This window comes from Cariama cristata, unplaced genomic scaffold (genome assembly GCF_000690535.1).
Source record: "Cariama cristata isolate BGI_N322 unplaced genomic scaffold, ASM69053v1 scaffold20301, whole genome shotgun sequence".
In the NCBI taxonomy this organism is placed as follows: Eukaryota; Metazoa; Chordata; class Aves; order Cariamiformes; family Cariamidae; genus Cariama; species Cariama cristata.
Genome location: NW_009600068.1, coordinates 929 through 73,017, shown reverse-complemented (window position 1 = coordinate 73,017; position 72,089 = coordinate 929). Strand labels below are relative to the sequence as shown.

The window sequence follows — 72,089 nt, the reverse complement described above, 5'->3', positions numbered from 1 at the left end:
TGCTACCCAAAAAAGGCCTAAGGCAGCAAAAGCTATTAATTTATTTTCCCAAGTTTTCTTCCTGGTCCCTCAAGACCTGGAAATGTGGATACATTTTCTTAGCAGAGTATCATCCTCTGTCACAGCACACATGCTGGCTGGTTACTCAAGTGCACTGATCCCTCGCACTGCTTGGCTGTGGAGGGGTCACTTGAAGATGATGATTTCCATCTTTATTTCCAGCCTTTCAGGGAATGACACAGACTATGTAAATGGCAGAAAGAGAAGAGGGGTTAATTTCAAAGCTTCCTGCTTTCAAGATAGCTAGGAGAGCACTTGTATATCTCATCTCACTAAAATCTGCTACAGATTTGGCACCTTTTCTCAGCACATTGTCCAATGCTCCCCTTGCTCAGTGGGGAGAAGCACCTTGAGAAGCAGCACCCTGAGAAGCCACCTCTCCTGCGTGTCTTACTCCCCCTCAAGATGCCTGGCTCCCAGCTCAGCTCCCTCCACAGAGGGAGAGCACATGCTTTTCTCTGTATTTTAGCATCATCCAGGGACAATGCTGTGAGCTGGGAACAAGGGGAATGCAGCAAATAATGCCTTATACCAAGCCGCGTTATGGGGTGTAGTCTCTTCCCTTTGCTGTATAAAAGCTTCAGAGTAGAGCAGCAGCCTCAAACATCTCAGTGCATCTCACCACATGGAAGCACACTGTGTAGTTTTAGCTGCAGCCGGTGTTTCTGGCAAGCAGACAAGCAGGTTTTGCTGCTGACCAGCCCAATTTCTACCTCTGGCAATCCAAGGTCATCTCAGAGCAGCTTAGGGAATGTTAAGTCCACCATCAGATTGCTTAGCATTGATCATACCTGTCCAGGGCCAATATAAATGCAGTCAGCGTTGATGTGACAGTTCCCTCTGCTCTCCAGCACACAGTTGTCTATAGCCACGCAGGCCTTCCCGTCCCCCGTCCAGCCCGTGTTGCACTGGCAGGTGGCAGTGCCGGGGCCCGTACTGGTGCACAGGGCCTTCAGGAGGAGAGAGAGAAAAAGAATTACACTCAGCAGAAGAAGGGAGAAAGTTCAATGCAAATTCAGCAACAAATCTCCTTCATCAGTCTGTGGAGAATTTCTGAATGACCAACTCTGATTCCAGCACTGTAGGTGAGGAGTGGAAGCATCTTCTCCAGAAAAGTCATTGAGAACTTCATAATAAAGTGATTCTGGAAACATTTCGTGTTTTCAGGGCAGCCACTTGTGTCTAGGGTGGCTCAGAAATCCCAGGGCATTCCCTACCATCCTATAAAGCTCCTCCATTACAGAAGAAATATCCCCTAAAGAGGAGAATCAAAATCTCCTGCCTGGACATGTGGGATGGAATCAATGACGGAGGCCAGATCTCTCTCAGGAAAGACCTACTTTGTACCCAGTACTTCTATATGGCCCAATGTGTTCCTCTTGCTGAAGGGTCTAAATTATGATGAGGTCTGACCATTTGGCAGTCATTTCCATCAAAAAGCACCACAGTTTTTTACTAAGGATTATAATGTAGTGTTGATGGTTACTAGAAATATGAGTTGGAGCTCACAGTTAAGCTACAGCCTGAACACAGCAACAGAAAAACTAGCACATATCAGAAGAGCTTGAGGGGAAAATCAATTCAAACCAAAAATTATCTGTACAGCTTATCTCTGTAGCTACCAAAATATCTGGTGCAAACCAGCCAAACTGTCCTTGGGGTGTCGCATTTTGGCACCAATCTAAATGATTGACATTCTTATGACAACTGTGTCAAGGTACTTGTTATTCCACCCCATCTTACAGACAGGGAAAGTTAGCACACTTTCTGAATCTGAAACAGTCCCAGGAGTCCTGGATCCCTGCTCTAATTGATAGGAGCTGCTTCTCCACGCTTCGACAGTCTGACCCCACTTACATTCTGTGAACAGCCTCCTTGCTCTGGCTGACTGCACAGGTCGATGGGCTGGCAGGAAAACCCGTCACCTTCGTAACCATCCATGCAGATGCATCTTAAAAGTATAAGCACAAAAGGGACACACATAGCACAGCCCCTTCTGAAAGCCAGCAGAGAGTAAAAAGGCAGTTTAAGCCTCTCAAGCAAGCAAGAACCTGACTTTGATTTCTAGCAGGTTGGCTGCGTTACTCAAACAATCCTGTGCAACAAGTACACAGACATATATATACAATCACAGGGCTGGCAGCCTCACAGCCGCTGTGTGCCTGTACAGTGACAGTGTGCCCAGCTGAATGGGCATGCCAAAAAGACTGACCTTGCTGTGTCATTGAGGCTGCAGACAGCGTTCTGGTGGCAGTACTGGGACAGCCCGCTTGGGCCACAGTTCTTGGACGTCCTGTCACAGAATTTCCCAGTATAGCCTTCCTTACAGGACCAGGACTGACACACACCACCACTGCCAGGCCTGTTGTCACAGACACCATGGACACAGCCACAATCTGTTAAGCACATGAAGTAAGACCAGTAACTACAAAAAGTCCAGAATCCACCACAGTGCCAGCATTTTGTGGATTCCCAACTTTCCATCACAACCTCTTGTGGCACCAAATGATCATCCTATTTGTTCTTGACAGGGAGATGTCTGCTGAGAGACATCCATCACAACTCAAAATCTGGCCAGGGAACAGATCCTGTGACCACTTGGCTCTGTGTTTTTTATAGGCTGTAAGAACAGGCCCAAGTTTAGGCTATCAAGCTCAAGGTCCTTGTCAACTGTCTCTGATTTAGATCTTTCCTGCTAGGAAAGTAAAGTCCCACACCTAAATTTGGCTGATGTTTCCAAGACCTCCACCACTGTTGTATCAGCCATGTTTTCTCCACTGTTGTCTGAATGGATGACATAGACAGCTAAAGAAAGAGCATTGTTTAAGATTGCTCAAACCCAACCAAGAGTATTATTGAGGTTGCTCAACAGTAAAGAAACATCGGTATCAATAGGAACATCTGTGTACACCTGATCACAAGTCATTTAACCATGCCAGCAGGATGCGAGACAACCCTCGAGTCATATCCTTAGGCAACTTATAACCATAAAAGGATAAAATGAGAAAGGGGCTATTCCCCAAACGACCACCAGAGACCCTCTGAAGACCACTCCCCAAATTGAATGCGCATGCTTGACTACAAAATATACTGCTTTGCATATATAAATGATTTCTGAGTAGGGAAGGAGAATTCCTGGAATTAACATGAATATGTATGATTTGTATAGATAAATAATAGCTTTGAAACTTCACATGCATGCATGTGTTAGGAGGAGTGATCCCCCATGCACCTGGCGCTGAAATAAAGTAATGTCTGCTTTCCAATACTAAAATTATAGTGTTAGAGAGTTTTATTTTTCCATGATACACCCATGATAACATTTCTGTCACTTCTTTCGTGATGCTGGTCTTGCCAGAAGGGAATTCAGGATACATGAACCTGCACTATATCCTTGCCCTACATTTTCCTCTAGTCTCTCTATCAGAATTACCAACCTTCGTCACAGTTCTCGCCATGCTTGTTTGGGTTTGAACAGATGTGGCAGGCTATCCCTTTGAAACCTTCAAAGCAGTGACAGTTGCCATTCCCTTGTATGCCATCGCTGCACTGGAAGGAAAACCAAAAGAAAACCAAAGTGACTGAAACTCAGGGAATCAAGGCAAAGTCAAGGCGTTGATAGCTATCAAAGGCACTTTGATACTTGCGGTAAAAAACAGGACTTTGAAGAGTGGTGGTAGTAATACAAAATCCCACATAGTCAGAGCTGTCCCCAACAGCCATGATATGATTCACATTAGAGCTCAAGACAGAAAACCCACTGAGTACCTGCCATTCTCCCTGGATATTCTGCTGCCACCACTGTGGGCTTAGCCCTGGAGCACAAACTCTGAATTGTACTTATCTACAACAACACTCTCTAACCACACTGTCTCAACTGCTCATTGCAACACAGCAGGATCTTTCATACTTACATTTCCCCGGCCATAGCATGGACTGGAAAATCCCCCTGGGCATGGCATGCAGTCCGGACCAAAGAATCCTTTGCAGCATCCAGGTTTCTGAAACAAAAGCAAAATTGGTAAGGTATAATGTGACTTAACAAGAATTGTCAGGAGTCATCCTGCCCTCATAGTTCTGAAATGCTGGTTCTCCCCTCTGCCATGGACTGAAATGGACTGTCTCATTTGGCATCTGTATTTCCAGGAGCTCCTGCCCTTAAATTATATTTCAACAACACCCTTCTTCTGCTCACCACCTATTCTTCTCTGAATAAATTACTATTTTCTGCTCTCTCTCTGACTTCAACAAATAGGGTCCATGTTTTCTATGAGCTTTTATTTCTTTAATAGTGCTGGCCCACTCACTCCTACTTTATCCTTGCTGAGGACCTCCTTTGGAGGGATGTAGCAGTCCTGGATCACAGGTGGAAGAACAATCACAAGACAAACAATCAGCAGTATTTAATGAGACACCTACAAATCTCTCCATATAGTTGGTACTGTGAGAGCTCAGGAGCTGCAGATAAATGTGAGGTCCATAAACTCACTAAGAGCAACTTTCCTGAACCATCTGACAGTATTTCATAAACAGGATGCAATAACTTCACAGCTTACAGCACTTTCCCTGTGCTCAGCTTCCTATGGGAGAAACGCTAAAACCAGGGCAGTCTCAGAGAAAACGTGCCACAGCTAACACTGCACCATTTGTCTCATGGCTTCCTCCAGCTTAGCTGGTCACAACTGGTGTGCTTTATTTTATTTATTTATTGTACTCAGGTTTAACTGAGCTGCTTTCTAACATTTGCAGCAGGTTGGTACCCTGTGTTCTCTGTTTTTGCCAAAGAAAAAGCAGGTAGCCAGTTCATCTGATGGTCCTGAGGACAGCACTTTGCATGGGACAGCCTTCCTTTTGCTCCCATCCAGTCTTCTCTCAGCACAAGGAGTCAAAGTTCTTCTTGATGAATGAGGAAGAGGAAAGCTGAGCTCCTTTCAAAGGGATTGTGGTTTTCCATCACACTCACCGTGACGGTTTGATTGCAGTACCTGGCGCATCCCTTCTTCAGGACATTCAGGCCTTGTGGATCATGGATGTAAACACATTCTTTTGGGAAGAGCATTGGTTCCTGTACAAACAAAACCAGTCATCAGCACTGTAACCTTGCCCTTTGCTCTTTCTGTTGTAGAGAGCAACTATGCCTATCTCTGAGCCGAGGAAGTTCACAGAGGAGCCAAGGTGAACAAGGTATCATTACAGCATTCCTATCATGAAAGAAGGCACATGGTGGCTTCCTCTTGCTCCCAGCAGTCCCCAAGTCTGAGCCAAGGTGCTGCCCTTCTGTTCTAATAACAGTGTCTGTGATAAGGGAGAGAGGGTTAAAAAGCGGGAGGGAGGAAGGGAGAGAGAGGAGAGAAGGGGGAGAAAAGGGCCGGGGGGAAAAACAGAGGGTAAGAAAGAGGGGAGGAAAGAGAAAGGAAATGGGGGGAAAGGCAGGAGGGAGGGAGAGTGGGGCAGAGGAGGAGTAAGAAAGAGAACGAGGGAGTGAGGGAAGGAGGTGAGACAGAGAGTGTGAGAGAGAGGGGAAAGGACTGCATATAATTTTGGAACAATGCTCAGTGACCTGTCATGGTGTTAGACACAGGCAGAATTGGACCCCAGATGATTCTGGCTTCACCTGCCTCAATCAGAGAGGAAAATGAGTGACTAGCAATTTTGCAGAGCTCTGTTCCAGACGTTCATGCTGAGATCGCATCAGCAAGTTCTCCTGAAAGTCAGATCTCTCCGAAGCCGCCCAATAGTTAACAGTGCTGAACACCTCTCTGGCTTTCACAAACAACATCTTGGACCTGGCCTTCACATGGGGATTTCCTGGAACTTGCTGTTCTGCTAAACTCAGCATGGGATAACCCAAACACCACCTCCCCGCCGCCTTCTCCTTACTCCACCTTCAGCTAGTTCTGCTCATCTCTGAATCAAGAGGGAGCACAGGCCAAGAACAAATTGTTTCTCAACCTCTGTAGTGCAGAAAGCTTGTTGTGATTCTCTGGTCGTGGTATAGGCAGAGGTAGTACTGGATGGTTCTAGTGGGATCAGGCTTGGTTCTAACAGTCTGGAGGAGCTAGCAGACTCAGCACGTGAGCAGGAAAGCTCTGCCTGAGGCACAGCAGATGTGCTAAAAGCTGCAAGTCTACAATTTCATTTAGCTCAGACTGCCTCAACCGCTCTCTCCATTGATTCAGCAAACAGACTTCAAAATAAGAAATAGCACAGAGCAGTTAGTGGGTGACAGTCTGAGATCACAGAGCATGGATATGTGGGGAGTACGTATCCTCTAACAAGCTTCTCTACCGATTGACTTTCCTGCTCTCTACTTATTTGAAAGTGGCTTGGGTTAGAAACTATCAGTGCGTCTGTATGTCATCATGCAAAAAAGAAATTACTGAAATAACCACAAATATTTACCATTTCTTTGCTGCCAGGTGGGCAAACGCTGTTGTTGAGGGCCTCACAATCCACACAAGAGCCCTGTTAAGAAAACAAGAGGGGAAAATTTAATCTTCTCAAAGGAACCAGTTCCCCATGCCAAGAAAACTACAGAGCTACTGCTCCCAGTATATATCCAAAACATCACAACATATATCAGAAACATTCCTAGGAGAGAGATTCCACACTCTGAAATAGGGTAAGTTTATCAGTTAAATAAAATGACTCCTTTGTCTCCAGGAGATGCTTCTACCTCACTGCAAGATGATGAGGTCTGTCTCCACCTTGTGAATCTATCAACCACTAGACATGCAGCTATGCTGGAAAACACTTTGTGCATCCATGCAGCAGGTCTCACTAAACCAGCAAGTTATATGGACCCTCTGACCACTTGGGATTAACTGTGTCTCTCCAAATCAGGTGCCTCTTGCCTATTCAGAGCCTCATCTTCTTTCTTCAGCAACCTACCAACGATCAAATTTGGGAGCAAGCACCTAAAATAAGGTATTCAAAACCGTTCAGGTAAAAATATTGCACTGCACTGGTACCTCCTGCTACTGAATGACTGCTTCCTGTCCAGCCGACATGACAGCAATGCTGATAGTGATGGGAACAAACATTGCGAGCCAAGTCAGCAACTGTGGTGTGAAGAAGATCATACAAGGACTTATGAAAAGGCAAATGTACTTCTGAATCAAAGGTAGCATGGGTGCAAGAAAAGAGAAACAACCTAAAAGGAACATTTGCTGATTGCCAGGAAAGCAGTGCCAAGTGCTAGCAGAAGAAACACTGACAGTGCTGAAACTGCCTAAGTTCACATCAGGGGACCCCTCAGAGAGAACACATTTCCCAAATGCAATTTACACAGCCTGCTTTTGTCCCTCCAGGCGAGTGTGGGGTCTACAGCAACCGCTAGCGTGAGAATGGGAGAAGCTGACTTACCGTCACAATTTTATGTTGCTCTTCATTGCATCTGTGTGGTAAAATGGGAATTATTGAAGGAGGGATGAAGATGCCGTCCAAGGTATGAATAATACCATTTGATGCCACAATGTCTCGCATGTTTATGGGGATCCCTGATTCACCCATCAGAATTCTTCCCTGATGCAGAGACACAAATAATTTATCTGCATTTTAGCCTGTCAGACTGTATCAACTACATAAAGCCAATGCAGGAAACAGACAGTACACAGTATCAAGTGCAACCACACAAACGGTCAAGCCTCTTAGTGGAGTCACAGGTTGGATAAGAAGCAAACTAATTCAATGACCTTATTTAAGTCTAGTTTTTTAAGCAAAGGAGGAAGCAGAGATGGGCTGAAACCACATTGTTCAGAACTACATCCAGACTTTCTCCTAGCACAGGAGAGTATCCCCAGAATTCATACTTACGTCTGCACTGACGTTGATGGTGAGTATCTGGTTAGCCATAGTAACAATGTGTGGCATCATTATCAGTTTCTCTACAGTCACCTGAAATAACACCACAAGGGGACAGTACCATGAAAAAGCAGGGTCATTTCAGTACAGTTTACAGAAACCTTCCATGATTCCCACCACTTAAAAAAAACTCCTAAAGGGGACTTGACTTTAAAATTTACATTTCATGAAATACCTTAAACACAAACAATGGGTCAGAGGGAAATCCCAGACTTTGTGTGAATTGTTTGTGTGAATACCACAAACACAGAGGCGCCAGCAGCAGCAGCCTTGGTTACCATTCCTTGTGTAAGTAACAGTCCAGCTCAGCCGAAATCAAGTCTCACCAATAGGGTCTCTTACTAATACAGCTGCAAGTAGAGTCAGACTAATAAGGGGATTTTCCAGGACATATTCAATAAACGATGAAAGCTCAGCCAGAAGCATAATAGAGAACAAATTTTCACTTAATAAACAAGCTTATTTCTAAAGGCAGAAAAAAATAAGCTGCAGCTACTGTACTGAGAAACTTTAGTGATTTGAGAAATGAGAAGTCCTGAGAACCAAGACAATGGTTACTTTTGTATCTAACAGGTTAGCAAAAAAGTAGCTCAGCTTGTTACTATGTTGTTATTCATCAATCGCAAACAAAACTACATTTTGCTCTTCTGTCAAAGTGCTGCTCATTTTCTCTGTTGGAATTATGAAAATCACAAGGACTGACACGTGCTTCTCAGTAAAGAATGGGAATAATATTGATATTTCTTAATGAAGGACACAACATTGCACCATAATGCTTGAGTATTCACCTCCTCCACAGGTTTTATGTCTAACTTTAAACATTTCTCTTATTTATTGTATAAGGGAAAATGCCTTGTTGATGCCCTGTATTGCTTTTATTTACCCTGCCATTATAGTACGCAGCAATGTTGGTGCAAGAACAGGCAGTAACGGGTCAAACCATAGGCTCACTTGCACCAGTTCTCCATCTCTAACTTTAGCCACTGGTGGAGCCCAAGGAGAAAGGAAAAGGAACAGGGAGTTTGGACCAGTTCTTCGCTTGGCTGTACCTTTTGTGTTGCTGCTCTGAGTGTTCTAGGGAAACTGCAGGCTGGAGAATTCATAATTAAGGTACTCTCCTAATTAATAGTTTAACAAATTAAAGTCATAACAAGAGAGTATTTGCCTGCAGCAAACTCTGCTGGACTATTTTCATTGTAAAGGTCATCCAACTAAGGAGCTCCATCACTCCCAGGAAATTCAGAGTTTTGTGTTGGAAGAGCGCAAGCTATCCCTTTCGGCACCCCCTTTTGTGGTAAACATTTTGCCTCATCAGACTCTGAATCACATCTCTGCTGCTCCAGGGGAAGTCCAAGAAGTAGCAGCTGAAGTATTCAAGACTCTGACCTCTAAGCCAAACAACACAGTTGATATCATGCTGGCCCAAAGGACCTCAATTATCTGGAATTAGAGCTGCCTGCCTTACCGCTGCTGAAGTGTAGATATGATGTTTCACGAGCTCCTGAAGCTTATTTATGCCCTAGCAAAAAAAACAGAACATAAGAATTAGACACCTCTTCAATGCTCAGGAGTAAGGGGAGGCAACCACATTTTCTTTTAACCAGTGACTGACAATGCCAATGTACTATAGCAGTAAATTCACTTGGCAAATGAGTTCCTTCATTTTCCCCTACCCAAAGCTGGGGTGAGGAAAGCAAGCCAATTAGATTTAAACAATCTGGTTAACTGTATTTCTCATTGCAGGTTCCATCAGCATTCACTTCTCTCCCAAAGCCTTACAGAAACAGAGACACGCTTTAGCCATCTCCACAAAGAACAGCTTTCAACAACGATCAGGTGCATTGCACAAGCCATTCCAGCACAGCCTAGTGCAACACAGTTAGCTCAGGATGCCTTAAAGTACTACGAGCTCTCACCTCTGTGAAAAGATAAATGAGCCTTCCATCTCGCAACTTATCCACACCATCATTGCTGGGTGCAAACACAGTGAAAGGGCCTGGTCCATCCAGTATTGCGGGCAGGCCACAGTTCTGCAAAAACAAGAGAAGATTTCATCATGGATCTAGCATGAGTCAGTGAGGGGGTCTAGCAGGAAGGGAGAGGAAACTGTAAGCAACCCACTAGAGTCAAAGCAAACATATATAAGAGGCAACAGGACACCATGGATAGGTATGTAATATAACAGAGGTATAAATGCCACAAAAACATAGCTTGGACAATGAAGCCACTGGTGTGAATGCAGCTAATCTGAACAAGCGAGTACTGGGCTAATGCTCCCATACATATAAATATATATATGTACATATATATATACATACATATACAGAGACTAAAACTGTATCTTTTTGCCTGAAGAGAAGAAAAACAAGTCTATAATCACAATTGCAGTTAGTGAATTTTATAAACAACTAACAGTCAAAGAACTGAAAACAGGCAGGCCAAGATTGCTGTGAGCAATGCTAGAGCAGATCCAGATGACTCTGTTCAAGATAAAAGGAAAATCAGTCCCTAGTGAAAATACTAATTTATAACCTGAGGACTGCTTTTATTTAGAGATCTACACCCCAAAACAGGTAGCTCCAATCTAGCTTGGCATGGGCAGTCAGGAAACCTTTACTCTTTGTCCTGACAGTAGTCAAGAACTAACCCCACTTTCGAGAACAAACTCCCCAGGGCCAGGGGAGAGGCAAAGGGGAGGTGGGGAAGCAGATGGGAAAGAGGCGTGTATGTTTGCTGCTTGTGCCACATCCCCTATAGATGTGAAAGCTCCCATATTTCCCATCACATTTGCTTATGTAAAACACACAAAATAAGAAATGACAGAAAAAAGCATCCAGAAAGCAAGCCAAACCACTGAGATGTATTTAAATGTTATTCAAAGTTCCCACAAAACCAGCAGCAGGCTTTGCAACAGCAGCAATGCCACACCTTCCTGGGGCAGACACAAACATACTTACCTCCAGTATAGTTTCAAATCTACTGAAGATGTCCATTGATGCAAGGATCTCACCAATGGTTTTCTACAAGACACAAAGAGGAAAAAAGTAGCTGGGGCTGAAGCAACATCTGAGCACATACTGGAATGCCTTTGGCCAGTTTACGTTTGTGCTTTGCATGTAAACATCTACAAGAGACTATCATTGTCAAAGTCTTCAAACCCTCCATATTTGTCAGTTGACCTAGCAAGGACTGAGTCTGTAACTTCAGCACAAACTCCTTCCCATGCACAACAAATCAGATTTTCCAAGGCAACATGCACTTGAGTACCCTTCTGCTTTCCTACTCCAATCTGCAGATTAAATTAAATGAAGAGGCAATTGCTCACTATCATTAAAACTACAGACACACTACTTCCAGCAATATACAAATCAGTTCTGGGCTGGTAGGCAGTGGAGCTGCTCTGTCATCTCAAGTCTCCCTGTGCTTCGAGGACAAGTGTTCACTCTGCCACCTGCAAATGAGCCCCAATGCTGAGAAAATACAATACACAAGCATATTCCTGAAAACACAGAGGAAATAGATGCCTTCCTTTTTGCCGTGTTGCCCATTAAGACAAAGGTAACAAGAGGAATGCCCCTTCAAGTACCAAAACTTGTTAAGGGACTTGCCTGACCTTTATTTGCAGGAATCTGCATGTTTTTTTGGCAGAAAGTGCTTCCCATAGAACATGCAGAGACACAGAACAGTATTTCCAAGGGTACAAAGGGATTTGATGCCAAAAATGGCTGATGTGATCACTAGCCTTCATTGCAAAGCTGACATCACAAGGGAAGGAAAAGTCTGAAGGAGTCCAGAGAAAGACAAACTCTGCAGGGAGCTCTCTTACTGTCCTGCCATCCCAGAGCAGCTGTAAACTCTTCCCTGCAGGTACCTGAACACACAAACACAGATGTCCAGCTTCCCTTCCAGACCTCAGACACTCCTTTTTGGAAAACATCCTTATGCAGGTATTAAGACTGAGAGCATCTTAAGTGACAGCAGACTTAAATATCAGTAATGGGCACAATCAAATCTATATGAACACCCAAAACTTGTACAATTGATACACCATCTTCAGGGCACTTCTGCTGAAGAGCTACTAACACTCAATACAACACTCTGGCTGCCTTTTAAACACACAAAATACAACCATAATATTACACAGTCTGACTGTTTTTACAGATTAATTACAATGGTGTAAAGTAAGTGCAAACTACTACCACAATCATACCAAATTCAAGAGCTTGTATCATTCTATGAGCAATTTTTTTGCAAGGAGGTAGGATGTGACAGGGCCTGTTTTCTGCATATAGAAGCAATATAAAAATGCTCAGGCATAGCAATGTAGTACCTATAGCAAAATCGTCTCCCAGCTAATAGAGAAAAGTGCTTAGCAGAACTTGAACCTGAAACCCCTGCCCAGTGTCTTAAATTCAAGACATGACTGCAAAATGCAAAAGTCTAATGATTATTTGTCCTTGTTTTAAATTTTTTCAATGCAAAGACAACTTTTTGATTATCATTTCAAAATGCAATACAGACCTACGAAAGAAAATCTTCATTTGATTTTTCTGTGAAAAACGCTTTTTCAATATTTATCTTGTAAGATACGTATTCTGTAAGATACAATTGAAAAAGAGCTCATTTGCTATGAAGGGAGTGATCTTACTCATGAAAGTAGAACTCTCTACTCATCCAAGCACTGTAAAAGCATCATTGTGAGGTCTGTATCTGACTTATGCAGTGCTCTTAGCTACTTTTGATGGTATGCTGACATAATAGTACCTAACAGGCCTTATCAGGAGCTGAAAACAAAATAAATAGCCTTTTCCCTTTAAAAAAGCCTCATTGATTTTGAAGTTTAATGATGAAAATGGATTTTTTTTTACATGTTTATTCTGCTGCCCCATAAAACAGAAGAAATACAAATGTCTGTGTACCTGTGGGGTTCTGAGGTTGTCAGTGCTGGTTTTTTTCCTTAGGGTGTTAACGATATGCATGATGCCATTGGCTGCTGGTAGGTTCGATTGCAAAACATTGTACAGTTCCCCCGGCAGGTCTTGATATCGAAATGTTTTCATGTACATCTGGATAACAATAAAAGGTTATTTTCTTCTGGTATATCTGTGTTATCACGATAGATCTACAAATCATTGTTCCCTTCAGTGCTCTCTGCCTATGGGTCAGCAAAGTGAAGGCACAACCAGCATTACTCTGGAAAATGTAAATTTAAGGGGTGGCCTGGATATTAAACAAACATCCCACCTCTACTTGATATTTTGATCCTGAGAGGTACTTTTAAGTCTTAATACAGAAAGAAGACCTAATCTGGGACAGTCAGCTCTAGAATTAAGTTTGTCTGAGTGTGAATGGTGCTTGATCCCAGCTCTGGATCACAAAAGGGTGCACTGATCATCAAGTAGCTGCTGCATCAGCCTGCCAAATACAAGGAGAGAGGCACGGTGCCTCCTGGGCACCAGAATACAGAATCTGGAGGCAAGCCTGGAACTACAGCTTTGATTGTAACTTTTATTGGCTCATAACGCCAACAAGGAGTCTTCATAACAAAGCCGAACCAGTGAGGCTCACTGAATTATAAGGCACGTATCTGGTCCTTCCATAACGTATACAAGCGTGCACTGAATCTGGGTGTATGGAGGTGTTCCAAGGGCAACCTACAAACTAAACATCAAGGTATTGGTGCTGCAGCCATAACCCAAGTTCAGGCAAGCACAACTTCCCCATGCTTTTCATTTCACCACATGCACTTCTTGAACTGCTCTTCCCTGCTCTGAACTTCAGTTCACATCACTGAGGATTCTGGCTGAAACAAAGGAAGGGGAGGCCAGACTTCCCAGATCAAAAGACTCCTGAGTAAACAAACATGAAAAAAATTTAAAAGGAGCATTGACAAGCTCTGTTCGGATTCCCTGGCTCCAAATAGTGCTTTGTCCTTTTGATGCATGCAGGGTGCATGTATTACGACCTAGACCTCAAGGCCAAGGCTGGATCCTCAGAGAGGAAACATACGGCTCTCTCTTGGCCAGCTGTGAGCATGCATGCAGGAAAAGTGCAGGATGGAGAGAGAACAGTGGATGCTGGAAAATATGAGTCAATTGGAAAAGGGAAAAGGGAAAAAAAAGCCTTCCATATCAGAACATAATGATGAAAAACTCTTTGCTAGGACAACTAAGAAAAATAAAACAGAAAGAGGGGGAAAAGGGAAACTGGAAGAGAAAATATTCAGCATGTGGCTGTGTCCAAGCACACAATCTCCAATCTCAGCATTCAGTCTGAAGAGAGACTTTGCTGCCTCTTGCACGTCAGCCACATGGATATTGTAGCTGCTAACAGGGCAGGGAAAAGATCTCTTCTCCAGAATACAAATACAGACCAAGGAAAGACCATTCACAAGTCAGATTCTGGCTAACTAGTTGTCTGCAAGACAAGAGAAGTGGTTGCTTGGCGTGTCTGGTCTTAAATTACCTTGTTTTGGGCTCCACAAAGGAGCTTGTTGTTCTGATGACAGGCAGGCTGATTAGATAAAAAAGTTTTCTGGTTAAGAAAGTGCATCAAGGAAGCTATGCTCAAACTCCAGTCTGTCCTACATGAAAGCACCAGTCTAGGACTTCAGTTCAGGAGATCCTTTACCTGGCTACTGAATGTTAGCTGATGTCCTGACAACGTCCACAGAGTCTTGGCTTTTACCATGTCGTCTACCAAATGCAGACCAGGAACAATGTGCATTCTGCACAAATGCTCAGCAGTGGTATCCTTTGGGGAATAAAGACCACATAGAGAAGATAAATTATATGTTCTTTCAAAAACCTCATTTACTGAAAGAGCCATAACATTACCTTTCTTCCAGCTAAAACACACATAGAGAAATTCTTAGCATACAAGATTGAGCTTCCCTCTTCATTTTTGTTCACTGGAGTAGCACTGTGGCACATCTTTTGCTTCTGTTTGTGTACACATTCAAACACAGGGAGACTGATTAACCTGCAAGTGACTTTACAGGAATCCCTAGACAGAAACCTATTGGACTCGGACAATTTAAAAACTATCCTTGCGTGCTCCAGATTATAAAACTTGCCGAAGCTCCCCATACACAAGCTTTGTTTATGCTGGACTATGTACATGGTCTAAGCTGTTGAATTTACATTTAATTTATTCCTTTCTTTTCTGAGCTTTCCATCACTGGTGTTTTTTTTAAGACAATCCTCTGTCAATACTGATTTAAGTGGAACTGATCCTTGTCAACCAAGTAGACTAGATAACTCGGGGGCCTTTCCTGATGTATTTTCTATGAATCCAGAAGTTACCATGATGACCTAGGCACAGCACCTGACTTGTATTAGTGGAAACCTCTGCTCAACAAGGTAGTAGGAAGACAGCTGATCTCCCTGGCATTTGTAGGTTAGGAGTTGCTCCCTAGACTCTATGCGAGTTACTGCCACTGCATAGATAGCTTTGCTATCAAGCAAAGGAATGATATTTCTAAACCAGTTGGAAATGTAATGTTCAAATGGGGTTGGTTTGTCTGGATTATTTTTAAGACATTTACCTTCTTATATCCAAGCGCTAGCTGCAAGCTAGCTGTCACCTGAAACACAACAGGCACCTTGCCTAGCACACAATTAAAAACCCTACTGCATGAGCTGCATTTGTAGCTCATGTGTTCTGATTTTTAGCTCTGTCCTGGGAAAATGGCTTATATACCTTCTTATCCTAATGATGGATAGCCTGGTTGTGGGCTTAACTGTGCAATAACTACTGCAAAATAACACAATTTAATTAAAAAATAAATATAATAATACGACCTGCAGGACCTACTTGCTGAAGCCTAGAATTCTCAAACTCTTGTCCTGGCTCCTATAGCAGTTTTCTCCAGCCCTGCCATACTTGCTGTTCCCATTAATAAAAAGAGCTCTTCTCAAGAAGTTGACACCATACCCACATCTAGGGCCATAGGCCGAAAATCCAATACTTTGATGCAAATCTCAGCCCTTTTTGAAAAGCCCACCCTCAAGTAGTGAAAAGCCACCTAAAGTTTTGAGAATAGTCACACACAGAAGGTTTGAGCTTTAAATGAAGAATGGCCAGAAAAACTTCCTGACATTAAAAACAAACAAACTCTGTCAATATTGAAGAGAGAGAATAGAGGTTTTAAAAATAATGCAAGGGATGTAACATCCTGTATGAGACTGCAACTTAACCAGACAATGAAGAGTCTTCCCAAGAGATTGCTTCTATAAATACTGCCTTCCAAAGTTCCTCTCTCATGTGCCAATTCGTTTTTACAGGCTGCAGAACTCAGGCAGGAAAGAAATCTAAGACAGCAAAAGTTTGCTAAACCCAAGAAAACTTACATTAAATTCCATTCTATCGTGAATCGGAAGAAGGGATGGTACAAAGACTGTGAAAGGCCCATATTTACTCAGCAACACTGAGCAACCAGAAGCTGTAAAAAGAATAGCAATGTTAGTAGTTACTTGGCATATAGCTTAACTCCAGCAGTAATTACTCCTCTTGTTAACAGCACAATTCAATCTACACATTTTTGGCCTGATGCAAGTAACTAGTACTTGTTTACAAAGAACCAGAGGGAATTTGGTATTGGTATCTGCCCAGCTTGGTTGCTACTGGTTTTAAGCACTTGCCCACAAGACTTCTGAAGGATTGCTGGTAACTTTGGTCCACTTTGAATCACCGCTGAAATCTGCAGAATATTCATAATGATTTTGTTCCCACATGCTTACCACCTTATTCTTGGGCCAAGTGTCCTCTGTCTTCCCCTTGAAACAACTAATTTTGGGGTTTCATCAGGGTTTATTGAGATTAAATACTTCTTGAGAAGCTGCTATGAACTCACAATTGTCAAGTCTTCACTCAATCATCAATGGCCCACCAACAAAGTCCATACCAACAAAGGTCATTAGGTACTAAGTCCCACTGCACAGAAGTTAGGAACCAACAGATCTTCATGTTGTTGCCCATAGCACAAATCGTTATGGAAAACATACGCAAAAAAATAAATGTTGGCAACACTGATATGTAGCAGGGAGGGGTATTCACAAAAGTTAAGCTGAGCTTTAAGCCCTGTCTGTATGCTACTGTCAAGTTAGCAGAGATAGAGAAGACTGTGCAGAGGATGAGTTGGGGAAGGTATCTAACATAAATATGCTTTGACATGAGCCAAAGTGTTCTTATTCTTTGCTTGGATTACAGTGAGGCAAAAATTAATCTTTGCAGATATCACTCCCCACTCTTGCAGTACACAGGTTCTAAAACAGTCTTCTATGCTTTGCAAAGCAATTCCTCCCTCAGAAAGTACCATGGTGCATAGAATAAAGCCTTCTGATTTCTACAATAGCCACTAACACATGTGTGCTGGCAAGGAGGCTGTTTAAGGGCTTAGCAGACGTTCTACTAAGTACAGGACCCATGACACACCAGCCTCAAGCATCACCACTAGAAAACTCAGCTGTTGCTGAGCCTTCAACATAGATACTGCAGTTGGAGACACACTGGTGGTTTGATACAAATGGGTCTGAATCACTCCTTCAAGGCACATTTTTCTTCTTCTGTAGATATGGTACATCCTTCACCAGGACTGTCAAATACCTAATACTCATCCACAGTGCTCTCTGTCAACAGTCTCCCCAATTCATAATCCAGAATGGGTAATATGAGTTCAGAGATGTGATGTGTTTAATTTTGCAGCCCATGGTCAGACACTGCAAAATAGATCTATTATGCCGAAAGATCTATTATGCCTTTTCTGACACACTCTTGTCCCCGTGTTTGTTCCATTCCCCAAACAAATTCAAAAGACATTTACCAAACAATTTCCTGGCGACATTTAATTTCCCAGCAAACTTTCCTCGTGAATTATGCTGATGTATCTCACTCAAGAGATCTTTATAGCAACTTCTCCCATCTCCAATCTCCCCTTCTTTACACACACAGCTAAGAGACAAGAATGAAACATAACAAACCATTATAAACCAGTTTGCAACACTTTCAACAAATGTGAGTAGAACAGCATGGCAGTATCTATGCTTGAAAGACAAATCCCAGCTTCAAGGTGTAGGTAAGAGCTTAGTAACTTCTGCCTAAACTCAGTGACAGGAAAAAAGATGCACACGTCCAGAGTGCAAGCAAATTTGGAACTACCCAAAGAGAATGAAGATGCTTTCTCAGATACAATCAACATAAGGATTGTCTGCTCCAGAGTTCAGGGTACAGATAGCCACAATATATTTATTGACACCATTCTAATTGGATATTCAGTCAGTACCAGTCATGACAGCATCTGAAAATTTGAGGTAATATGTAAAAACCACAGGCTAAGTGTAAGTCTAGCAAACAGCTCCTATGTGACCCCTCAGCTTCAGCGAGAAGTGCCAGCCAGCTCAAGCACATCAGTTAGCTGCGGTTCGTCTTAGACTTAGCGAGGGCCCCAGGCAGGCTAATGACTCTTCCAGAAAAGCTTATCTACATGTGAAAATCTCCGTCCTGATTCACACGGATTTATAGTCATTACTCAGAGACTACTTAAGATCACTGGCCGATAACTATGTTTTTTCCCGTTTGGGTTTTGTCCAAGTATCGGCTCTGCTCTTTCTGTTTCAGGGATGCAAAGACATGTGACACAGGAGGAATTTGACATTACTCCAGCCTCAGAGGGCTAAGTGCCAGCTCCTGGGGAACAGATACACTAAGGCAGGGACTGTGCAGAACACCGTGTCCTGCACTTTGCTAGCATATCTTCAGAAAGGGAAACCACTGCATTTTAGTTCTGGCCTGGAGAAGACAATAAGCAGGTAGATGCTAACAGATTTAGCAGTACTGGAGAAGGAAAGGTCAAGGAGATGGAACTGCTCTTTGCCTCTTTAGACTCTCAGAGAAGCAGAGAAGCTCCACCTTTTCTTGGTAACACACAAAATCCTCAGTGATGCTTTCTCTAGCATTTGGGAGGCCATTATGCAAAAATGATCCTACATCTGGCAATATTTCCCATCTAAAGGGTATTAACTTCTTGGTGTTTTGCTCCAGAGGACTAAATGAGGTCTGGTTTCTTCCCTCAACTTTCCCCTTCCCTGTCAATGCCCCTAGTTCATTTGTTGCTTACAGGCCTGAGTAGTAGCAGAGCCAAAGACTTAGCCCTCAGAATCAAATGTGGGCAAATGTGAGCAGAGTCACACATCTCCCTTTTAATGATTATTAACTGGTAATACCCTACTACTACCACCAACTTGGGGAGCTACATCTCCAGTTCACATCACAGAAGACTCTGCTGCACCATATTTAAACCATCTTGTGACCCACATGCCAAAATTAGCAATGATTGATGTAAAGCTCTTTACTTTCAATGGGCTTGTTACAAATGGGCTCTTCTCAAAAGGTGACTCTGGTCCAATCGCCTCAGTTAGCTCTCAATTTCTTCAAAATTCAGCTCACCTGGACTCAGTTTCCATTCTACCTGTAGAATAAGCTTCTTCAACAGCAATGTTTAAACTGGTTTACCTAGGATTCCCCTGGGAATTAATTTCACACGTGGAAGTGACGTCACAAAAATACTGCCGGCAATCATTGGGAAATGCAGAACACTCGGACGATGGAGTTCTCCTACGCATCCCAGGCTTGCAAACACAAGATGCCTAAGGAAGGCAACACAGGGATTATAGAGCTGCATTCATCATCTTTTACCCAGTAAGTTACTCTACAAAAGAGCTGTCTGGTTTCCGTTTGCAAAATCTAAGGTGAGGAGAGCAGATATGACCCACACAATGGCGAGTTCATTTGAAGAACTTCTCACCTGGCCATTTTTCAGACCCTTACACGTTGCTGACATGCTGTTATTGCCCTTACCTCACCTGGACGTCTGTAAACACAAATCGTAGAGTTTTCTAGGCAGCCTCCGTTGCTGTCAACACAAGGGTTTATGGGCTGGCAAATCTTCCCATCTCCTTGAAATCCTTCTTTGCAGGTACATTGATACTTTCGTGGTCCAAGAACCTTACATACAGCGAAGGGAGAGCATGGAGAAGCAGCACAAGGATCCTGAGCTGCAATTAAAAAGATGAGAGGTGAGAGTAACCAAATCTCTGTTTTCAAAACAGCACTTACTGCAGCACAGCAGAATGCAAAAGGCCTGGAAAGAATGGAGTATAAGGACTTTATACTATTAAACTTCTAAAATTTCCCTGGAAAATAAAATAATTTCAGACAGCAGATGTTTTGGGTTTTTTAATCTGAAGACTTTGGATGACCCATTCTTCATGTTACTTCAGTAACGGAAGTGTGAGTGACAGAGGATGCTTGGACTTCTATCTGAATTTCCATCATATCTGAGGATATAGGAAAGTGCAGTTTGCTCAGCAAAAACTTGAAAATGCCAGTGAAAATAGAGCTATCTATAGCTAGCTAATCACATGTATTTATTGACTTTCTTTTAACAAAACCAATTCACAAATTTAAATTTGAAATTAGTGAAGAAATCCTCCAATTATATGCCCTATTATCTAAACTCGTACAGACTCACCAATATCCCATCATCACAGTTATTCAGTACATACTCAAAGTGAGTCCTGGATGGAATGTGCAACTCTAATTCATTTCTTGCTTTCAGGTCCAAGTGAGAGGAGAGCCAAAAACTTAGCCCTTAATCTTAAAGGGATTCCTAAAAAACAGGTTCTTAAGCCTCTGCCATGAAGTAGGCATTGTATTCACAGTGATCAAATTCATCCAGAGATACCAGTGCTATAAGATTTTTCCAAACAGGGGACCATTTAGGGTCACAGAGAAGTTTCTGACCTTGGCAAGTGCTCCCGCTTTTTCTGTAGCCCAGCTTGCAGTCACACATTGCTGTCCCATCCCTTACCACACATTCGCTGTTGGTCTCGCATGTCACGCCTTTGCAAAGGGGAAGCTCTGGAATCACACAACAAACAGTTTTCCTTTGAGCATGCAAGGCGCTGCTGGAAGATACAACTTACTTTACAAATATCTGGAAATAATGGCAAATGTGGTTTCCAGAGGCCCCCGAGCTGGCACAAAAGCCAGGGGATATAAGCAGTGCGGACAGCTCTAAATCACTGGCAGCCTGGGCAGTCAAGTCCCACAAGGCTTAGAGAGAAGAAAGGATCTATCTGCTTTCCAGAGGAAGAACAGAGGCACAGAGATGGTACATCTCGGTCACTGTCACGGAGTGGGGAGCAGACCCCAGCCTTTCCCTCTGTCTAGATCTCCAATGTTCAGATCATCTTCCCTCTACATTTCCAAGCCATTCATTGCCCCCCCAGCTCCTTTTGGGACACACGCATCCAAGCCCATATCACGGTTTAGCTCTAACAGCCCCTCTGCAGGTACCAATGTCTTTACCTTGGTCACACCTGGGGCCAGTGTAGCCTCCATAGCAGATGCAGCTTCCGTTCCCAGTGATGCCGCTGTTGCATTCCCCGTGCACACAGTCACACACTGCAAGGAAAGTCCAGACAGACCTGACCTTCAGCTACAAGGCAGTGCATAGGTCTCCAGGAATACGTTGGCCAACTGCCCTGGGACTTGGCACCCTCATTTCCCACCAATGATCCACAGCAAATGTATCTCCTTTTAAAAATCAGCCATGCCAGTCAGAGCTTAAAAAGGGCAAACTGCATTTCCTGGGCTCAAGAAGACAAAGTACTGCCCTGTAAGAGCAGCCTTGAATGCAAGATCTAGACCAGTTTTTCAGGCATGCATTTTAACTTCCCAATCCTCTAAGTCTCCTGCAGCCAATGTAGAAGAAGGCAGCGTTATGAGAGCCTACCACATCTGTGTTCCCAGCACTGGTGTTGTTGTGTGAGCACAACCATCAAGATCACACCTATCTCACCTGTGTGGATATAAGGGAACCAGGAGTGTGACAAAAAGGGTTCCTTTAACAGCCAGGCTGCACTGGTCATAAATCACTTCCAAAAATGCCATACAGGAGAAGCAGCACTGTGTGTATTAATTTTGGAGGGAGGGCAACAAGGAAGAAGCTGGGAGACAAGCAGGGCAGTTACAGGAGTCTGGAAAACAGATGGGAAGTGAGTGTGGGTCGCTTCAGGGATGTAGGTAACAGCCTGGTTAAAAAGAGAGAGGAAACTGGGATAGCTGTCGTAAGGAGAGAGAGCAGGAAAATAGACTGATTTGAGTGAAAGACTGAGAATCATTTGTCTAACAGGACAGTGGAGAAGGGCACAAAGACAAAATGCCAAGACACCTCCTATTGAACACTACCAGCTGGCATCCTCTCCTCCTCTCCAGCACCCTTCCTCACTCAACCTCCCCCTCCTTCTTCCTTGCTTTCAGTTATTTTTGTGGAGGTTTCACTTGAATTACTCATTCTTACCTGACTGACAGTCTGGGCCAAAACGATTTTCATCTCGACAGTTCTGGCAGGCAAAACCACTGTATTGCTCCTAGAAGGACCCCAAAATGTTCCAGATGTTATTTTTCTGTATCATTGCATTGTTCCACACATTGTAATAGCTCCAAATCTTTCCCCGTTTCTGATTTGCTGTGACAGCTGAAGCAATGCAGTGAAGAATACTGATCTGTTCAGTGCTCTAGTAGTATTAATCAGCCCCCATGGCAAAGAAGATCGCAGCACAAGCTGACACACAGAGGGCACGCAAAACACCAGCAAAACTCTGGTGGGCATTGAGGAAACAATGTCCTGACCACAATCAGAGAGGAATGTACCAGCTGGCTTCTGATACCTCTCTGAAAAAGGAATTTGAATTCACTAATGCCAATGGGACTTTTGATGGTGATTTTGCAGGGCTTGGGGATCTTCAGCATGTATTTTAATTGATATAAGATGTCTTTGAGTTAAATCCAAAATCAACTTTTTTCAAAGAAGGGCCCAAAAGGTAGGATTTTAGCTCATAATGCTATTAACTAAGGATGCTGCAAAAACATACAGTACATAAGAGAAAGTTTCAAGTCTGACACAGATCCATTAAGCTAAACATTTCAGAAACACTGCTCTATATAATTCAAATGTGCAGGAATTATTTATGCTTTTGTTGTACTAAGTCTGGAGCTGTAAAGAAAAAAAATAAACATCTGTCCTAAATTATCTTTCTGGTCTCTCCTGCTTTTCCTGAGAGAGGGAGGATCTGCCTGCCAAGGTGCAGGACAAATTCATTTGGGAACTATATCATCCAAATCTGGAAAAGGTGCAGCTCATCAAGAGCCAAGTATCTCAGGGCTTCTTGCAGCCATAGACAGACACTGATTATTTCAACTGATCAAAGGGTTAAATTCATGCAATTCTTTCTTCATTTCTCCCTAGGGATCCTTCCCAACTCCACACTCTCACCAACAGTGTCTTAGTGCTACTGCAGACCACACCAACCCTCCAGGAAAACCACAGACACTGATGCTGGAATGAAAGGAGCTGCTAATGACCTTCCAGGCAGAAGGGCAGCCTTCACTCAAAGCATCTGTACAGATGCTACACAACTCCCTCTGACAATAGCACCTCACCCTTATAGTAAATCATGCACTGACCTTGCAGATGCAGGTCCCATTTTGCTGCATACCATCCAAGCATGTCCCACGGCCATTGCAGGGATTTTGGGAGCCACCTGGACACTCTAGCAGGCAAGAGACAGGCCAGACAAGATTAGATTGAACAACCAGGACTCTATGCCCCTTTCCATCTCCTCTTCCCCCAGGCATTCCGGTTGTGCAAAGGCAATGGCCTCTTCACCAGCAAAGTCCCCACCTGCTTATCCAACACATCTAACACTGGCCCAGAGATGGTGAATATGGCTAGGAGTGGCACCAAGGAACAATTTGGCTGCTAGCTTTTTATTAAGCTTTCTTTTTATAAAAAGTCTAAGGAAAAGTTCCAATGGGCCATAACTAACTAAATTTCAGCAAAGGCACTGAAACAGGTTTTGAGGTTGAGCCACTGCTGCTAGCACCAGTGAGCGGCAGTATCAAACATCTGAGGGCAGTTCGGAAACTCTGGACAGACGGAAGCCTGCTTTGCAAAGATACTGAGCATTTTCAGCTCTCCCTGACTTCATGAAGAGCTGAAAGTGTGCTCAGAAAAACATAGTCCACATGTCTTTGGAGTGAGGTACTTCAAAATTCTGGGGACTATTTCTGATTATTTTAGGCATGTGATTCCTCTGATGAAGCCAGTTGCTTATTCAAACCATTTCATGTGAGAATAGGCTCAAACACTCAAACTATCTCCTATTTTCTGCAGGACGGGAGAGTGTCTTTCCATATTGCAGTAATCAGTCAATCATGTGAGAAGTGTTTAGCTTAGTAGGTCTCGCTTTTGGATTTTTCAGACAAGACAAAACAAATTCTCATTACTTGGCATAAACCTGAGTGGGACCTTTGGTACAGTTATTTTCACTTTGGATTGGAATTGCTAAGTATTTTCGGTGGCCAAATGGTTGATTAACTCCAGATTATACAGGAGCACATATGGCACACGCAGTGCAGACTAGAGGGACATCAGAAAGAAGTATCTTCCTCTTCCTTTGGAAACTTTCTTAAAGAGGAACAAAAACATCCCTTTCCAAAACCTTATTTTTAAAGAAGAGACAAAAGGAAGTTCCACCAAGGGAAGTCATGTTATGTATTAAATGTAAGAGGATTCAACTCATCTGAAGCAAACAGATTCCTTCCCCATTATATTCAGAACCTCGCAGACAGATAACAGAGATTTTGTGAAGGTTTGAGGAATAATGAAAATCAATCACCTCAATGAATATTTAATGCCTCCTGTTAAATCTGGTTTAACTTATTCAACAGCTAGAGAGTGTCGTAAAAAGATGAAAAACTTACCATAGCACTCCGTACCCCAGAATCCTGGACAGCACTTTTTCTCCTCAATTTCCTTCTTACATATGTGATGGCACCCTGGCTGGGAAAGGGTATTTTCTCCTAACTTGACAGTGTATCTTAAAAAGAACAACCCAAGATTACAACACAAACATACCACACGCCTGTTGGAGGGTTTCTAAGCAATCACATTGCAGTGCACTGAACTCTGAAAGGAGGAAAGGGCACTCATTCCCTCTGCCATACATGCACACAAGAGCTTGCACTTGCGTTATGTCTTCTCTGGATGCCCATTGATTTGAGCCTCAAAGATTGGTTACAAGAAATCTGCCAGGGACTGGACATGAGACTGGATCTTGGGCAGTCTGAGGGCATCAGGACAGAAACCTTGGATGCTGGAAGGTTAGACAGCACAGAAACAAAGTTAGGATCTCCAGGGTGACTCTACATTCGACTTCACACCTAAAATAACCTGGAAAGTACAAAAATCTTCTTGCAGGACTTGTCCCTTTCTGGCTTGCACTAAAGATTCCAGATTGAGACGCTGGAAATTTGGATTCAATAGCTGTGTTATTCACAGATTCTCTATTCAATCTTGGACAAACTCCTTAAATCTGCAAAAGAGGGGTCTTCTTTTCAACCCTTCATCCATCACCTCTACACACAGGGTAAGCCCTTGGTGGCACTGTCTCTTGTTCTGCACGTATGCAGTACAGAACCATTCTTGAGTCTGTCCAACAACAACCAGTAGAGCAGATAACACTCAGAAAAGCTGCATACACTCACATTATTCTTACACTTCATTTTATTTTTGGCACAACGTCCTTCCCAAAAGGAACTTGGAAATTGTCTCAATAGCACTGCTGCTTTGGCTTCAATCTGACTCCAATGTGTGTCTGTGCAAAAACTGCTATGAACTGCAAAACTGCTACAGCTATTTTTAAAGTGTTTCGACAGACAAGTGAATCACAGAAAACAGTGGACAAAAGAGCTATACATTAACAGTTAACATTGACCACTGAACAGATAGGCAAACAATAATGCATAGTGTTTCATTTTTTTAAAAACTTCCTGGTAGATACAGTTTTCCTTCAACCTTTTCCTATTAGAGCCAACCACAACAGAATAAGAGCAAGGAACTCATGAACAAGCAATTGTCATAAAGCAAACTAGGAAGGTAAAAAGTTCAGAGGATTATGGCTGGAAGCTGGGAGGATATACAAGGGGAACTATCATTATATTATTTTCCCAATAACCTACTATAGAAATCTGAGTCTGAAACAGGTTTCCATGCTAGACAGACCTCTGCTAAGTTGCCACAGCAGGATTAGCAAACTCAGGTTGTTTAGGGCAAGTTAGAGGTAATTATCATGTAATCTGCTCTGTGTATGTAGAACCTTACACCCAGTAAAAGGTCTGTGGGGTTTCCAAGGAGACAAAAGCAACAATAATTGGGGCCATAAATCCATTTTTATGTATCTGAAAACAAAACTCCTTGGATCTTTAGGGCTCAAAAAACACATGTGTGTTCTCCTGAAGGCATACGCACTACTCCTTGCATAGCAGGGCTGCACCAAAACCTTAACATGGTTAGGAAATAGACCTTACCTGCAGTCCTTCACGCCTAATCCTTGGGTGGTCTTTAACCAGCCTCTTGGACAAAACATTTTAGGCGCTGCAGCACAAGCAGTACATGCTGTATTCAAGGTAAACGTTGTCTTGATGTTGCATCGCATGGATTTTAACTTAAAAAGAAAAAACAGAATGGAAATAAGCCCAAGATTAAATTGTTACCCTAGCCACTCATCTTACCAACCTGTAATATCTTTATCAACATTGCACCATTCTTTAGATACCACTGGGGAGGGCAGTGACCAGTGCAGCTGCTGGGAGGTACACCACACACTCATACGGGCTAAACCATCATGTCATGCTGCTGCATGCTACTCCACTTGAACCTCAGCTAGAAGGCAATAGGGCTAATCACAGCTATCTATCTTACCTTTCCCCTACGCCTCGCAGCAAAAATTCTAACCATTTCTAAAATAATCATAACTGTGCACTGTTAATTTAAGCTGATCTTTTACAAACATGTGGTAGTGGTATGTGAGGACAAGCCCTAAATCAATAACCCTTGCCAGAAGACACTGAATTAGAATGCAACACAGCATTTCTCTTTTCCGTGCCACTGATATGATCCAGTTCACTGGTGGTTTTATTGCTGTTTTATGGGTCCGACAAACCGAATGTGTTAGTTCGGTCTATTTCCCAGGGCTGCTCACACAAATATTTCTCGTGGCAGTTGTCTTCGAGAAGGTACGGGGGGGTGGACTAAAAGGAAAGGTGCTCTGCACCTCTCTGACCACCTAGATGGCCCTTGATGCTTTGACCCTAGGTGAGAAGGACTCCATAAACATTGGCAAGAAGATCAGGATAATTGGATAATTCACATGGTTGATGATAAATTCAGGATAAGTCCTTCCACCCAACCAGACTAACTTTAGGGGTTCAGGTTTCCTCACAGGTCTTTTCTGTACCCCTGTACCCACCAACCTTGCTTCTCCAAATGAAACACAGCTAGAGTAGATGAAAAAAGTACAGCCTCAGAGCAAATAATCATCATCATATGCCAACTTGTCATTAAAGCTCATGATTTTACTCCAAAAGCAATTCCTTGAATCTCTAAACTCCTAGAGTCAAGCAACTGCATGGAAACCTCATTGCTAATTTTAAAAAAAGACAGTATTTGCCACTGATGATGGCAGAGAAAAGCTGGGAGGCACAAGCTGTGTTTGCCCCAGAAGGTCACTGGGTGGAAAAAAACCACACAGCTCACCTCAACTGTGCCTCTACAGGCACTGTATTTTCTAAAAATAAAAACATTAGATCAAATTTTGGGAGGAGTCCTCGATCTCAAATTTTTTAAGCCAATCCTGAACAATGCCATTAATGCAGCAGCTCTCTGGTGCCCAAAACTCCTTGTTCTGGATTCCCACCAGCAATCTCAGCTATGCTTCCTCTGAACTTAAGCACAAATGCATACTTTTGCCTCAAGGCAAGGGACAAAGCCCATGGCTTCCCATCAGTTATCAACAGCTCAGGAAGGTGCTCCCAGATGACAGCCATCAGACCCTGTTAAGAAAACCTCCTGAGAGATAACCCTCAAGTCCCAGGTCCACAGAGACATCTCCCTGGAATAGTTTCCTGACTCACACCCACACTCCCTCTGCCTGGAGCTGTTGAGCTTTTTCTCATCTTCATGGATCCATCTTCTGCAGTCATCCATGCAAGAATGCTGCCCAATGAAGAAAGTGATTTCTGCGTCTGTAGTTGCCCTCCACATGGATATTAATTTTCAGTTGTGCATCTGGGGCTTTCCTTACCGTACAGTAACCTCCACGTCCTTTGGTGGCAGAATCTCCAAGGAACCTGTTACATCAAGGACTCCCTTGCATTATAAACAGCTCAAAACCAACCTGAGATCCACCAAATCTACCTATCCACATCGTGGGAGCACCAGCTTTACTAATTTCATCCAGCAGGACAGAGATCAGCTCTGCTGTTCCTTATGTTCCTGCCCTGCTGGCACACAGTGGAGTCAGAGATCTCCCCCTTTTCATGAAGCAAAACAGAGAAGTCAATATGGATGGATAAATGAGGCGCGACCTCTGGAATACTCTGTCTCAAAAGATCAGCAGTGCCATTGATAGGGTAGGGAAGAAGTCCCAGCTGATTCAAGTACAAATTAGGACTCCAGATTAAAGCTGAGCTTTTGAAAGGAGCCAGCTGAAGCCATGCACACAGTTCTGACAAAAGGGTACATCTCCTGCCTTTCTAGTCCCATCAAATCCCAGCTTTAACCTTCACTGAGACAATGCCTCACAAAGAGGAATGGGAAGATGCCCAAGGAAGAAACACAGAGGTGAATGCCTTCCCACGAGTTATGATGTTAATGTTGTCAGAATTACCCCACAAACCTTTATCAGGTGTTTGAACCACCTTATGAAGAAGACCACACAAACAACAGAGCACAAAACACTAAATTAAAACTTTCCAATCTTCTATTTCATCTTTACTACCAGGTATCAGGAGTTGGCTGTCAGACACAGCTGGGCCATTAAATGTGTCCTCTGTCATGGTGGTGGAGGAAAACACCATTATTCCTACATTATTCCATTTTCCTTCTCTTTCCTTCATCAGTGTGGCTCCATTTCTAAATGGAGATGGACAGTGGGAGAAGTGCGGTCACTCCTCCCTGCTGGCATCTTTAATTACTTGCAAACCTCTAAGACAAGACAGTTACTGTGGAATCCCCCCTACCCTACCTTCCCAGGACACTTCATGAGCTTTAGGCAGCTTTCCAGTAAGATCTTCCCCTTTTTATAACGAAATACGCTTGTGTCAGCAGCAACAGGCAGGAGGAAAGAGGAAGAAAACAGCTGTATGGAAAATAATAAAAAAAAATATTTCCTTTCTTATTTGAATGACAGAACTGATGAAGCAGTCATTTTCTGGAGTGTTTTGCTTCTTAGGAAAGCAGAAGAGGGAATCAAGGGACATAAATGCAACAGTTCGGATACTCAAATTTTGGAGAGGATGAAAGATAGACAGGAGTCTGAGTCAGTGGTGACTCTTGGGGCACAGCCTCATGGAAAACAATGATGCACTGTTCCCTTAGGCTCATAATATTATTTCTAAGTTTGAAGATGTTGGAGAGGAAGCAGTGAGAGGAAATATCTGCTCCGTGATGGTGCTTGGTGGGCCGAGAGTCAGTGAGGTGCACGGTGACTATGCCAGGGAAAGGGGGTGAAAACAGTCACCATTCTGATTAGGTGATGTTGTGAGCCTGGACTGTATCACACTTCGGGTACAAAGTAACAGAAAAGGAAGACTGGTGCTCTCACACAGCTCCAGAATTTAAGGAGACTTTTAAAGCAGAAGACATCTAGCTGTAGCTGAAAGAAGTTAAGAGCCAGGGTGCCTCTGTCCACACTGAGCTCTGTCTTGCAAAGGCTGGACTGTGCCCTCTCCCTGCACTCAAACACATGCCTGTGCACAAGCAGCCACTGCCCTCTCTGCTTAGCTGAGACATATCTGAGCTTCTGGATGCTGCAGTGTTTCCTTCCCTCTCTCACTCTGACACAAACGTCCCTTACTTGTCAAGTACTCATGTTTCTCTTATTCCACCGCAAAAGAATAAGCTAAGGAGTTTTTTTAAGGGCTAGTTTCATTCCCCTTATTTTCTCCCTTTATCTTTTCCTCCCAAACCATAACACAAATCCTTCTGCACGTCAAAATCTCAAGGAAGAAAGAAAAACACATTTGGATGTCAGTGTTCGGCTCCAACAATCCTGGGAGCCAGTTCTGGAAACAGCCATTATCTAATGAATCACCAAGTTTCCAGTGCATTTGCCCTTTACAAAACAGAGCTGTAGACACATGCTTGAGTCATTATAGTCATGTACCTCCCCAAGATGTTCTCAATAACACTTTAGCTGAACAGACCAGCACCTCCTGGACACACAAATGCTTCACATTTGTCCAAGGAAGACACTTTTCAGCATGAGGATGAAAAATCAAGCTCAGAGATCACATAACACAAGATCTACTGTTGCCCTGGGTGTTTTCCACCATCTCAGCTGCAGAACACCAGAGGCACAGGGATGCAGAGAGCACTCCCCTCATATCCCACCTGCCTCCATTCCTCCTCCAGCACAGCCTGGGACTGGCCTCAGAAAAACTTGCATGGTTCTCATCATCTGCTGCATCTTCCCCAACCTATACCAAGAGGTATACAAAACCAAATCAGGCTAACATATTTGCTGTCATGTTTGAGCCATCAAATCAGAGCCCTGAGGTAACGTTGCTGAAAAGCAGCTAGCACAAAATCTCTCTTTTCTCTCTTGATGGTCCCTGCAAGGCTCCTGCAAGGCAGCAGAGGCCTCTTGTGGAATCACAGCACTTCTATTGCAATCCAATTCAATGGCCATCCTAAACTATCAGAGAAGATTCATTAGACCCTTATTTTTCCTTACATCCCATTATAACCTTTCAAATGCTGCTTCTCTTTCTCCAAAAAGAGGGAACCTTTGGGGGAAAAAACTCTGAAAAAGAGTTATTTTTCCTGGATTAAATAAACTGCTCCAGAGGTGATTCAAAACATTTCATTTCTCTGTGAGTGGGTACTCATTACCTGATATTTTAACTGTTTCAGATCAAGCCAGACACCTCAGCGGTTATAGAAATCAACATAGTGTCTCAAAGTGAAGAGACCTAAATTCCCACTTATGCCAGCTGAAGATGTAAGCCTATGCCTCTGAACACACTACTGTATTGGATCCCATCTGCCTGGGACCCATAACTCCAAACAAACAAAAACTACCATTAGAGACACTTCTTCGTGTTTGTGCTCAAGTCACCTTAATGAATCCTGCAAGTCTAAAGGTTCATGAGGTTCTTATCTTATTTGTATGCTTATTAGTCATTTATGGCACTTTTATGAAAGGGTCTATACAAAAGCTTCCACCCAAAGTTCTGTCACTGAAGCATCTTTTCGGTGCTCTGTTTTTTTCTAAATTAACTCTTTCAGACTCACAGGCACCTTTCTTAGCACAGGTCTGTGCACTCCCCACAAGGCCCCTCTTTGTCATTCAAGACAAGATAACCCTTCCATAGCTCGGATCGATCCAAATGCCCCACACAGTTTCTGACTCTGTAGGCCAGTTCATTCCTCCAACAGCAGGACACAAGAAGGGCGATGGCAGAAGACAATGTAGTACGAATTAGTGTGAATTCTAGCCTACAGAAAATGGGATGTCTCACCATAGAGCCAGAGAACAGATCTACAAAGGCATCACACATTCTTCTAGATGCTGCTACTAAACACAAGAATGGAGATAAAGCAACCAAAAGAAAATCAGCAGAATTGAAACAAAATGGAAACAAAATGGAAAGTCACTGGGACGCTGCTGGGAAACGTACTTGAAACAAAGATATTTACCCTGTTGCAAAGCAACAATTTTATGAATTTTTTTAAATTTTTAAAATAAAATTCTCCCAGGAAACTTATGGACCTGTCCTGCCAGATGCTAATCTCCCACCACATGTACTGAAAATAGTAGAAGACAAAGATGCTGAGTATATTCCTTTCATATTGCTACTTTTGCATTCTGTGCTGAACATAAATAGAAATTTAATCTGATCTACAACTCAGGCAGCTCCCTTCAACCTTACTTTTAGTTCCTCAGTTTAGACTATACACATACCCACACGTAAGCAGAGAAGATAACTTCCAGTCCTAAAGTTTAATTATGGATGTTATTCTGCAGCTAACTAAATGTAAATGAAAAAAGGAGTTTTGGGGAGGACTATTTTGTAACACATAACTGTCCAAATATGAAGAACCATTCAATGAACATTTGAAAAAAGATTCACAGACTTACCTTCTGAGCCTGGCAGTCAGCTGTGGGAGTGAAGCATGCCGCTAAGAAGAAAAACAGCAACCCAGGAGGATGCATTTTCATACTTTTACAGGCAGGACCCTTTCCAAAAAAGGGGTGGTAATAGAGGCTGCAATTTCTGTAAGATAAGACCGCCTACTAAGAATCAGATCCAAGACAAACCAGAGGTTAAAAGTAAACAGGGAGACAGCATTTTTGCACTGTGCTCTTTGGCTGCAAAGCCTTCAGAAGTGGATCTGCTACTTCTAGCGTTATGTCTGAATCAATAGCACCTTTTTCTTTCTTTCTATTCTTTTTTTAAATGCACAAGTAGAACTCCTTAGTAAAAGGTTTACTCAAAACAGGAACATCTACGGATTTCCTCTTACATATCAGTTCAAAACAGAAGGAAGGAAATCCTTAGTTTTCAACTAATTGGTATGAAAAGAGGTTAACTGTATGCTTAACTGAAGGCAAATCCAATGGGTAAACTTAAATACCATGAATTCACAAAGGGTAAGTTAATTTCCTTTTACCACTCATGTTAATATGTCCACAACACCTCAAAAAGAAGGTAGAGCTGACCATTGCCTATCCCAAAGTATGTGTGAACAAAGCAACGTGAGTGACGTGCTGCACTTCAGAGCAATAATGTAAGCACATCGTATCAATCAATCAAGCACTTTGGGTCGGCTTTGATATTTATTTAAAATATTTGAGTTTCTCAGCAAGCAAAGCATCACATTTTGCAGGTGCTATAGCAGCAATGGCAAAATACATCATTTTCCAAACACTCTGCTGACAGTTTGATGAATCCAAGGAGCACTTCCATAGCACTCAGAATAGGAAAGTCCCAAAATGGGATTAAAAAAATACATGCTAGCCTGAGGTATGGTCTACAATTTATTTTCTCCTTTTGAACATTACAATCAATGAAGAATTGATCATCCACAGATTTTACATGGGCTTTGTCTCCCTATGCTGCCAAGAGAACCCACTGTACTAAGCAGTCTAAGGATTGTTTCTGTTAATAACAAATCCTACTGAGCAATGAGGGATCTTTTAATTTTTGAGCCATTGATAGTACATGAAGGTACCTAAATGGAACCAGGATAGGAAGCTATTCTTGTGTTTACATAAATGAGAGCATTAGTATTTTTTTGCTCCTTGCATAGACACAAAGATACACATGCTAACATATAAAGTATATAAGAACCACTGTACTTACAGTGCCGTTAATTGTGCTTTACCTCTTCCTCCATCCTACAGAGACAGCCAGCATGATGCACAGCCAGCACTATTATATATCCTGCACTAACAGGAAGCAGATAAGGCACACAACCATCCACTGCAAACCATGTGAGAATTACCAGCCCACAGCTCAATCTGACGACTCAGCCCACTTGTCCTGTTACAGGACAACTGCAGCCCTGGGACTATCGCTGCCCAGCAGACGGCCACTCTGTCAAGGTCAGAGGGTTCACACAGCTCTGGAAACCACTTGTTACACTGCAGATCCGTGAAATGAGGCAGAGGCAACATAGCCCAGACCAATTCCGGTGGGATGGCAGTTGCAGATGGACAGGGGGGACATTCTTGTAGAGAAGGACATTAGTATGGAAGCTGTATAATGCTTTCTTTACCTAGTCATGGTACTAGACTGGCCATGTAAACAGAAGAATGAGACTGCTTCTCTCCTCCATGCTACCTGTTAGGCATATACAGTTATAACAGGCAGTCTAGAAGGAGGTTGACTGTTTGTTGATGGGTTTTGCAAGAGCTGGCTATATAACATAGGGATTAAGTTGCCAGTACTGGGCATCCACAGGTAGTTGATAAGCTTTTAAGGTGAAAATAGCTTACCCTGAGGCACTTGAAGAGGCATGGGCACCTTTTAATGAATCTTCAGACCATTTTCTAAATGGTTCAACACTGAAAATTGTAGTGGGGAAAAAGGACACAGGAAGACTGATTCCAAGGGTTTTCACTGCTGCTTATCATCACTGTATCTGACCTACTACAAGGAAACTAAGAAGGGAAGGGAGAGAAAGTCTTGATGAAATTCGTGTCTGAATTAAGCAAATCCGATACACAGCAACATCAAAAGGTTCACAGACAGCTTCCTTATCTGCCCATACCTCATTTAAAGTCAAGCGACACAACAGCAATACACAGGCTAAAAATGCAACCATGAGTAGTGCCATTGTACGGACGCAGAGCACAACTGAAAAATCAGAAGGTCATCCGTCATCAGATGCTGCTTTCCTGATCAAGCGGCATAGGCAGTGTGTTTCAGCCACTGCCTACAAACTGCTCTGAGAGAACAGAAACTCACTTTGCTGATCACTGCTGCTGGATCTGGAACACCAAAATCTACATCAACTTTGGATCTGCATGAGTCTGGGAATTAATAAGAAGGTGAAGCATCAACCACCTCCAAATTAATGGGTGGCCAAGAGCCATTAATAATGCTCAGTGCACGCTGGAAAGATGCCAATGTGCTCACAGCGGCAGTCTAGTTGGCAGTATCACCAAAGATGGCAACACTGGCATGGAAACAGCACAGGGAGCAAAACTGGGTGAAAAAACCAGAAATTACTGTTCCACTTACACTGTTCCTGTTCTCTTCTGATAGACAGATTCCTCCTAAGCACATAGATGGATTTTCTCATGGATGACATCAATAAAAAGCTTATGTCTTAGAGGCAAAATGCATTGGACCAATTTTTTGATTCCACTGTTTTGTCCAACACCCTCCAAAATTGTCAATAAATAAAAAACCCAGTTCCTTCACTCATTTCTATATGAGACCAGTTCACATACATAGGCATCTGCACAAAGTATTTCAATCCCCCAAAGTCCCACAAAGGAAGATCCTGAGATCTGTCCAAGCGCTCAACGTCTGATTGCTTCTAAACTGTGCAGAATTTACAGATAAAATACCCAGTAGCACATAAAGAATGAAGCCATGGGACTTGCTCTGTCATTAGTAATTAAAGGAATATATGAGACAGGAAAACTGGGAAAAAACCCACCTTCATCAAAGGGAAGATTTATAGGCAAGATTTGTAAGGATCTGATGACAGAGCATGCAAATGGCTCTGTGCAGGCAGGGTGGAAGGGTTTCATTCATGTCCTAGTCAATGTTTGATTGAAACAGGATTGTGCAAATCCAATTTTAAAACATACAGTAGGACTTGTCAACTGTATGCCAGTGTGTTTATCTGTGAGGTTTAGCACATGGGCTTTTGTTTGTTTTGGAAAGCATGGAGGTTGACTTATCAGTCAAACGTCTCCCGCCCACACAGCAGAAGGCAGCTGGTTTAGCAGTTGTTGCAGACATGCGTCTCAGAAGCATCATCTTCAACTTCTGGCCCTGACACAGACAACTTCTACAAAACACGAATAATTTACCTTGCGGTCTCAGTCTCCCAAATCATCAGCAGATTGTTGGCAAGCAGCAGTGCTCAGGATTTTTTCCTCACTCAGTCTTTTTGCTTTATGGACTGGTGAAAGGTTGGGTCTAAAGTAACTTATCTAAGACCTAGCATTTCTTTTTGTGGACACATTAACATTCAGAGTTGAGAAACTGCTGGTGAAAACTACTCAACCTGTTCCATGGGGAAAAAAAAGTTGCCTGGCTAAAGGCAAAGGACATAGCTACGAACCCTTGCAGCCTTTCTACCTGTGTCACACGCTGCATTTTAAAATGCTGGGTGACCAGCCCTTCTCTGTGAAGTGTGTGCAGCCCTGGATAGTTTGGGCAATTTCCTGCTATTGAAATCTTTTGTTTAAGCAATCTTTACAGAAATTACAGAACCAAACCAAATGATTTACCATCCAGTCTACCCTGCCACACAGCTTCTGTGGAAGCTGACCATTTGGTGACATCAACAGAGAGAAATGGACTCTCGTTCCATTCTTCTGGGAAAGAACAGAAAGTCTCTTTGCTCTGAATTATAAGTGTGTAAGAAGGCTGTGAGTCTGAACAGGTATCAACAAAGGATTAAACAGACCAAGACAGAAGTGCTTGCGTGTAAGAAAAGGGCCAGTTGTACCATACCTACTGAACATACCGCTGAGGCTCTTGGTGAAGAGGCTAGGACGCAATCCTACTTTTTTGGTTTTTTTCTCTTGGCAAGTTGGAAGGAACAGGAATTTTAGTTCGCTGATAAAAGCAAAAAAAAATGGAAGGATTACACAGCAAATAGGAAACTGTTTATCTCTCTCCGCCACACATGCACACACGCAATGCTCCAATTCCAAGCAGACAGGTAGAGCTGGCCGAGCACAATGTCGTTGTGCGATTCAGGAAGAAATTATCATGGCTGCTCACATCCTGTTAGTTCAAAACCTTGAAGGGCAGCAGTACAAATGTCAGTACATAAATGTTGTAAGTCCTGGCCTATTTATTGCTATTGACTCCCAGTTCCTTTACACATGCTCCTGCAGTGAAAGCCAGCTACATATTCCCATTTCTTGGTTTTACTTTTGTACCTTTCCCATCTATAAAGCAGTGCTCTGGGATTGTACTGGAAGAGTCAGGCACTAAATACCCCACAGATATTCACTATGAATTAGAAGTCTGAGTAAAATTGTTTGAACAAACATGCTGAGCTATTGAAGCTCAGCACCTGCTCACATCAGCATGACCAAAGAGGCAACGTGTTTTCCCACGGTGGTGCTGCTTATCCTTCATGTACTTCTACCTAAGGGATAGAAAAGGCCTACAATATGCTTGACTAAAGCTATAGCAAACAGTTTGCCAAGGACTGCACTGAAGTGCCTGCCTGAGAACAGCATGCAGGAGATGAGTGTTGGGATCCCACTATCTCAGCATTTTCAACAACTTTAAAGATGCTGGAAGTTCTAATCATCCCCTCTCAGAGACTTTAAAGTCTGAAGCACGGGCCTTAGTGCTCAGCTTACCAACTCTGGCTGTTACTCTTTACGCATCTATTCAGATGGGTTTTCTCCAGCGTTGGACACAGTCTTTCTTTTGCACCTTCTTGGTCTAATGAGTTTCATATCCCCCCTTTTTCCACATCAACTTCTAGCTTTCCAAGTTACTGTTAGAGGAAACAGAAGTTTGTAGCCTGTCTGCTCTAAACCACAACTTCATGCTTTTCCTCATGTTGCTGCTTTTCTGCCAAAGATTTGGTATATTTGAAGATTAATACTACAGAAGCAAACTTTTTGATCAGAGACATTCAAGCAAGAAGAAGTGGCATTTTGTGTTACTTTTTTTTTAAAAAACCAACTCATTATCAAAGCTGACAAGAACAGGAAGACAAGTCAAAGAGGCTGATGTAAATACATCACTGTTCAGTACATCCACAGTCAGGCAGATCACAGAGTGCTGTAAGAGCAGCATGGGAATGGACACAGGACAGACAGGACGTAGGTGACGCTTTCATTTCTTTTTGCAAAGAAAACAGTTTAGCTCGGGTCAGCACCTCATTTACTTTCCTTCCTGATGAGATTAATTTACAATTTTTCAATTGTAATACAAGGGAAATTTTAAAACCTTTGGCCAGATGCTCAGCAGATGACACTGAACATAAATAATTGCATGGGTCTTTCTAGGGTGGCACACATCTACCTCAGCTGCAAAGCCAGACTACGGAAGTCTAAGATGGTTTAGAAGATACGTTCCTGAATAATGTCTCCCCACCTGCCTACAAATGCATCTGGTCATAACTTTAGCTACTCAGATACTGTCTTAATGTTGAACAAGGGTTGGAAACTGTAAAAGGTTTGAGTACAAGGGATTACTAAAGAAAGAGAACTATGCATGCAGGGCTTCACAGAACTCTTGCAGAAAGAAAGGAAGAAATCAGGACTCTTATGTGACCACAACCACTTACGAAGTGATTTCATTTTGCAGAACTTTCTGTAGAAAATAATTGTGGAAAGTTCTGAGAAATCTTTGAGATGAAACAATCAGCCCATTCATAATGTTCAAAATGAAGAATTGTGCATTTTCAATGAAAACTCCTTTAAATAAAACCCTATATTTACAAACAAAAGATTACATTAGAATTAGACAATAAAGACAACAAGCTCGTGCTCAGGAATAACAGTGAATGAGAGTTTTCTGCTTAACATTGCACTTAAATGAACGGAAATTTGCATCCACAAAACCCTAACTCCAGCACGTTTTAACATGGGCAAAAGAGGAGGAGATCAGGTATCTGGTGGCAGGAGAAAATGGCATTTCTTGTTTTGGGTTTGGTTATGGGGCTTTCTTCCAGTTGAAAATGAAAAAGAGCTAAAGTGTCATGGAAGACACTTTACTTTACATAGCTCATGCTTTACCTAGCAGTGTCCCATCCCACCTGGTGAGTGAGGTTAACTTTTAGATTCTCTGCACAGTAATCCAGAGTGGTGATTAGAAAGAAATCACTTTCTTCTGGTTGTGGTCCTCAGGTGGTGGGCATGCATGTGGCTCCTTGAAATTTCTCCTTTTATAGGTTTCAGCTCCATCGCAGGGGAGGGGATTTGCCCTGGCTGGCACATGCATAGTCTTTGCTTCAGAAAGTTCAAGAAATGGGTCTGGGGTACCTGAGGGGCTCCAGTCATCATGAGGGGTCTTTTGTGCTGTCATAAACCCCTTCCTCCAAATTAACTGTGTGACCTCTGGCCACACAGGGCATACTGAGCCCATCAGAACATGGACCTGCGCATCCTCTGGCACAATCCCTCCATCGTGCGTTAGCCCACTTCTGCTTGCCGGGCAGAACCCGTTTCACAACAATGTTTGAGGCATCCCCATATATTAACCCTTTTTCTTTCTGCATGACCAAGGTATGACCTTTTGTCTGCACAATCTTAATTCACAGGCACCTATGTGCAAACGACAGACAGTATTTCAGTTCGCAATACAGAGAAGCTGGTTTGCAATATAGAGAAGTTGGTTTGCAAGGCAATACCCTCTTCTCCCCATTTTTCTTCCTTCAAAAGATGGACTCAGTTCCTCTGTTAGCCATGAGATGGATATTTGTGACACCCATTCATTAACCAGTTCTCTACATGAAGTATAAGATTATTTATTGAAAAAATGCCCTGAAAATAAACAATGCTGATAGCACCATAGATTAGATACTCAATGGAAGAATCAAGAAATATTGCAATATGCATCTAATGAACTATTGAACATTTTTTTCATCCTAAAAGGTGATCACAGGGTTTACCAAGATCACAAGAGGGGATTGTACCTGTTTTCTGGATTATAAATGTGACCCTTTGGATCAGATTATATGTTTCAAACAGCTGTGGACTTTAAATTCTTTTAAGTTTAATCACAGCTGCTTTCTTGCTGCAATAAAATCTGCAAGGAGACCTTGACAGGTCAAACCATGTAACAAGCAAGGGGTTATCCTCGCTTATTCTAATCAAGATTCTATGATATGCACTAGTGTATTAAAATATATTTGAACAGCTGGGCTTTACAAAGGATGCTTAGAAACAGAACTCAGGTCTGTCTCAAGCATAAAGCAGCCCCCAGGACAGGCCTTACAAACAAATAAGATGGAAGCAGGGTTGACTTATCCAGAAACAATGACAAGTATAACCCCTAGTATGCGAGGCAGAGGTTATCTATTCATGTTACCTCAAATGCCAGGCAGTTCCAAAGGACTCATTACATATTCCCTTTGCATCCACTTAAACCATAAACCATATTGTAAATGATCTGTTCATCTGGCAAGTTCTCAAATGCTTCCAGATCAGACTACTCAAGTTGCCACAGGCTGCTCAAGTGTTACCTGTGAGAATTACAAGTGATTAACAAAGTTATTTCTAAAATAACTGATGAAGACCTAAGCTTTTAATCACATTATCCCTAGGACTTTTATTTTAGAAATTATTTTTCTCCCTAAGGACAATTAAGCTTAAATCAACGTAAGTATCTTTGAGATTTCAGGGAATAGAAGATCTCTGAAGTACAGAAAAACCTACCTTAGTTGTCCAGTTCGGTCTAAGCTTGAGAGGGGTTAGGTTTCCTCTGCTAAACTGTGAACTGAGTAGCACTCAGGTAACGCTCCATACCTCTCTGGTTGCTTAGGGAACTCCACTGCATCCTGCAATGTAACTTGACTTTGGCTAACTGGGTCTTTGTCATCCTTGCACTGACCGTAACATTTCTAGCATCTGGAGCCCAAAGAACACAGCCTAGCTCCACTCATCAGCATGGAAAAGCAACTCCATTGAACCATCAAATTCCCAGTACCACTGTGGACTTGCCATTCTTGAAGAAAACTCAAAACTTGTTTGGACCAGGCCCTGAGCAATCTGTTTGAAGTTTGCCCTGTTTTGGGCTTGACTGTTGGACCTCCAAAGGTATCTTCCAACCTGTTTTTCTACATGTTTAAGGAGCATCAGTTTCAAGCAACATCAGCTGGCACATATGTATCAAAACTATTCTTCCTTTCTTAATGCCAGTGGACACAGAACAGCCTTTTTCAAAGTCTCAATATTTGTCTTCATAATAGTGAGCAGGGATTTTACTGTCATGGGGGAGGCTAAACCTTGTTGGGCACAGTAATATTCAAGTTAAAGATGACAGCTTGGAAAGTAAATCCCTAATATCTGATGAAGAAGCAAAAGTACTTGAAATAAATCCTCCTTAAATTCTGTTTAGAAGCTGTAGATCCTCAGTTTCCATGACTCAGCTCTATTTCTGGATCAGTACAAACTTGCTATAGTAGAACAAACTATTTTCTTTCATCTTGCTGCATATTTCATGCTTTACATTACACTCTAGAAACATAATATGTGCTGCTGAACTGCCATATGGTATCCTGCAAACACAAGATAAACTTGAATAAAGACAAAGCCAAAAGAAAACTGTCAAATTACACTTTATTTGTATTGACAAGATAAGCGAAAGAAAGACTTTGTGTTCAGAGATACAAATTCATTATTTGCTGACAAAATGCTTATATACCCATGTTGGGTACTTCCACTTTCAAGAAAATATTGAGTGGATCTTTAATGGGCAATTCTTCTTTATCCTAGGATAAGGAAAAAGAATGCTCATGAAAATAATTTCATACAAAAATTTGTCACCTGCTTGCGGCTCAAATTGTACTGCTAAGTTCATGATTGGCAGCAAATAATTACATTTGGCCTCAAAGAAAAACATATGTAAAACTGTAAGATCATTAAATAATAAGCATTAGCAGCATACTCAAAATACTTCTTGTACAAAGAACATTGCACTTGAACATACACAAGCATTTACCCTTATTTACACATTAGAATTTGTATAGAACAGCAAGACTGATATATACAGAAAAATAGCAGAAACCTCAACAGCCCTAGACAACAGCTTATCTAGTGTTGACTCCTTAATTTTTCCATACAGTTTCCCAGGATGTCTCACGATTTTTTTCACTATATACTATTGCATAAAAAATAGACTTTACAAGAAGTTCAGTCCCTAATTAACACCAGAATATTTCTAAGTACTATTAAATGTTCACTGCACTGGGGAGCCAGGGAGTCCAGGTCAGCTCCTTAATAAAAAAGAGAACTTGAAAGATGCTATCTATTTAAACACTGTGCTTCACACCTTATAACAGACACTGAAATCACTTAGCTGTGCCGTGACTACCCAGTGAGTTCCAAAGGCAGCTCCCTACCACACAGGATCTCCCACTGTCTTGCAAGCAATGAAATTAATTTCTCCCTGCTTTCTGCACTTGGGATAAAGATGTACCACTGGATCTCTCTGCTCCTGCTGCTTTCTTGTTTAGCACTTCCCTTTGGGGCACTGTCAGTTTCTCCAAAGTGATCCAGTGTTAAATTCTGCATCAGATCGTGATTCTGAACATCATCAAATACAAATGTAAGGGCCTGTGGATATGTCTGATAACCCATAAGTACTCTATCTAAATCCCGGATTCGTCTTCCATCTGCAAGCTGATACTTATCTCTCTTTGGTGGTTCCTTAGCAAATTCAGGTAGTGGGTAACTGATATAATCTTCATCAAAGAGAAACAAATCAGAACTGGTTAATATAAGCGTTTTAGGCTGAAGCGAGCTAGTGTTTTGGGCAGATCCTTCAACACGATTTACTTGAAATGCCAAGACATACAGAAGGATGTTGAGGGACAGAAGATGAGTTAAACCATCCATCTTCTCTGCCACTAGAAAAGCAAGGTCTCCAATTTCCTCTTCATTTGGATAAATAAATTTTACTCTGCTAGAGTGAATCAGTTCATAATTCTCCATTTTTCCTGCAAGAAACATACATTATTATACTTCTATTTAGTACTAGACAATACTTTAACGTATTAGGATAAGCAACAACCTTTGACAGTTGGCTGCAGCTGGAAGAATTCAAGTTTTGTATCTATTCATATATGGTTTTACTTATATACAATATTGAAATAATTTTATTTGGATTGCAGACCTCTACTGGAGTCTCTCTTGCATTACCAACACACTTTTCTGCAAATTTCTAACCATGTAACTAGTTCAGGGCGACAGCAGAAGTAGTTAAAGGAAACACAGCTGGGTTCTCATAGCAGAGATTATCCACCTCCCTACTGGCTGACCTTCTCTGCCTCCTTCCCACTCCCCAGTTCTGAACTCACTGAAAGCATTATCAGATCACTGAACACAAACAAAATCCCTGCTTTTTAAACTTCTGCCATTTCTCTCTGCTTAAACAACAAAAAAGAAAAAGACGACTCTACATTAATTGCTTTTATACCCCTACTGGATGAGCACATTCTTCTGCTCCATGCTATGTTCTGGAGTGGCAGGAGGTGACACTGCAGTCCCTTACTCCCTATAAGTGAAGTGCTGAAATACAACATAGCAAAGCTTGAAGGAAGCATGGCTGCTTTTTTCACATAAAACAATTGGTCTAATAAAAGATATGACTTCCCATCAAATCTTGCACTTTCTGGGTTTACATAGTTTCTCCTTAGAACAGTAACAACAACAATCATTCTTCAGGAAAATGCCATTTTATTTCATGCCTTCAACTGGCTTCAGAATTCCAAGCAAAAGAGTTTCACCTGACATTGGAATTGAACCTAACACACCTTAAAAAAAAGTCTAGGTTTCACTTCAGCACATTCTCATGGAATGACAGGATTCTTTTACTTGACCAAGCAAGGAAAAATGTAATCTTCAAACTTTGTTACCTTCACAGTTCTTTGACGACTTACAAGACTTTATAGTTAGGCTGAAACTTGCAGTCGGAACTATATTGGCACACACCCCAAAATACTGTATAGGAAGGGCTGTTTCTGGTGGACTCAAGAAGCCACCAGTAACTTCACATGTGCAAGACTTAAATATAAACAATTCTGTTCAGAGAAGGCACAGGTAAAGACTAAAGTCAGGAAGTTTTGTTTAAGTATCAAATAGGAAACAACTGATGCATAAATTTCCCTCAAAAGAGTGTTTAATCAGTACACTTCAGATGATACCCTAAGTATGATGCCTAAATAACTCATGACATGTAGAAAAGACCACTTACCTGTGTTTTTACTCCCAAATTCAGAGTAAAAGTCTTTATCTACTGGTTCAGGTGAAGGTGTGCGTGCAAGCAATGACAGAACTGCCATAAGCTGCTGTATGAAGGTGTGAGTGTTGTAACTATCTCTTGTCAGGCAGGTGACTATATGATCTGCAGAGTATCCTGAAGAGAAGACAGAATATAAACCACTCAAATATCTATGTGGCATTAGCATAATTTCTTCAACCAATATGCAACTGTCATCAGAAAAGATTTCTTGCAAGGATTATTTCTCCTGAAGACATGCATCATTATTCAGCAAGCTTTCAAATCCTTGGAAAAGAATAACAGAATCCCTACAAATCCCTCAAAGAATAAAGAATATAATTTCTCTTGATTTAAAATGATGTACGCTTATGATTTAACTGTTCAAATATTACTGTATGGGTTCAACCTTATTATCATCTTATCATTACAATTTATCATACAGAAACAGCTGCCCTCAGATTTCTTTGTGAACTTGAAGTACTAGACCAGAAACTTTACCCATGTTATTTCCATCAAATTTTAAGTTGACATCATTACCTTTCATAAATTTTAAGGCCTCACTTTCCATCCAAAAAGTCAACCATTAACTACACATTTTGCAACATGGACAGTACTTTGATTTTACTCTTTACTGCAAGTCAAAGCCTCAGAACAAGAAAGTCTTTAGATTTCCCTTTATAATGTGCTGCTAAGACAGGAGAATTTTTAAAAGCACTCATGGGACCAATTAATTCATTGATATTAAGCTTCTCAGTTACCTCAATTACAGGATGTTGCAAGAGAGTATTTTCAGCCTACTGGTACAGCACCAGTGTTACACTAACTTAATTTCTTTTAAGAAAAAGAAGCAACAAAATAATATCCTCTTCCATTTCACTAATAAAATACAGGAATCCATCTAAGACAAGACTAAACAGACAAAACAGAATTGGAAAAACTTGAAGCATGAGATGTACTCACCAGTAATTCGGAAGTATTGGTCAAACAGGCCAACGTTCACTGACTGCAGGTCATTCAGTTTGAGCACAAAACAGCAAGAGAGGTGGAAAGAACTGTTTTCACAATCTGAGTTTTCTTTGTTCCAAAAATCTGTTGAAAAAGGATATACAATAAAAAAGTCAAAAGAAAAAAATGATTCTTCTTTCCATAAGCATAACTTTTATATTAAAAGTCTTAAATCTATATCACACTTGAAAGAAGAAATTAGGAAGAAAATGGGAATACTGGTAATAATTTCTCAAGCAACAAATACAATCAGATCTCCTTGTTAGCAGTGTTTCTTCAAGCAGCTACCACATCACAGATTTAAATCACCAGATGCATTAACAAACTACTTGCATGAACTGAATGCACACCAGGAGTTTCATTACCCTTCACTTACCATTTTGGTTATGAAAGGGCCTTTTGCTGCCCAGGTGATGCTAGGGACTATGAAATGACATCTGAGAAAAGCATGGATACAATCGCACATGAAAGGGTCTGTCTGAGCAGCAGTCGTGACTCAAGACCCTCTTTTTTGAACATAAAAGCCTCATGCAAGTAGTCTGCATACAGCAAACTCTGCCAACTTTGTCCCTCAACTAGGAGGTTCAAGTAAGAATGTCAACCGAAACTTAAACTGAAGACACACACACACAGAGGAATTAAGTTAGTAACCTTATCAAGGCATCAAAATAGCTATCTTACCTGACTGGTGCTCATCAGCATGAATGAAAGAATCATCCAACAGAAAGTAAATAGCTTTTGTTGAGAGAAGCACACAAGCCATCACTTCCACATTGGGAGTCTTGTAAAACAGAACTGAAGACCACATGAGATGTCTCAACTCTTCATTTTCCACCTAAGATGTAAATTGTATCTCAAATCACTTGCATACTTTATTTCAGATATTTTTGTCATCTTAGAGGCAACTTTAGACTACTAGAAATACAATTTCAAAATCTGAAGCATATGAACATGCTACAGTCAAAGAGCAGTTCACTTCAAAGCTGCTAAACATGGCAGCTTTGAGGTGAACACAGTAGCAGTCCACTGAAAACATCTTGTGTTTATATAAGAAAATTATTTTTCTGTTGTGGTCCAATTATTCCTTGTTTTCTGACCAAAACTAGCAAGAAAAACATCTAGTGCACAACAACAACTTTCTAGAACAGGCACTGCAGACTAAAATTTTAATCAAGTGAACACTGCCCTCCCAAGCCTCAGTAAGTCTATTGAGACTTCCAATGCTACTGAGGGGCTGGATTCAAAGATCCTTAAGAGATGACAGAAGCACAGCTTGCCACTACAGCTGCTGTTCCAACTAGGTATCTTCCCAGCTTCTAGCTTGATGAGCTTACTGCAAATCCTAAAATGAGTTATCTGCTTTCCTGATCAGCTTTTCCTGGTGCAAGAAGAAAAGCACAACTTATAAACTTGTGCTTAGTTACAAGATTTGGAAGTGAGTACATGAACAAAAAAGTCTCTATTTCTCAGTAAGCTTTGCAACTGACATTTGTACTCAGAACATAAAGATTTGTCACTCAAGAAGCAACATCATGAATGCAAGGTAAGATTTGTACTTTTAAATTTGACGCTCCCCACACAGACTATAAACTTAATTTCTGAAAAACAGATTTATCTGCTCATGTTTCTGGAGTACCTACACCCATGCACATGTGTTGTATTCATGCACCTATATTACACAGAAGAGTCAGAACACTTATTTACTGATTTAGCTAGAGAACATCACAAAATAATTCCACTCCGTTATTTTCATTTCTTTTCCCACTTTAAAGAAAAGAGAGGAAGATTCTTGGAGTAATCATACCTTCAAGACACACACTACTGTACACTCCTGTTTTGCATCAAGGATCCTGAAGGCAAAATATGCCTGGCAGAATCTCAAGCACTGTAGCAAGGAACCCAGAATGGAGTAACAAATAGGTTTTTGACCAAAATGCTTCCAGGTTTTGCAGAGCCTAACTCTTGTTTTTAAGTGTGATCAGGAAAGTTCTTTTTAAATACTGTCTAGTACTGAAAAGTCACAATGCATCTTTTTATACACCTGGGCTAGGTACAATACCTCTGCAACGTTGCCGTGGAAAAACTCAACTAAGGCATTTCCTTTCAGCCCAGCCACATACTGCAGAGATGCAGAAACATGAAGGTGAACAGGAATCTGGTTATCTTCCGTTATCTTCTGCATAAGAAATTCAGATGGATATAAAGATGACAGCATCAGGTGAGGTTTGCAAAAGCTAGATGAGATACAGAAAACACATCGTCAAAATCTAAGGAAATATACAGCTCTTCCCCTACAAGAATTAATACTTCATATTTCATTCAGAAATTAGAAATGAGTGACTTCTATTCTTAATAGTTTACTTCAAATGATTTATCTTGAGGATGGCTGTCAAACTGCCACGACCTTAGCCTGCAGGCATATGAAATAGGAAGTCTCCTTCCATAAGAAAACACATTCTATGTTGCAACAATAAAACAAAACAAACAAAAAGGTAGATAGCTACAGTTCAGGATAACCATTCATGCATACTACAGACTAGCAGAACAAAAAAGTACTCCAATGCTAGAGGTCCAAAACAATAACAATGACAACTGCAAACACACTGGCTAGGCCACATTAACTTCAGTACTGTGCAACAGATCTTTTATGGGAATTGTTACCTTGCTGACTGACCATGTCTGTTTGCCTCCACAACGTGATTTCTTACAGCATCTGATTTGCTCGAAGCTTTGAAAATAACAATGGTCTTAACATCCTGCAGGAGTGTCCTTAAAAGACTGTAGATTCTTAGGAAGTGAAATTTCTCATGAGGTAGAACAAACACTGCTGTAACAAATCTGTATCCAACAAGCAACTCCAGCACATGCCCATCCAAAAATGAACCCTTCTGCTGGATGGAACCATGAGTTGGATGCAACACAAGTGACGATAATGGAATCCTGTTCAGCTTAAATACACTTCCCAACTCTTCTGTGCCTACCCATTTACCTGGCAGTAAACTGAAATCCACCTTTACTATGTACAAATGCTGGAGTGTTAGAAGTATCCAACATGGATGGACCACACAGGGACCCTGGTCAGAAGATTTATACACTGAAGAATAAAGTGCAGAACACAAAACATTTTTTGACCATTCTTTGTTATTGCCAGCTGATTCTGGTTGATGCAAGATTTCCTGAACATTGGTTTTATTCCCATAAACAAGATATGTTGGAAAACAACCTTTTATTTCAACATCTTCTGCTGAAATGCAATTCAATTCCATAAGCTGACAGAGAAACTCTTGGAGGTTTGCTTTTCCACAGTACAACGTGGAGCTTGGTAACACTGATGTGTGGTGTTGAGTACAACATGTGTGTAAACAGGAATAAAAGTCTTGAAGATTCTGGGAGTCTGAAACAATAAACAAGCAGTTGTCACTGTTTCTCAGCTTCAGGGTTAAACAGATTTCCGGCACAAGAAAGCCAAATTCTGTTAGATCAGTATATGGAAAACACAGCATTAATTTCAAGGCAGAGGGGATGTGCCGGCAATTTCCTCTCAATTCCTGATGAGGAATCTCAAACACAGCTAGCATATCATCAGTCAAAACCAAACAGGAAGCAAACTGCCTGAGTCCTTTATGAATGTGAATAGAAAAACTCCAGAGAATTTTGACTACGTCCACACTCTCCACTGCTTTGTTGTCAGATGATCGAGTATCTGAAGTAGTGCTGAACTCAAAAGTCTGATCTCCTTCATGAAGTCCCATTTCAAAATACCCATCTTCTTTGTCTGTGGTTCCAGACTCACCCAGAGGGCTTCCTTTATTCTCTGTAAAGGAGGGAGGCGATCTCTGCACAGCCTGCACTATCAAGGCAGAAAGGTGCTGGATAAAATCTTGGTTTGTAGCAGTGTATGACATACAATTAAAAGGCAAGATGACGGTGTTACAGGGGTCAGGCACCGCGCAGTGTTCTTCCTCTGAACGATCCAAACTTCAAGAGATAATAAGCCACAGTAAGTACAAGCTTGAGTTTAAACACCAGTCATAGTTACCTGCAATTCATGGTGCTGCTTCTCAGAACTTTGAGGTTTACTTTTGTTACTACAGTTAAGTCGCTACTTTTGTAAAACATCTTTGTACTGCCCAAAGCCGTTGATTTTAAAGGCTGTTAAATAGGTAATTTTATAGAAAGTAAAAACTAAAATGTTTAAGTCATATTCCATCCCCAATAAGCATATCCTTACAAGTTAAAGCACTTTACAATACAGTTAACTGTATTGTATGACATTGATTTTGGTTCAAAAAATCCCAGAGGCAGCATACAATGAATGAGACTGTTTTGCTTTAAAGGCTGGGATTAAAATGCAGAATCTGCTTTTATTACCCTAAAAGCTAACAAGGATTTAAACCAGAACTTAGATATTTAGCTTACCACATATGATGACCACTTCCATACTCTTCGCATGAATCAGATGGAGAAGCAGGTGCCTAAGGAGAAGAAAACATCAGGAAGCTATCAACTACTTACAGCTGCTGTTGGACTTCAGCACTTGAGCATACATGAAAAGCAAAGTTAAGGTTGGCTGTCACTTTTTAAAGCTAGCCAGCTCCACACAAAGTCCTGACTGCTGTATTCATGTGCAGCTGAACAGCTGTCCTTTGAGGACTCTGAAACACTATGTTTACTTCAGGTTGGGCATTCAATTAAGGCAGGAAGAGAATGAACTTTGCTGCTGACTTGAGAACAGATCCAACCTGTGACCCATAGACATTTCAGCACACTACAAATTTTTACTGAAGTGAGGCAAAAAGGTAAAGGTAAACTACACTGGTAGCAAAGGAAGAGATTCCCCTAACTCTTGCTGTCTTATTCCTTGAAGCCAAGCATATGAAGAGTGTTTCCAATGCAACAAATGAAACCACAATACAGAAGTTAGCAAACAGCAGGAGTTTGAAGGAGACAAATTAAGGCTGTTTTATTCACAGAGAGGATTCTTCCACTCTACTAGCAAGAGAGTTGCCTTCCAAAAACTGATATTGTAATAAGATAAGATAGAAGTCTTACACTCACTATCTAAGTGGATATTAAATGATGTGATGCTACTACTGGGTAAACTTCTCACAGTCATGACAGTGACAACAATTCTCTGCAACTCTGGTAAACTTGTATTGCACATTTAATTTACACAGTGGACCAACCCCTTGACTCAAATTTGGGGCTACCTCCTTCTCCATTATAATAGCTCTGAGAATAAAAAACACTTTGCTATGGATTACTATGATAACAGAAGTTTAGTATCAGAAATAAGCTTGCAAAAACACTTTTAAACACTCCGTAACATAAACTGAAGGATTGCAATTACCCGATTTTTAAATCTGGAGTCTGGCGTTTCAAAGCATCTCTGGGGAACTGTATGGTCTGTAGGAGTCAAACCACCGGATTGCAAAAAACTGCTTGCTAGGACTGTTTCTTCACAAATTATTTCTAGAACAAATATAAACAGCTCTTAAAAATCACTGAAGTAAAACCAAAATGAATGCCTAATACTATCTGCCAAACAAGTGGAATTAAAATTGTATAATCAAGATCTGATCATAAATCATTCAAGCTAAAGGATATCTTCACATTAACAGCCAGGGTAAAACAAAAGCAGGCAGAATTTTAGTCTAATTACAGAATTATCCTTAACTGCACTGAAAATTGCATTATAGACTGCTAAAGCTCCTTTTTCAAGCTAACAATCAATTTAAAACTCAAAATCTGGTGTAAGAATTCTTCATGATTTAGTTTTAACAGAACTAGCCAGTTCTGTTAATACTAACCCTTACTTTTACCAAAACATTGCCAGGCTGGCAAAAACACAGCAGAGCACTCTTTGTAATCTTCATAGCATTCTCTCAAATTTCTGTAGGCTTCAAGTGAACAAGTATAATATCTGTGTAAAACCTTCAACCAGACTCAGAAGGTCTGGTCCCTCAAATGACAAGACAATTATCTCACCTCATTCAGATCCTTTCTGAAGGGTTCAAAGCTGAATCATCAGCAAAAACTTATCATGAGCGCATATAAGCCAACATTCTCAGGGACATGTGACTTTTTTCCTGTTTGATATTCACAGTATCCCACTGACCCAGAGCAAATCAATTTTCAGTATTACTGCTGAGCCAGCCAGCTCAAGTATACAAGTGTGCAAATAAACAACAGAATTACAGTGTGGATATGTTTCTGGCTTGAGCATAAAAACTCCTGCACATATCTTTCTGGATTGACAGTAAAGTTTAGTAGATTACATCAAACCATCTCATAGTCAGAGGAAACACAAGAGGTATTTATTACTTAAACAAAATACTGTGTTAGCAAGAAGGAAACAAATTGACAGGAAAAACAGAACATGACAGCATTATTTTTGGTTTACTGTTTCCTATATAAATATTTAATCTTTTTCCATAAGCCATTTGCCAATGACATTTAATTTGAATAATATGTTACGGAAACAGATGGTGTCTAGAAAAACTGCAGAGAAAGCAATTCATAGAAATAGCATATCAGGAAATTAATTCCATTTTTCATGATTTAAAGTCTAACAGTGAAACTAATTGCCGAGCGTATTTCAATTTTTTTAAAAAAGGATTTCTCAAAAATCAGTATTTTGAAAACAACCCTTGACAGCTAGATATGTAGCAAATAATTTCTATTGTTAAAGATGAGAAATAGCCTGCCCTAGTCTTCATTTTCCCACTATTTATAGAAGCCTTCCCCAAGATTCTACTAAAGGAATCTTACAGAAAAGGGCTACAGTAAATAAACCTTGACTTTTACACAAGTCTTTCTAGAAAACTCCCAAGTACTTCAGAAAAAGATCTAATTTTTTCCTCCGAAGACTCATTTGCTCCTAAACATTTACTGTAATAGAAAAAGACTATTGACTAATAACTTTTAAACAGTCAGCGATTGCTAGCATGCATGTTTACAGTCAGTCCTGTACAAAATTGCAGGTTGTTACACAGACAAAACTGTCTCAATCCTGTAATTTAAATGCTTAATACTTTAAAGCAAGTATTGACTTCATTTCGGAAAAACTGGCATTTTACCTGCAGATGGAAAGTGATCTAGAAGGGCTACAAAAGTACATGAAGTACATAAATAGCAACTAATTCTGTATCTATGTTGTCTGTCCTTTAAATCAAATGCTGTCAGAACAACTTCATTTTTGTAGAGTGAACTAAAAAACCTCTACTGATTGTGCAGAAATCACAGCAATGTGATTCAAAAACCAAGCTTTTCAAGCATCTTTCTCTCCCCATCCATCAATTTATTGGAAAGAGTAAGTTGTTCCACCCCAAATTATTGAGAATATAATCCCTGCTCTTTTAAGTGGTTATGAAGTCTTCTCCCACTACCTGTATCCTACTGCACTTCAAGTTTTCAATGAGGCAAAAGTCAGAAAAAAAAGTATCTTTATCTCTTCTTCTCAGTCACAAATGACTATTAACATAAATGTCTTACAAGCTCCTGCAAAAGATAAAAAGTTCTTCTAAGTTCCTAATGCAACCGGCATACTTATTTGAAACATACAGTAAAAATAATTTTCAGGTAAGGTTAGCAGGTGCTGCAGAGAACAACAGATGTGCTGAAATCACAGGCTCAGCCAGAACACTAATCCCACAACTGTCTTTTACTCATCTCCTTTTTATATCCTTCTGATTTGACAGAAATACAGCTCTTGCAAAAAAGCAGTAATGGAATATATGCTGCTTGAGCTCACATTTTGCAGATCAAGAACAGGTAAAGAAGCAATTTTAAAACATGTCTATATATGCCATGGTTTTCCATTAAGGCATGTAGCTAAACTAGGAAGAGATATATAGTCCTGTGCTAGTGATTTCTGCAGGATGATGCAGTAAAAGAAATCCTGTACCCAAACTTCCACTACAGTGAATTAACACTATGGTGAACAACAGGTTGGTTTTGCTGATTCACATACATACAACTTCCTCTTTCCAAGACAATACTAGCAGGTCTTTCTGCTTTGTCTTAATAAGCCCTATATCCATGCACATAATATTCATGTATATCAATGCAGCTTAGAAAAGCAGAACCAAGAGGCTCAGCCCAGCAGCACGATACATACATGATTACCTTGGCTGGAGCTGACAGGACGAGGCAGAGAGGGAGAGGAAGGACGAACAGTAAGAGAAGAACAGTTTGATTTGGAGCTGGCAGCAGTGAGCCTGGAGTCCTCACTGATCTAATAAAGAAAGTATGCAGTGATTAAAGAAAAAAACCTAAATACACAGGACATATTAGATCCTGAACCAAAATAAATCTACACAAGCTTTCCCAATTTTAGTAAAAGGAAAGTTAGTGCCAGCATTTTTTTTATTGAGAGGAGGGGAGGGGGAATGGTCACATCCTCTGAAGTTTCTATTTTCACACTAAGTAGAATTCCACTAAGAATTCATTTAGAGAAGTCATTCTGATCCCTGACTAATCACTGTATTGACAAACCTAGCAGCAAGTTTCACAAACCACAGAAGAATGAAAACAGGATTTCTACACTGTAGGGACAGATCAGGTTCTGATAAGTTTATGACCAAAACAAGACTAACCAACTCCACAGCACACAGACATACAAGAGAAGGCAAGTAGGATTCAGATTTCTGATTCTTTCCCACTGCTGAATACTCAAGAAGAAAGTTTGGGAAAGTCATTTCAGTACTCTGCAACATAAGCAGTAAAAATCACACCTCTACAACACTTGCGTAAGGTGTAAAATATGCCTGTTAAGGTCAGCTGCATAGTCATTGTGTACACCAAGTCATTTTATCTTATCCTCCCACTTCCCCTCTCCCAAGCCAGCACAAAAAGGAAGGTCAGATAATTACTGAAGCTACATTGAAAACTAAATAGGAAAAAGAGGCAACATTAAAAGTTCACATGACATTAAAGCACAAAAATCATAAAAACTTTAATGCTAAGGAAAGTTTAATGAATTCTGCTTAGATCCAATTTGTAGAAGGCTTTTTGCAAACTTCTTTTGTACACAGCATATTCTACTCCTCTCAGCACCAAACTCACCTTTTTATCAGAGTTGCTCAGTTTGTATTTCACCTCCTTTGCTTTTTGAATAGCTTTTAGCACTTCCACAGTGTCTAGTTCCTTTTCTGTGGTAACAACGTTATCCAAACAAACCTAAAAAAATGTTAAAACATCTAAAAATATTGAAAACAAGGCAGCTCTGCAGTTTATTTTTATTAATGTAATAATCAAAAATTATCTCAGCTTAATGCAAACTACGTGCATCTTTGTAACCATTACACAAAACCTATTATCACATTAGATCTTGCTCTAACATTATATGAATTTAATGCAAACTCAGAAATGCTTGGTATGCTTAATACCCTTCTAAGCACAACTCTGTTTCAGTAGTAACATACTGTTACCCAATAAAAACAGCGTAAACTTTCATTTAGATCCAGGAGCACAGTCGAATAACATTAATATGGTTTCATTCACCAAAGACTTTCTCCAACGCACACTAAAATCTCATTAGGTTTTCAGAACATTCATGCTACTTTCCTCACCAAGCTTTAAAAAAAAGATTTTTTCAAATGCCAGCTTCAAAGGAAGAAGTGCACCATGGCTTACCTCTGAGGCCCTGTCCCCAAACTGAGCAAGTACTTTGGTCCGGTAATCAGGGATGATGCTCAACGGATTGCTGGATAAGACCACCTTTTCTAAGCATGGGAGGTTTCCTATATTTTTTACTTCATCAATCTGAAAGTTTTTGAATAAAAGAATGAATACAGATTGGCTAAATGAAAATGACCATACAGACTGAGCGTTTCATGTATAAATTGCATACATATGATAACCAGGAAAAAATCACTACAGCCACTTTTATTTATTTGCAGTTTCACCTACCAAAAGAAATTGCTTGTGATCTAAAGTACAATTCAATCCGACACTGATAATCAACAGTTACCTGTTCTATCTTGTTGTTGCTCAGATCCAAGTTGACTAATGAGTACAGTTTGTTAAGACCACACAGCCTTTCCAGTTGATTTCCTGCTAAATTCAGAGTTTTGATGTTTCCCAGTTTTGTGTGAACACCTTCCAGTGATGTAAGCTTGTTGTAGGACAAGTCCAGGTGAACAAGGTTATAAAGATGCTACAAAAGCACAGAAAATCCATGTCATACACCAATTCATTAAAATTAAACAATATCAAAGACATTGTATTATAGCTCGATCATTTTCTGTGTAATAGCGTTTTCCTGCTGGACACTGCCTCGCAAGAAAAACATGACACGAAATTTTTCATTACATAGATTCAAGCTTGTAGAAAGGGCACTTCCTCAACAGCATTTTTACCAACCCACAGATACAGCTGGCAGTGAATTTAGTTAAGAACCAAATGTTGCATGTCGATACTGGCAAAGAAATGAAAATATCCAGAGCAAGCAAGAAATGCACCATTAAAAGAGTACTTGATGTTGTGAAGGATAAGCTATTTGGGCTTAAACTATTCTCCATGAAGAAGATGAGCAACAAAATTCTGAAGCAAGAAAACCTGTGTTCTAAGGTCTTGTGCAGTCTGGAAAAAAATCACCTTCAAAAGCATCACTTACCTGTAAATTTTCTACCAGAGACACCCCATTGTGACTCAAATCCAGGAATTCAATCTTTGGAATTAATTTCTAGAAAAGGAGAAAAAAATGCATGTTACATGCATTTTGGCTTATAAATTGGGCCATACTTCCTTCACTATCAGCTCACCAACAAGCAAAGGAAAGGTATCATCCAATGCACAGTCCCTCTTCTCAGCTTCTAGCATTAAAAAAAGCATTCCGTATGACCTACTGCAACAAGAGTTGAATCTTGCTCTTAAGAAAACCAGGTTACTCTGAGGAACATGGTTAACTTTTAATTTGAAACCTGGTTTCTCACTGAAGACAAGTAAGTTGCTCCCAGTTCAGCCCCATTAACTATAGATCAAACTCATTAACAGGTGTTTCCATCTTATCAAACAAGCATATCTATGTTACACAGAAACCTAGATAGAGACAATAGTACCAAAAACCAGAATAAATTGAGTGATTTGCTTCCGTGTTTTTATTATACTAGTGAAGCATTAGAAGGTCACTCAAATCTCTTGAAAACGCACTTTAGCCCAGAAAGCCTTTTGTCTTTGGAGCACTCAAACCTTGAACTTGATGTTGAATTTTGATATCAACGTATTTGCATCTGCTTTATTTTGGTTGTAAATCTCACCAATGATTTGCCTTGTAGTTAAGGCCTGGACTCAGACCTGAAGAACCTCAAGTCTGTACCACAAAAACATCTGAACAAGAAAACTGCAGTCCAAGTCCATGATCTCTAGCTGAGTTACAGACATAACTATTCCCTGCTTCACAAGAGTAGTTCAAATAAAAAATTATGTTCATATTTGACACATGTTCATGATGAATGCTAAATTTTTTTCTTCATGATTTACAAAATGTAATTCTGAAGTACTGGCAAAATACTCCAAATTGTTTTCACGCCCTTCATACTGTTTTCATGTCAAGAAGGCTGCCAGCAAGCCACACGTTTTCAAATATGCAGGAAGCTTCAGCCTTGATAATACTGCAAAGTTGAGCCCAAGAGGTTTTTTAATTTTTTTTTAAAAAAAAACAAGTGGCCTAAGGCCAATGCAAACAATAAAAGTATGTTTCAAAAAGTCAGCATTCACAGAAGTGTTGCTTACAGAGCACAGAATGACAAACTTTTCTTTAGCAAAGAAAATACTGAAGTAGTAAAAGAAAAAAAAATCTCCTAAGCATTCACTTGGGTAGCTAATCAACACAAAGTGCGTGCAATGAAAACCTTTCAGAAAAAAGATACATAAAGCAAATGCAAAGTCCCTGCTGTGTAGTCTGCCACAGATCAGTCATACTTTTTTCCACAAATGAAAAAATATTTCTTACCACTGAATCATCAATTTGAGAGATGTTATTGTGACTCATATCCAAAGTCGTTAAAGTTCTCCAAGTTGGGATAACTGCTGTCACTGGACAACTTGAAGTTGCATCCTCTGGCTCCCACTGATCAAACTCAGAGGCCTCAGGCACTAAGATTTCCTATTTAAGACAAGTACATTAAAATATTATGCTTATATCTTCAGTAAAAGCTAACAGTTTTGAAAACAATCCAAACAACCTTATGTAAGTATGGAAGATTCCTAAGCTTGATAATCACCTAGATTAAAGTTCTAAGTCTTAAGATGTGAGCTGACTGGGTCAGAATTACTTTAGATCTAGAGGGAGGGAGTTCCAACACTAGCAGCCGATCCAAATTGGGGAATGTGGAGGAACAATAGAGGGACTGTGAAAATTACACTACTGGATATCCCTTGCCAAATCAAAGCCCAGAGAAAAGAATAAGACATATGCATTCAGTTTGTGATGAAAAACACATACATTCCAATAAAAGCATCAGAAACATCCCTGTGAGGGGACACATGTAAATACTTCCTCCACTTAAAGCTGAGATTCTGAAAGGTTAGAAAACCCTTTCAGTTCCACGGCTCTAAAAGCAGAACCTGCAAAAGGCAGTACAGAAAAGTACGTGGATTCTAAATGGGTATTTCCACAATCTGCACGTTATTTTTGCATGTGCTTTGAACACTGAGCAGAAGTAGGAACTCACTCTTACCTTCATTGATGTTGCCGAAAATCGAACACTCATTGTGGCCAGAGCATTTTTTGACGAAGTCAGCCCTTTGATAAGCTTTCCCCCACAATGGTTGATCTATTTAAAAAAATTATGTTAGAAAGTCAGAAATGCGAGAACAGACAAATGAGACATGGAAGAGGCAGCTAAAAGCTTCAATAGCAGATTCTCCACCAATTTGTAAAGTTGTTGCAGCACTCCCTTAAAATCTCCTGAGATTATCAAGTCAGAAATACCAACACTTGGTAAAGCTAAAGCAAGAAATTAGAGACAGAACTCCAGAAAAGTGAAATTCAAACATCTATTTGAACAAAGCTTCTTCTCCATTGACTTTCTACCTGCACCATGTACTCTTCTCCGTGAAACTGCCCAGTTTAATAGGGCACAGTATTTCAACTGTTGCCAAAAAGAGAGGTATCTCAAGCTATGGCCCTACCTGCAGACAGTTTTATTTAGGTATCATACATTCTTTGTTGTAAATAAGAAAAAAGAAACACCTAGGAAGTGAGGATACTAATTCTAAGCATTTAATACACTAGTGAGCTAATTACGCAGACTAACTTTCAAATTACAAAGTCTTCTTTCTGTAGCTCAATTTGAAACACCACCACCAAAGGTCTGCTACAGCCTCTGTTCAGCAACCAGGTCCTTCTCCGTAGATCATGACACATATTGTGCAACCACAACTGGCACATTTGCTGGTATATCAGGAAAACCACGCTAAAAAGAGACACAGAGTTCCTGCCACCCTTGAAAAAATTCTTTCCAGATTACCACGGTTAATTTTTGGACAGTGTTTACTACTAGATGAAAATGTCAGTTTGGTGCCAGTCAATTCAAAACTTTCCATGAAAATACAATTACAGAAGTCTTCAAGACCAAAAGCCTTTTTTTTCCCCCCACATTAAGCAAAGCTCCGCCTGAAACTATCCATGCCTACAGGAAAGAGGAAAATTGATATTATTCTGCAACATCCTCTCTGCAGTATGTTAGACTCCACCACTCTTCAGTCCACTGTAGTTTCTTTCCCACATTAAAAACGTCAATAAATCACTGACTTCAGAAATCCACTTCAGTTCCTAACCAACTCAGTCTCTCATATCAACAAAATAGTGTTCATGCACAAGAAAAGGTGCGGCATCCACCAAAAGTGGACACAGTACAGACTGCAAGACAAAATCTGCTATCCTCTCTGGAAAGATCTGAAGTGGTCAGGAAAGTATTTTGTAAAATACTCCCTGAACAACTTCTACTGGAAACCCTGTCACTCACACTGAAAGTAGACCAATGAAAAAATTCTGCAAATTATCAAGAAGAACTATACCCAAAAGTGTACTTTCACAAGCAAATTTAATGTCAGGATATTTTCACAAATATTTGATGCTTTCCAAATGAAAAGGACTTTGTAATAAGAGATCTCATTATAATCCATCTGTTAGATCTTCAAGGCAATGGAAAGCCACCCTGTTTTAGGTTTTGGCATCCTTATTTCCAAGACTTCAGAAAAAAGCAGCATTATTTCACAAATGAAACAGTCCTTCTAAACATTGCACTCCCCAGTTCTAGCACCAAATCAAAGCATACAACTACCAATTGAGAGATATGCAGCAGACCTGGCATTTGCAGAGCCTCCATAAAATTATGAGCAGTATCTCAGTCATACCTCTATTTGATGAAGAGATTTGAAAATTGACAGATCAAAAGGCAAGAGATGCTCCTGAATGTTACTGGTTCCGAAAGGTCCCCCTGTTCCAGTGACCTAGCAATGAACATTTAAGAGCAGAGTTAGTGCACATAATCCAACTTGCCTGCATTTCAGATAGTCTTACATAGGCAATATTACAAATACAGTAGCTTGGAAAGACAAAGTTCCAACCAATTTTTTAAGTATGGAATGATACATGAAACTTGCAGGGAAAAAAAATGTTAGTTGCTCCAGCCAAGTGCACTGAACTTGAACTGCCACCTTGTGCTTGTATTTTGTAGCACATGGGGTACCATAAGCAAGACTGACCAAGGCTTCATTCTCAGCTCACCAAGCCAGAGTCACATTCAATAAAAACACCTTCCTTGAAACATCTGGATCCTCCAAGACAGAACTGTCTTCAGTTCCACTACAGGGGATGAAGGTCAAGGCATTAACAAGATGGATTTGAAGAAAACAGACATTGGTGCACATCTAATAAAAATGCACCTAATATTTCCATATGGTCACTGGATTCTGGCCTCAGACCATGTCAGCAAGCATACGATTTCTTTTATGTTTGCTGTGAATATAATTTTGGGAGAAATCTCTAAGGTTTTTGTCTGGTCTTGTATGATCTTATAAGCTCTGAAGGTGCCCACTCACAAGAATTCAGAAGGAAGAGAAATTCTGAAGATGGGTATTTTCCTAAAAAATATGCTCTTCTCCAGCCATAGAATACTCTGTTCAGAGGATTGTATACACACGGAGAATGGCAAAGGCAACTGAAGATCCACAGGAATACCAGTACAGCTGTGGTTTTGCTTTCGCAACTTCCTGATTCCTCCAGTGAAGCATCCTCCCAACCCACCTCTTTGTTTCCCCTTTGCACACACCACACAGTTAAAAGGCAGCTCTTCATGTAATAAAGGGGCTAAAAAGTAAAGCTGTAGCAAGTAGTGTTAAAAAACATTACTCAAGAAAAGTCTTTCCAATTCACTTATTTGGCAGGAAAAAACCAAATTGGCTCCAGACAAAAATGATCTGTTCTGAGGTCATTTTATATTTATTCTGAAATGCTATTTTAGCTAGAAATTCAGGGCCATCTCATCTATGGAACTGAGATTTTTGCTAGGGTTTTTTTTAACTTTCAGATACAGTCAAAGGTGAGAAATGAGACAGGATTTATATATACATGCATGTATGCATATGTTCACATATACACCGGCTTACCAGAGTGCCTGCAAAGAATGCAGGGTTGAAGAAAATAGTATTTATCTATCTCCCCATTCCTACTAGCACCCAGTAAGATTCTGTGGCTGCATCTCTACAGAAAGCACTGCTGAAGAGACCACATCACACAGGAGAATCAACATCTTTCTTAGAGAACTATACATATATTGAAGGTTCGCAGAATAAACACCTGTTTAACATTGACTTCTAAATGCCTGCAGGTGTTTACTATCAGTAAAGTTCTTGTGCATTCAAACTAGACTCCAAAAGTATGCTAAGAATCATGTCAGTCTGGTAGAAACAACATTTCCAGTATTTGTGCAAGCATAGCTCACCTTTAAATACTTCAGTCTACACGTGAAATCTAGAATATGACCTAGATCTGTTTTGGCATCTCCATTAACACATGTAGGCTTCCCCTGTAGCAACTGTTGAGTGACAGCATATAACTGCAAAGGTCTGATGGTAAAAACTTCTCCAGCCATTAACAACTGCTCTCCTGAAAAAGAGAGTATTGATGGTATTAAACACAATGCAGCAATAGTTACAGAAGAATAAATGGTACGTTGAAGATCTAAAATTAGAGATTAAATGTTTGTCATTTATACTCTAAGGTCACAATTGAGGTATCAAAACAATGTCCTTTTTCACCACTTTAAACTAGAATGGCTGAACTTAGATTATTTTTTTTTTTAATAAACATCAGAATAATCTAGGTGTTCCAATGGGCACTCTCAAACAATCCTGAAGCTCCTAATGCAACTAATGACAAATTTCCCTCAATCTTAACAGGACTGGAATCAAAGTTAATTTATATAATGTAAGAGCTACTAAACTTTTTCAAAGATACTCCTAAGTTCTACAGCAGTTAGGACTTATTCAAATCAGAAAAAACAGCACCTGCCATCTAAAAAACAGACCTTACATCTTCTCCTATGCTGCCTAACTGCAGAATTGCAGCAAATACGTTTTCTTGGAGAGTATGAGGACTTTCACCACACTAATACCAATGCAAACTTCCAGAACAGGAAACGCATTATCTGATAATGTATTTACAATCCCATTTCGTTCTAGGAACAGTAGGTAACAGCATCCAAAAGCCTCTCTGAAGGCACCATAAGAGTCAAAGTGGACTACAGCAGTCAGAATACACACAAGTGGAATTAATATCTTTCTCCTCTTCCTTTTCACAGAATCACAGAACAGTCAGGGTTGGAAGGGACCTCTGGAGATCATCTAGTCCAACCCGCTGCCAAAGCAGGTTGCACAGGATTGTGTCCAGGTGGGTTCTGAATATCTCCAGAGAAGGAGACTCTACAACCTCTCTGGGCAGTCTGTTCCAGCGCTCTGTCACCCTCAAAACATAGAAGTTCTTCCTCATATTAAGATGAAACTTCCCGTGTTTCAGTTTGTGCCCATTGCTTCTTTATCCGTCACTGGACACCACTGAGAAGAGTCTGGCCCCATCCTCTTGACATCCACCCTTAAGGTATTTATAAGGATTGATGAGATCCTCTCTCAGTCTTCTGTTCTCCAGGCTGAACAGACGCAGTTCCCTCAGCCTTTCCTCATAAGAGAAATTCCTCAGTTCCCTCATCTTTGTTGCCCTCCACTGGACTCTCTCCAGTAGTTCTCTGGTTTTTGAACTAGGGAGCCTAGAACTGGGCACAGTATTCCAGATGTGGCCTCACCAGGGCAGTGGAGGGGGAGGATAACTCTTCTAGTGACATCAGTTTGACTCCATGGACAAGACAGCATCAGCTTTCATGATAAGCAGAGTTCTCAGAAATGCTCTGAATAAAATTCCCTTTAGCTTCAGTGGGAGCAAGTCCAAGAGTCCACCTGCACATTACTGAAAGGCTACACTAATATACTGTAGTCAGACACCAATGACTCCGGTATCAGTGAGACTGCAGGCACTACAAAGTCAGGAAAGGTTTCTTCAGGAGCTTCCTTCAAATGTTCCAAAGTTTGCTGAGTGGACTCTCTGAAGTGGCTTCACCTAAAGTTAACTTTGTGCCAGAACAATCTGAAATGTCATGCTGAAACATGCTTCACCTATCACCCCAGACAACTGAAGTTATACAGTAGCATCTAGCATGTCCTTCAAAACAAAATTAGCATAGGTTAATCATTTCACATGCCCCCTGCTGTTAATAGATCAGTTAGAGCTGTTGCAGTTACAGTAAGTGCATTTCATTTTCATCTGCCAGCTTCAGAAAAGCACATCCTTTAATTAACTGACCAGAAAATCTGTTTCCTGAATTCTGGAATAACAATATTACATATGCCAAAGTGGTCTCTTGCATTTAACACGCTGTATCACGACCCACCGACACAAAATAAACTACCTCAGAGGTTACACGAAAACATACCAAGACAGAAAGCTTAACAAAAGCTTCTGATGACCAGTACCACATCCTGTCCTTTCACGACAGACTAGTAGATCCTTTTCAAAACCTAAATTCACCAATTTCTCTGTTTTGTTTCCATAAGTAGCTGCACAACTGTTAAAGCTCCTCACAAAATGCAGCTTGAACCAAAGGGAAAATAGCAAGAAAAAAGTGAAGAAGGGGAAGAAAAAGTCTCACAGTCTGATAGGGAAAATTCAGATCTCTCCTTGTCTGGATATTAAATATCACAGGTACATGAATGCATGCACATAGAGGAAACCATTCCCAGCCAAATTCTTGCAAGTTCTTTACCTTTGTGGAAGAGCTCTTCAGCCAAAGCAGCAGTGATCCCATTGATCTCCTGCAAAGAATAAACCATTGTAATCGAGTGTTATTTACATACTTATGGTTCATATTTTTCAATTGGACCTTTGCTGGTCTCCCTTTTTTGCTGTAGTACAAGACTTTTTTTAAACAGAAATCAACTGTGATTGTGTCTTATGGATTTCTTTGTAACTTGAAAATACTTAATAAAAATGACCTCAAATTAATTAATTTCATGATTTTCACTTCCAAGACAGAAGATACTGAACTACATTTAAGTAATCACATCCTGTATATATTAGAAAAGGGCAACAGCAACTATTACTAGCCATCATTAGCCCAACTTGAAGAAAGCTCCGTTTTGAAGGAACTATTACAAGTATAGGGTTCAAATTCTAACATTAAGACCAGCCTAATGCATCAAGCACTCAACATTTTCTAGGAATACCACTAATACACAGAAAACTTTAGATTAACAGGTCTACAGGGAAGAAGAGATATATAAAAAGTAATTAGTCTTCTGGACTTCAACTCTATTATGCTTGCTGCAGAGTAATTCAAAAGCCCCTTTTCCCATACTCCATCTTTTACACCCTCCTGGACCTACCCAGGAGCTCAATCTCCATTCCAGGCACTGACAGTTCCAGGAGGAAAGAAAAAGGCCAAAACCTCTCGATTGAGAGATTTGTTTTTTCTAAATCTGAATGTGCACAAAGATCAGTACAAGTATTTCCCTTCTGGGCATGCTTCTCTCCACAAAGAGCAAATGCTCTGTGGAAGTCTAGAAATAGTTCCAAGCATTTCCAACAGTTCTCTCTCAATGACCCACAAAAAAAGACCCCACTATTTGTGCTAGTGAAGCTTCCCCTAGACACACGCATCTCATTTTAAGGTAGCTGCAAAGGATAAACAGATATTATGGATGATCACAAAATTAATATTTGATGAGTTTACTTTGCTGACAAATCCCTCATGATTCATAACAACTGAATAAATCCACAGGACATCTGCAGCAGAGAGTTCAGCTCATTTGATGAGGCAAGCATTTTAGAAAAGCACATTCTTAGTATAACTGAAACCCCACTCACTGAGGATGAACAAAGCCTCCACACTAGTTTTGAGAACAACAAGCTGGAAGCTGCATTCCAAACAAAATTCAACAAATTCTGATTCTCATTTGAATAAGTCATTTACACCCACCTGGCATGCACAGACTTAACTAAAAACTATACTCTCTATCCCTTTTGTCATCTGGGAGACAGCGCAGAATTTTCTATATTTACAATTGAAAAAAGATTATGACTTGTTCAGTGACAGGCAAAAAAAGCAACTCTATCCCTCTGTCAGATCTAAAGAGACCTTTGTCTTAGCTCTACTCATATGCATCAATCCCACAGAAGTCTATTGTTTGCAAGTGTCTCTGAACACCAGTTTGCGAGTACTCAATTCTTCTCTTGCAAAAGCTTCTATCTGTAAGTTAACAAAGCAAATCTTCTAAAATGACAAAGTGTAAGACAGTGCAACAAAATAAGCATCCCCATATCACTGCAGACATCCTATTCGATGTCAAAGTAAAAATAATGTTGTACATTGCTGTCACGTGCAATTGCTTTTCTTTGCTACGCTGTACCTGGCTTTTCCCTGTGACACGTAAAGGCTTCACAGTGGGTTTAATGTATTTATGGTAGGTATTTCTACTCCATTTAGTTCTATTAACCTGGAAAATAAAATTAAATAATCCCTACTGGAAATACTACAAATAAGAATAGACAAAAAAATATTGCAGCCTGCCTAACTGAGGCAATATCAGGGATTATAATGTCCCAAGCATGCACATGGGCTGTCTGGTAACATAGATATTTTAAAAGATCAAAGTTCTGCAGGAAGGTCATTTTCCAGTAGAATTGCTGTGGTAAATATTTAGCTTGTCTGCTGAATAACTAACATTTTTAATGTAAAAAGTACTCTGAAGTTTCCAAGCAAAGCCAATTGAGTTTATACCTCAAGACAGACTCCTCTAAAGCAAAGAAATGCAGATTAAGCAACAACTTTGCTCTTAATACACAAGTGCAGTATAGAAACAGGGAAACATTCATATCCAAATAATTCTAGGTCTTCGGAAAAGTAAAAAAGGATGAACACTATAGCAAAAGGAAAAAAAAATAGTCTAACTGAAGAACAAGAGAAGGACTAGGAAGAACTTCTGCCTGCCAAAAAACCTTTGTTGAAGTTACAGCATGGAAACATTAATGAAACAGATATTTGAGACACAGTAGCCAGAGAACAGAAAAATTATGAAACTTCCTGATGGTCACGAAATTTGCTCCATCTGAACAGATTTGTCCCTACATCATATCACACAATTTTTAATACATTTAAAACCTCTAACTCATTTTAGGGGGCTTGATTGACAAACTAGTGTTTCTCACTCAAAGCTGCAAGGCAACAGCAACACTATGAAGTAAATCTTCTACAGTTTATCTAAGCCAAAGTAAAGTCTCACCAGGACAATTATGTTCATGTAACAATTAAAACAGGTTTTTCTTTGTTGCTAAGGCTTAATTAACACACCTGATGGACCACTTGTGACTCATTTCTGAAGCCTTTCTATGAAACCATGAAGGGCCATCTCAGCACATCCCACCCCAAAGCAATTACTGCTCCTCCTTTCCATTGAGTTCTCCAGTGTATTTTCCTCTTTATGAAGCTCATTCTCCCCCTTACAACATGATGCCATACTGCAAAAAAGTCTAATTATACACAAGAGATGAATGAACAAATTGCAATCTGAACATGAAAGCAAGCCATCACTTCTTACTTCAAGCATCTTTTACCGTAACATTCTGTCTGCTGGCTGGAGGTATTTCTCCAGAGGCCACTCCATCAGCGTGCTGTTCTTGGAGAAGCGTCATTTTTCTTCATTTGGGCTACTGGAAACTGTTTCAGTGTGAACCACAGCTCTAACCATTAACCACTAAGTAGGGCTGTGCGTGGATCAATTATGCAATGTTCCTTCGGAGAGCTAGCACTATTGATTTCAGCCTAACAACCAATTCAGCTTCAGATTTATTCTCAGCTTCCAACTATCCTGCCAACACTTATTTTCTCCCCTTAAGAGTCCGTACCCACACTGATTCCCAGCACAGTACCTACTGCAACAAAAAAGTGGCATCAAAAATCTTAAAAATATGCTTTGCTTGTTACATTGTGCAAAATGCTGAAAAATAGCAGTTTCAGCTATTTTATGAAGATTCCATACAAGTCCCCCCAAGTCTGAGACATCAGGAAAGACACTCAAGCCTCCAATCACATGCTAAAACATAACTTACATATAAATGAAAGTGTAGAAAGTGTGACAAAACTTTTGGAGCAGTAACAGGGAACTTTACTAGCAGGGTTTGCAGGTAGACCTCTAATTCCTTTTGTCTTTTCTCCACAAGGCTTTTGGAATTTTTTCCAATAATCTTCTTCGGAGGTAACAGATTTTTATCTATTTTCTTTTCTGAAACAAGCTGAAAGACAAAGGTCAGTTACTAACCAACTCACCATCTGAACTTGCACAAAAGATACAACAGAACACATTAAGAACATGTTGCCTAATCCTGGTAAGATCCAAAAATAAAATTATTTCAGTAAATTTGGCTATTGACTTTACAGTATTAGGTATTTTCAGAAAGAAGATTTTATCATAAAATGATGAGAAGTTAAACAATAGTGTTTTTTGAGAAAATCACTCAGTACCACATGGCAGAATGTTAACTAAGGTGATGAAACAACAGAATAACTGCTGCATTTGAGAAAGCAGACCATTCTAGAACATAGTGGACATTCCCTCATTTTCACTTGCTGTTTTTAATCAGCACTGGTTAGTAATTACCCCATGCTACTGTGTAAGGACGGTTTTATCATCCACCCCACCCAGAAGAGCATCTTCGCTCCAAACCTGCTTTTGGTTACCAGATCAGCTGATCATGAACATCTCTCTTGTTAATGACTCTAGCCTGAACTCCACTCTTTCTGATAGAAGCTTCTATCCAAGGTTAAAGTTGCCCAGGCCAACCTCCCCCAGTTCAGGAAAGGAATGCAACAGGGGCAAGCAATATTGTTCATACAAAAAGGATTTAGTCTGCAGTTCAGATGGTATCTTTTAGATATTCTTGCTCTTTATTGAGGAAAAAATTTATGTCCCACACAACAGAACTACACAAACTGTACAATGCTTTTTAAGAGACCAAGGTCCCAGTTTTAATATCCTTACCTTTTCATGTAGGTCATGGAAATCACTATAACGATGTTTGACTGTCCACTGATGATTGCCAACACTGACCTGAATAATGTATACCTGAAAGGAAGAAATTAAAGTAAGGGAACTGAAAAGCACGTGTCTTAAACAGAAGCTGACTGTGAGACATGCTGGTTAACGTAGCACTATAAGGTGATTCCACATTCTTGAAGTACCATAGTTAACTAAAAGCTAATCCAAACTTCAAGGTGACTTTGCTGATGCAGGATGCCTAATCTCATTCACAAGCCTGCTCCACACACAAAACCATGCAGGTGCCTCAATGTAAAGCAACGGCTTTCATTTCTGCAACTCAAAAGTTAATAACCCAGATCTTTAAACTACTACTTTTTTCTGAAGATTTCTGCTAGCTAAGTTAAATTGGTATTCATAGCTATCCACAACAAGCCTGAGACAGCAGCATCCCTTCTTCAATCTACCAAGTTCCAGAACCAGCAGAGGCACTTGGCAAGCATCCTGCTGTCACTTCACAGTTAAGCAGAATTCTGGAGGGTAACCCTTCAGAAATCTAGACAAATCCTTTGGTGGGTTGGATGTTAATTATTTTATTCCTTTTAGGGTAAAGCACACAAGACAGCTTCCTGAGAGTTACAATTGTGTCCCAAGAATCTCTACAATTATCTAAAACAGCCAAACTTTTCTTTACATAAAACTAAGCATTTTTAGCCATGCACGTACCAAACAAATCAAGACTTTAATTGTAGGTGACTTTCCAGACTGAACAGTACTGGTTCTGCAGGAAACTCACAATCTACCTTTGGATATGCCAGAAGCAAGCCATCCCAAAGAAATTTTAAAGGCACAAATTAAAACACAAAGTAGAAAACAAACAAGGCTCAGCAAAACCAGTTCTACAGCTACCTGAAAATAACAAATTAAATAAACCAATTAATTATCCAATCCAACTACATTCCTTGGGGAAAACGCCAATTTGTAATCAAATCCTGAAAGCATGTAATACAGTTGAGAATTTGCTTACTAACACAACCCTGACTCATAGCTGCTATGAGAATGATGCACATCTAGTTGCTAAACCCACTTGAGAAAACAAAAAGCATCAACAGTTTCAATTTGTTACGTAAAAGGCCAGTTTTCACTTACTGTTAGTAGAGACCAGCACAATACCAAACATTAAATAGAATACCACTTGCATTTTAAAAGATGACCTCTCATACCAATTATATTTTTGTAAGCATCTGACACTGCCTTCCTGAACAAAACCCAAGTCCTACAGAGAACTGAATCAAGATGTCTGACTAGCGCACACAGCAAGTGACACATCAGTGCTCGGATGAGTGCTGAAAACACAGATGAATGCCTACACAGAATCACAGTCTCAATTAAGGCCTGCGTCTGCTTTCCTGTCATGTTGTGTTGGGAGACAGCAGATCAGGATTATTCACTGCGTCGGTGACAAACTAGAACAGGAATAACCTGACCATTCAAAAGTGCCTCATAACCCTGAGGAAAGCAAGGAGAGACTCAAAGAAACCAGAAGATTAAAGTTAGAACTAAAGAAGTACTACATTTAGAAGTCATAATAAAAAGATTTGTTCTTTTAAAAACCTAGCTGTGCTAAATTATGGCAGATCAAGCAGTATAGCTAAATGCAATGCAGACTGAGTACACAACACATAGAACCTCAAATTAGACACTGAAAACACAGTAAACTCCACAGCTCCCAACTGACAGCTCATGAGATGAGGATGGAATGCCCTCTTCTTTGTATACAATACAGTCAGAGCAAAAATACAGTAACGGTTTTGTATCCTTTTGTTGAAGTGGCAAGCACTGAGCCAAATGGATAGTTCGATCAGGAAACTACCTGTTAAAGTGAGTGTTTACATGCACTGATACAATTCCTCAAATTAAGTCGTAACACTCCCCATGTAGAACACAGCCAGAGCTGGCAGTACATATTCACCACTCAAACAGCATCAGTATGCAGAATGACAGCAACTGACTTCACATCAATCCACATGCTGCCAGTATCTTGAAGAATAAATACAAATGCACTATGTTTATGTGCTCCAAAGACTTGTTTCAATAAAGAAATCAATCATTTCAAAGAAAAAAAACCCTAAGTTTCTAAAAAAGTCAGATATCTAAGTACATCTTCAATTAATTTTGAGTGCACTAATATGACAAGGCTGACAGTTTAAGTTAAGATTCTTCAAGGACTGCCTACCTGCCAAGCCAACTGCTAGAAGGCATACCTGGATAGATGATGAAATTCTCTCACACATAGTCTCCCAGACACAAATATATCATGTGAAACCTCCATCCATATTTATGTCATAAACAGCACTTCTATTGAGCTAAAATGCAAAAGTATTTACATTCACAGGTTTTCCTCCTCCCCATGTCTCTACCAGACTCTTCTGTGTAATAAATTTTTAACATCTTTCTATAAAACAGTTATTTTGGCGAAGTTCTACCTTGTAAAGTGTTTAGCCTATCTGCAGTGCTGCATATTGTCATTATTTTCTAACCAGTCACTACAAACTCTTTGCAGTTAAGTACTCACACCACCAAACAGCACACCTTCATCTCCCTAAATATTTAAAGGTGAAATATTTACTAAATATTTTTAAAGATGTATCATTTTAAACCAGCTGTTAAATGAACAGCAGTGATTCCAGACTGCCTTTTCTTCACTTCCCATACACATTACAAAAACAGGCCCATCTCACTGTACGTGGAAAATTTGCATTTCTACAGTATCCCTCATCCAACTTCACATACTTCAGTGCTGTAAACGAAAAGACACTTAACAGATGACAGTGCTGCCCACAGGAAGGTGGGGACACAGGTGTGACTGCAGCCAGCAGGTCCCAAATTCCAGATCAGTGATGCAACTGCATCTCCTCCTCCTCCCTGCCTCATCAAGTACTCAGACAGTTTACACCCATTCAAGGAAGCCACAGTATTTTCCTTAAATATTTATATAAGTGTTTATACCAAAACCAGCTGCAAAAGACAGGAAAAGCAGGAAGGCAATTTTAGGCCAAACAAATGCATAGCAGGAAACAAATGAAGCACTGCCAGCCTTGAGGCCATCTAGCAACCAGCCAGTCTTCAGTCAGCACCCAGCTGGACCAGCACATGCAGCAGAAATACCTAGCAAAAGTGCTCATACTTTTCTAACTCAACAGAAAACATCAACAAGTGCAGTATTTTTTCCTACTGGATTTATCCATACCTTGCTTTCCATCCTAACAATTCCAATAAGAATCACCTTTTTAAAAGTACCTTCAAAATTACACAGAACTGTTGGCCTCCCTGATAGATTTTACAGGATTTAATCTCACAACTGTCAAATGGATGTCATTACAGTAAGTCTTCTTCTACTAAGATTATGAGCTCTGAAATTCAAGTACAATGGGAAGCACACAGGCCAAAACAAAAACAGCTCTTTCAAAAACAAGGATCTAAACAGGACTACTGCCACCTTGACTACTACAAGTTAAAGGATAAAGATGCAGCTTGCTACTGCTAGATTTCCTTTCTCACCTTCACCAGATTTGACTGACATTTACACCATCTAATTTCTTTACTTCTGCTCTGGTGCAGGTCCTTATCAAGTCCTTAAGTGCCACTAATCTAATTCTGAACACTAAACGCAAATGCTAAGTTTTGTAAAACATTTCACCTTGTGAATAATTTTGTAAAAATTCTGTTTTCATTTAAAGATCTGTTCCTACATTTCTAATGGTTTGGGTCTCTCTCATACAAACTGGCTGCAGGCTTGGAGTCCTGCTAATAGTTTTAAGAGGTTTACACACAGGTAAGTTTAATGCCACAACTCCTTCAAAAATGCAGCAAGAGAATCAAAGTAGGACCAAATACTGGTAAATCTTGCCTTTCAAACACCCTACTTTTTAAAGCTCCCAAGAAAAAAGGCATTAAAATAGCATGGCATTTCCAGAACTGTAATCATTAAAAAGGAAATCTGGCCTTGAAAAAATAAGCTTTCTTGGACTTAGCTGCAGCAGCTTAAAATGTTATCCTCAACTATCAGCTGATGTGCTGAACACTACCTGCAGCAAAGTTATACGCCTGACCTACAGCTCAGTCTAGCACATTAACGGTATTACTAAAGGTTGGCTGTACCACAATACTAGTTTGCAGGCTGAAGCAGCAAAGTAGCTAACATTTCACCTCCCGTGTCCCTAACATCCAGTAGAATAAAGGGGCAGACAACATTTTGACATTTCTCAGCTAAATTCACTTGATTCTCTCATTCACTGGCATTGCAAAATACTAATGAAAATTCTCAAAACCAACATTAACACTGCTGAGTCTTGGTTCACACTTGAAATGGAAGTTCCCAGTCACCATGCCACAAGTTTCACCATGTCTCTCAGCTGATCAGGGACTGTGAAAACAAGCTTGCTTGGGGGCTGAACCACATCCTACCACACACAGTGGTAACACCTCAACAGCGACAGTATCGTTTCTGAGAATACACATCATGTAACTAACATAGCAGAAAGAGCTGAAGCAATTTTCAAGAATTTAAGCTTCTAATCAACTCCTTCACTGAATGCACATTACATTTCAGTCTAAGTATGGCTACTCACCACCTGACAGTCATTGCCACACAATGTTTCAAGGGTTGTCAATTGGAAAGTTCAGCCCTTCATGTACTACAGCTGTGTAAATATTCTGTCCTATTAAAAACTCAGAAATCACTCTCCTGTTGCTCTGTTTTCTCTGGTTACCTTTTGAGAGGC

The 72,089-nt window shown here is 40.6% G+C and overlaps 2 protein-coding genes across 2 annotated transcripts in view; both read right to left on the bottom strand.

Moving 5' to 3' along the window:
• STAB1 (stabilin 1) overlaps window positions 1–33,728 on the bottom strand; it is a gene marked incomplete at its 3' end in the record, with an annotated part of 59,775 nt that extends 26,047 nt beyond the window's left edge. The window contains exons 1-27 of the mRNA XM_009709921.1: window positions 33,557–33,728; window positions 32,190–32,230; window positions 26,356–26,492; window positions 24,751–24,866; window positions 23,452–23,537; window positions 22,286–22,355; window positions 21,292–21,387; window positions 20,725–20,841; window positions 19,780–19,976; window positions 19,435–19,568; window positions 17,747–17,874; window positions 16,275–16,366; window positions 15,470–15,508; window positions 14,554–14,676; window positions 12,843–12,989; window positions 10,881–10,943; window positions 9,840–9,953; window positions 9,389–9,442; window positions 7,876–7,956; window positions 7,426–7,584; window positions 6,463–6,525; window positions 5,024–5,125; window positions 3,975–4,061; window positions 3,498–3,609; window positions 2,273–2,456; window positions 1,918–2,011; window positions 852–1,010 (exon numbers count right to left, since the gene is read on the bottom strand). Coding sequence (XP_009708223.1) covers window positions 852–1,010; window positions 1,918–2,011; window positions 2,273–2,456; window positions 3,498–3,609; window positions 3,975–4,061; window positions 5,024–5,125; window positions 6,463–6,525; window positions 7,426–7,584; window positions 7,876–7,956; window positions 9,389–9,442; window positions 9,840–9,953; window positions 10,881–10,943; window positions 12,843–12,989; window positions 14,554–14,676; window positions 15,470–15,508; window positions 16,275–16,366; window positions 17,747–17,874; window positions 19,435–19,568; window positions 19,780–19,976; window positions 20,725–20,841; window positions 21,292–21,387; window positions 22,286–22,355; window positions 23,452–23,537; window positions 24,751–24,866; window positions 26,356–26,492; window positions 32,190–32,230; window positions 33,557–33,728 — 2,967 coding nt within the window. The remainder of the gene's footprint in view (window positions 1–851; window positions 1,011–1,917; window positions 2,012–2,272; window positions 2,457–3,497; window positions 3,610–3,974; window positions 4,062–5,023; window positions 5,126–6,462; window positions 6,526–7,425; window positions 7,585–7,875; window positions 7,957–9,388; window positions 9,443–9,839; window positions 9,954–10,880; window positions 10,944–12,842; window positions 12,990–14,553; window positions 14,677–15,469; window positions 15,509–16,274; window positions 16,367–17,746; window positions 17,875–19,434; window positions 19,569–19,779; window positions 19,977–20,724; window positions 20,842–21,291; window positions 21,388–22,285; window positions 22,356–23,451; window positions 23,538–24,750; window positions 24,867–26,355; window positions 26,493–32,189; window positions 32,231–33,556) is intronic.
• A 7,303-nt stretch (window positions 33,729–41,031) lies between these two features.
• On the bottom strand, window positions 41,032–67,420 carry NISCH (nischarin; the record flags this gene model as incomplete). Its single annotated transcript, XM_009709920.1, has 20 exons — window positions 41,032–42,427; window positions 43,684–43,845; window positions 44,671–44,799; window positions 45,397–45,550; window positions 46,775–46,949; window positions 47,377–48,693; window positions 49,135–49,190; window positions 50,066–50,187; window positions 52,843–52,951; window positions 53,782–53,895; window positions 54,352–54,480; window positions 54,689–54,874; window positions 55,334–55,402; window positions 56,672–56,824; window positions 57,399–57,494; window positions 59,080–59,175; window positions 60,669–60,832; window positions 63,039–63,087; window positions 66,380–66,562; window positions 67,309–67,420. Coding segments are annotated over 20 exons (4,204 nt in total), but the record flags the coding sequence as incomplete, so codon positions are not given.
• Window positions 67,421–72,089: the final 4,669 nt, after the last annotated feature.